Raw genomic sequence first — 72089 nt, forward strand, 5'->3', positions numbered from 1 at the left:
AGAAAGTCTTACTACTACTACTACAAGTCAACCAAAAAAAGGTGGTGATGAAGACAAAAGAAAGTTTCACTGGATATTTTTTGATACTATGTGCCTACCTATTCAGGAAGGGGCTGCTACTGCTACTACTACTACTATTACAAGTCAACCAAAAAAGGCGGTGATGAAGACAAAAGAAAGCTTCACTGGATATTTTTTTATACTATGTGCCTACCTACCTATTCAGGAAGGGGCTACTACTATTAGGGGTCGTTTGGTGTGAAGGATAGGTACAAATAGTCCTGGGATAAATATTTAGTGGCACTTAATTTAGTGTTTGGTTGGAAAGTTTGGGATAACTTATCATGGGATTATGAATTAGTGCCGGGATAAGTTATCCCTCATATTGGGTGGTATAGTAATCCCGGGATAACTTATCCCGAGATAAATATAGGTAAATGATATTTACTACTCCTTATTTTTATGATATTTATACATATTTTTCTATTAAAAAATTATACTATATAAATATAATTTTTATTTATGAATTTATTTGACTAATTCTTATGTTTATTTTATTTTGATTTCTAATAAATTTTCTTCTCTTTAATAAACTTAAGAGGGAAGTTCTATTTTTAAGCTAAATAAGAAAAAAGTTATATTTTTAAATACACATGGTACTTATCATGGAAATACATGAACAAAAATATTAAGTTAAATAAAATAAAAGTTTTATTTTAAAAAATGAATAACTAAAGCACGCAAAGAAAAATTTAAAAAGTTTAAATAAAGTGAAGGGTAATTTTGTAAACAAACAACTTTTCTTAAAATTTATCAATATATATTATTTTGAATACAACCAACCAAACACTCAATAAGAAATAATTCCCGGACAACTTATCCCATCATAACTAATCCCAACATAACTTATCCCATCATAACTCATATTTAAACTAAACAAGCCCTTAGTATTCTTATTATTCTTGTTATTATTGTTATTGCTACTACTACTATGTTATTATTGTTATTATTCTTATTGTTCTTACTATTATATTTATTATTGCTATTGCTACTACTACTATGTTATTATTGTTATTATTGTTATTATTCTTATTAACTGTTATTGTAATTTTTAATTATTATATTATTGTTCTTAATTCTTCTTCTTCTTCTTCTTATTATCATTCTTCTTATTATTTTTATTATTATTACTAGCATACGTACCCACGCGTTGCGTAGATATTTTAAAATATAATAATTTTTCAATTTAAAAATTACTATGAATAATATGAATTATTATTAACATAAGTGCATGTGTAATAATATACTATGTTTTGATTTCAAATAATGAACACTTGATACTTACAAAATTTTATCCTAATAAAGTAAAGATGTGTTTCTCAAAGACACCAATTATTATTCTAACATTCTAACTTCTTAAATATAATTTTATAAATTAAAAAAAAAGAATGGGTTATTTTCTATTCCTTTGATTTATTATAAGCCTATTTTATTTTATTTTATGGATTTTTATTTTGTTTTGTTTAACCTTTTTTATAAATATCATGTAGATTTTATTCTTTAGTAATACATATAACTTAACAATGACAGATAATATTAGGATTTTAAAATTTTTAAACTAATTCTTTAAAAATAATCAATATATTATTTTTAAATTAATAGGATAAAGAAGTGTTATATATATAATACTCCGTCATCTATTTGTTTTAAATCAAAGAAAAAAAAAGTATCCTCATAAAATTAATATGAATAATATGAATTATTATTAACATAAGTGCATGTGTAATCATATACTATGTTTTGATTTCAAATAATGAACACTTGACACTTACAAAATTTTATCCTAATAAAGTAAAGATGTGTTTCTCAAAGACACCAAATATTTTTCTAACATTCTCACTTCTTAAATATAATTTTATAAATTAAAAAGAAAAGAACGGGTCATCTTCTATTCCTTTGATTTATTATGAGCCTACTTTTTTTTTTTTTTTATGGATTTTTATTTTGTTTTGTTTAACCTTTTTTATAAATATCATGTAGATTTTATTCTTTAGTAATACATATAACTTAACAATGACATATAATATTAGGATTTAAAATTTTTTAAACTAATTCTATAAAAATAATTAATATATTATTTTTAAATTAATAGGATAAAGAAGTTATATATATATAATACTCCGTCATCTATTTGTTTTAAATCAAAGAAAAAAAAGTATCCTCATAAAATTAATATATCCTTTAATAATAAATGTATAGCAATAGTTACTCATTTCTCTATTTTATCAGGATGCTTCCTCTTTCTATACCATATACAAATTCTTTTCAAAAGTTAATTAAACTGATAAATAATCATAAAATTATAATTATAATTATAATTTTCTTAAAATACAAAAAATTAAATGATTATCATTAAAATATTTTCGTGATATTAAAAAATTATTATGACTTTGTAAATTTTTGGAATAACTAAATTCTCATAGAGAAACATAGAGAAAAAGGTTTTTCAATACATAATGAAGACAAAGTTATCTGTAATATCTGTGAACGCCATTTTAAATTAAAAAGAAAATAATTTAACCTACTAAAGAAAATAGTTGTGGAGAAAATGTCGGTATCTCAATCACAGATTGATGTTGTCCTCAAAATATTCCTTAGTTTTTACTCAACTATATCCGTAGTCGTGAGCAAAGGTGTGAGTTACTTCAAATATGAGAAGTTACTTTTAAATTTTAAAAATTCAATGACAAAAATATACAATTTTTAAATCGATTATTTTTTTAAATAACAAAAGCTATTTATTTACGATTTCAGTAATACTTTGATGAAAAATAATATGTACGGATATATGAAATGATAAAACTCTAAAATCTTATACGTCCTTAAACTATATTAAGGATTAAGAATATAACTAAAATAATGAGTATAATTTTTTCCGTGGAATAATTGTGTTAAATTTTGTGAAATAAACTTATGTTCCTTGTGTTGTATTTGTTGAAATTTCACAAAATAATACACATAACAAAGAGTAACGTAGACTAAATAAATTTTACAAAAAAAAAAATTAGATCGAAAATCTATCAAAATATAATACAACGGAGAAATCTAAGAGCAATAGATGAAAAAATAACTAAAAAATAGTTTGTTACCTTCTTACCATGGAGAGTCTGCCACTGAAGAATAAGATGTGTGAATATTTGTGATTGGATAAGTTTCATCTTTGTACAATTCCAACTTTCAACCTCCATTGCCTATTATTGATAAGTTCATCCCGAGTAGGCATATTTTATCGAAAAACGTATATATTTTAAAAAATATTGATACTCATCCATGTGAATTATAAATATACAATAAATAACTATTTTTAGAGAAACAATCTATATAATTTAAAAGACTTAAACACATTATTACATATTAATAAAGTGGTATAACTTGTTGAGTAGATGTCTTGGATTAAAATTCCAAACAGTATGCACCAAATTCCAAAAAAGAAACAGGAAAAAAGATATGCACATTAACAATACAATGCATGTACCGAAAGGAGTGAATATTTGAAGCATATATTGACTTCTCAAATGAAAATTAATTCCTAAATATGTGATTCATTATCTATTAAAGTTTGAAACGGTAAAAGTAACTGCTTGTAAGTTTACATCATTATCCGATTGTTTTAAAAATTGTAAAAAGTTAATTGTCTGTTAAAAGAAACCTGATAAACATAAATTGCTTTATATGTAGATTTTAAAAATAATTAATTTTAATTATTTAAAATACTGAAAATTTGTGGTGTTGACATGTGTCATTTTTTCTTATCCTTTTATATATAGATAGATTTTTAAAATTTATTAAAAAAAATAGGTGGTTAGCATTTTATTAGGAACAAAAAATTTCAATTTATTTAAACAAAAACAGAGATCAATACAACAGCTTTTTAACGTAAACAAATTTTTAAAACCGTTTATAATTTCTGTTTTTTTTTTTTTAAAATGTTTTGTTATTTAAATTGTTATTTATTATTTAATATATCTACAAATTTTGTGGGGCTGACACGTGACACTTTTTCTTCTCCTATTATATATAGATAGATATATAGATAGATGTTAGGGATTTTGACTAGTTAGCTAATTTATCCTAAAAATATTGGAAACTTAGGTAAATCGTATTTGTTTAGGAGCTAATTACTTAGATACACTCTAGTTTGCAATATTACGAATCTTACTAGATTTTTGTGCGACCAAATACGTTCAGATACATATATCTCGGGATACATGGAGTCAAAATTATGTGTAATTTATTCTAAATACATTGTATCCAAGTGATTCGCATGTATTTAGGATACATAATACATCATGCTCACCTCCCTTTCCTCCCTCCTATCTCGCTCACCACTCTCTTATATATCGGGTATTCCAGATACATGGCTATCTCACTCTCCTTCCTCCCAATCTCACCCGCCTCTCTCCATATTGTAGTGTATCTAGTAGTCATACATGTATCTAGCTATATCTTCCTCAATATATGATAGAAAACTCTTAATTAATGATAAAAATACGTAATATTTTAAAAATATAGGTAATAATCATATACATCTTATTGAAGCATGTCTAATGATATAGTTTCTCCCAAGAATATCAATCGAAAATGTTGATGAACATATCAATAAAGCAAAGCAGTTTTATTGGGATGTATATTTTACTAAGAAAGAAAATATCATAACCTATCCTTTAACTCTTTCTCATCCTTTTCCTTCTTCTCCTGTAATTAGTCTAACAAATATTTGAAAAAAAATTAGTTCAATAAATAGCCAGTGTATACTTCATGTATAGTTTAGTAATATTTAGATTTTTGAGTGTATCATAATGTATAGTTAATGTATAGCTAAGCTACATTTAGCTTTTTGAATGTATCATAATGTATAATCATTGTATACTTTCTATGACTTTTAACTATTCTTTATGCAAATAACATGGCTATATTTACAGTAAACTGATTACTTTATGTATATATTAATTATCTCATTATAGTATTCAAAAGATTATAAAACTATCAATCGAAATGATCAATAAAGATATTGTGTGCGTGTGTGGGTCTTTGGAGGGATAATAAAGTTAATTCATTACAAATTAGCAGCAAATCATATGTTGATCATATCAATGAAGTAAATTAGTTTTATTGGGATGTATATTTTTACCATGAAAATATTAAAATCTACTTGCATATGCATAGGAGAAATCAATGGTGAAACAAACTAGTTTAGAATAATGATATTTTGGGGATAATAAATAGATAAACTTGTTTATACTTGCTAGTCGTGTGCATGGCATTGTCTTGTTTTATGGAACATATATTTCAATATAAAATTGTTGGTTTATTTCAATTATTATATTACTAGGGAACCCATCCGCGCTTCGCGCGGGTCCGAGTTGGGCTTTATTCGATTATATAATATGTTGAAGAAGCATAAGTGAAGATGCGGTCAATTTTTGGAAGTGTCGTAGACTGGCATTATTTTACTTGTTGTTTAACTGTTGTAATGTGATTTCATGTTTCTTTGTCAAACATTCAATTTATTAATGCACTTTAACGTTTGAGGTTTCTTGGTGGTCTTTATATTTAGTCGTCACATATTTGTACGGACATCATTTTTCTACCTGATTAATACAGTTGACTATTCTGTGCAATGCTCCAATCTTACACCGACATCACTATTATTTTTCACCCCCATATAATTTTCGTAGTCCCAAAGTTGCTACATATTGTTTGTTGGTGGCTCTGCGTACATGTGTATAAACTATGCGCATTATATACAAAGGTATATATGATGGTTGTCTATGTAATAAGGCCCCTACGTATGCATTGTGTATAGTTAAATGTTACATATTTGTGGCAGTACATGAATCATTCAATATTAAGTTTGTAAAAGAGGACTCATATTTTTTCTGCAAGTAGAAATAGTAAGTAGGACATTCATTTCTTATTTTTAGCTTTTCAAATCAGCGCTTTCCGTGAAGGTCGTCTATCATAGGCGCCCTCATCAAGAATGTAATATGTACTATTAAATTTCATAGGCAGCTGCACTGGTCTCTCTTGTATTAGTTAGGCCTCCACGCAACTGTTGCATTTGCATTACACCTCCATCACAAATCCTCATTTGTTTGGATGTTTATCTGCACATGAGTCATTGCGAGAAGTTAGTTAGGCCATTATTTGGTGTAATGTATATTTATAATTGCCATACCAAACAGTTAATTGCTAAGAAATACCTCCTTAGTTTGCACCATTCTTGGACCGATGTTCTGGAAGATTTTCGTGTAAACAATATTTTTTATGTATGTAGGGTCATATGTGTCCTCATCCGCATTGACAATTGTCAATCCTTCTCTTGTTGTTACACGTGATACTGCTACATACAATTAACCATGTGTGAATACTTGTTTTGGCAGATACAACCCAACTCTTTGAAGAGTCTGCCCCTGGCTCTTGTTGATGGTCATAGCATAACAGGGTGCTAAAGGAAGTTGGTGCCTGTTGAGCTTGAACGGCCAATTTGAATCGTTTGGTGACATGATAATTCTTGGTATTGTAACTCTTGAACCGATGTTCTTTCCAGAGATTATGTTTGCAGTAATAGACCAAATACCCAGATGTGTTATTATTAATCTTGTACCATTGCATAGGCCTTCAGTTTGATTTAGATTTCTAAGCAGCATAACCGGACTTCCTACTTTCAAGTGAATGTCATGGTTTGGGATACCTGGGAATCGTAAGTTGTTTAGGAATTCTGTTGGGTACAATATATCCTCCTTATTAGTATTCACGCTTGCTTTGCACACATTGTCTGAGCTATAGTAAGTTCTTCCTTCCCCAGGTATCAGCTTCAGAATTTTCTCATTCAGTTCATGGACCATTTCGTTTTTTGGTGTGAGTATGGCTCTTTCTTTCAAGTAGGATGGGTCGTTATAGTTCTGTAGCAGGGACGGATATACTGCCTCTACAATGGATTCTATTTAATTGTGCGATGTTGGAATGTATACATCAGCGGGCACATGAATGAGGTCCTTCTTATTATTTGTATAAACTGATCCATCTTCAATTTGCAAAAGCCATTTATCAAAACTTGCTATTTTCCGTGCTTCAGAACCCCTGACTTAAGTCTCATATTTTCCGTCAATTCATAAATTGAGAAGTAGGGCCACAACTGTGAGTAGTTCAGCGCTGCATCCACAATATCACGTCTTGTTCCCTTTGGAATAACTGGTAGTATTTGGCGAAAATCACCACCACATACGAAAGTTATGCCCCCAAAAGGTTTCATGGCACTATTTTCATACCTATCTTGGAGAATATCCCTTAAGGTTCTGTCCAATGCTTCAAAGCACAATTTTTTTGCCATTGGTGCCTCATCCCAGATTATCAAAGCAGTCTTCTTAAGTAATTCCGCTAATTGACTGTCTTGTTTGATTTCACTTGTTGACTCTGGCGTGATGTCTAGAGGAATATGAAAGCGCGAATGAGCAGTCCTACCATTTGGTAATAATAAAGCTGCTATACCCGAAGTAGCGACGGGGAAAACGATTTTTGATTGTGATCTGATCTTCAAAATAATAGTATTCCACAGAAATGTCTTACCCGTATCACCATGGCCATGTATAAAAAATAATTTCCCTTCTTCGTTATGAACTGATGTTATTATTGCCTTATATGCCACGCGTTGGCAAGTATTTAACATAGCGAGTGATTGATCATGGAGTATTTGGAGCTTTTCTTTGTCGTAGTCTAGCTCTTCATTGATTAGGCGATTCCCTACATTTCGCATTAATGTTGAATCTGGAAGGGGCATTCCTTCTATATCTTTCAAACTTCTCCCCATCTTTAGAAGGATGCTTTCAATCTCAAATAGTGTGTACGCTTTAATCTGCTTTGTGTTTGGCTGTAAATCATTGAATTGTAATCTCTTTTGCTGGATATGCATGATATCTTTAGATAATATTGCATGGTTATTCTCCCATAGCTTACGTGTATTTGACACCTGACAGTTCATAAGTATGGTAACAAAGAGATGTCGCAACTCGTTTTCAGAAGCCCACTGGGCCGCCTCAGACAAGCAGTCATTCCACTCTTTGTCATCATCTAATAACCCCAAAGCGTAGCAGGCCTCTATATATGTTTTATGATCTACTCCATTGATTTTTCTGATGCTTTCGAAGGAAGTACACCCTTTGACAAAATTTAGTAGCATACGCATGTAAAAACGTTCTCCACTTCCTGGATGTGCAAAGTAAATTCTGCCAACTGCGTGTCTCTTCTTCCTCCAGGTCCATTGTTTGTCTCTTCCATTCCAAACCCAACGCGTTGGAAAATCAGAATATGTCAGCTCTCTTGCATCAGGGTATTCTTTGTTTGCCTCAAACCATTTTGTAAATTTTGTTTTTTCTAAATTGGGTCTGCTTAGTACGCTTTCAGTTGTCCTTGATTCTTTAAATATTATTGTGTTTTGCCCCTGTAAATGAAATGGTAAGCGCTCAACAGCTGATGGCCTGTGATGTATATCAAATGAATAGATCCTCCAGCAAGCTTATGTGGCCGATATGTATCTGCAATCTAGGTATTTTTTTATCTCATCATTTTCTGTTGGTGTCCCTGTTGATTCTATTATTGTTGTGGCTCTATCAGACCCTTTATGAACATACTTGAAGAGGTACTTCACCGACCTCGCATAATTGCATACTTCAACATTTATATGTGCATCAAACTGGACAAGCAAGTCCCTGTTATATGGGACAACATATCGGTTATCTAAGCTGGCACCATTTTTCTTGACTTCAATACCTGTGTTCCGTCTAATATAAATAGGGAATCCATCCGAATCAAAATTTGTTCGGTCATTGTATTTCTTTGGAAAATGTTTTGTGCACTTGCCTTGTTTCATACATGGGCAACTGGGATTTTGTTCTCCGCACGGTCCGTGCATCATGAAGTTCTTCACGGCATTATACCCATCTGTATCTTCTCTGTAATCTGGTATTTCAGCGGATATTACTCTGTCAATATAATTTGTTGTTGGGTTTTTTTGTGTTTCATGAAGGAAAAGCAGGATATGAGCATGTGGCAAGCCTCTTTTCTGGAACTCAATTGTATATTTACCTGTAAACAAATTAGTATGTGGACGGGATTAGCATGTTGGTTAGGTGAATTGGTTGCTAGATATTTTGTATTCATAAAGAAGTGATGTAATTCTTAGTAATTAAGCTTTGTAGGAGTTATGGTTAGGTCTTGTGCGCACATGTTTAAGATTATGTGATAATCTTCCATGTTTTTGGTTGCACATATATATGTACCTATATTGTAATTTAAAAGCATTGAGATTGCATTTTTTGTGATTTAGTAAGACAATATTGAAGATTATTGATTGTCATATCTTACACGCAATTATTGTCCCGAAAGACTTATCCTTTTTAAGAATCCGCATTAGCTGCAATAACTTGATCTGGAAGACTCGGCATATAATTTCCACCCGGCAACCATTAGGATCTTGGTTTATTAGTCTCGTCATTGCATTTATTTCCGGCCACTTTGGGTTGCAAGTAAAATTCAGGAACAAATCTGGGTATCCAGCCCACCGACTTATAGACATTGCATCTTGATAATTTTGTGCCCTGTAGCGAGGTCCTCCAGTGTGGGAGGGAGGTAGTATAATAGTTTTTCCTACCATTGAGCAATCTGAATCTCCACGTACAATAGTATCCATTAAGCCACCATAAAGATCAGACCTTAATTTCTGTTGATTTTTTCGGATATACCTAAATCTTTCTTCTTCAATTGCCATGTACCCATCCACAATGTACTGCTGCAATATCCTGCTAGCTTGGAGTAGAGTGTGTCCCTCATTGAGGCGTTGTTGTATACCGTATCCATAAAATTGTCTCATTGTCAAGTTTGTCTGAGTGTATGTTTTTTGACTCTCAGAATCTAAAGGTATTCCAAGCCTATATCTATCTTCCCCATATGGATGTATTAATGGGTAATTCATCGACATGAAACTTGGGTGTAAATCTGTGATCCTTTGCAGTCCGTTCTTGCGGTGTTCCACAATGACATCTCGCTGGAAGTTAGCATCTGTAAGGTCTCCTACAATTAATTCAGCAACTTCAGAAGTCGTTGGTATGTTGTATTGTCGGCCATCTTGGGTCCTTTCAGATAGGATGCGTATACGGAACTCTGCTTGTGGTTGTTCTCTGTATCTATCCCTTGCCATACGAAATGATTTGACCAAAACATTATTCTCTTCCAACATTTCAGATATTCCTTGTACGATTTATGTTTCTACTTCTTCATGCATCAGACTTTTGATTCTATTCTCTATCTCATTATCCGTGTCATATATACAAAGTTGTGCAAATTGTGGACTTTTTCCAATTTCTGGTAATAGTGAGCCTATATGATGATAATTTTGCCCACTTATTCTAAATACATAAGGACCCTTAGAACGATTGATTGATCTGTCAACTCGACCTCCCATCGATGTAAATGCAAACATGGAGCTATATACCCTAATATTTTTCCTAAAGTTCATTCCCACTTTTCTGGATTCAGTGCCCAATAGATATTTGAGGTACGGTGGTGGTTGAGTCAGTAATGGTACACAAATTCGTCCTTTCATACAACAAAGTGCAAATTTGGGTTGTCGTGTATTTTTAGTTTTGTCTGTCCGTTCCTCATACCACAAAATTGACTGACAATATTGACAGGTGTAGGTTGGAGGGCCCAAAATCAATCTTGTCTTGTATCCAGCTGTCATATAAGTCTGGTGGGAGACGATATAAGTATTGAATTCATGATTAATGAAGTTCTGTAACCAATACAGGGTTATGTGTATATGTTATTATGTGTGTTGTTGTCTGCGTGACAGATGTACCTGTATTGTTTTGACTGGCTTGTCTGTGGATGCATTACATGTGAGACGTCTGCACATTCCTCCATAACTGAGTCATTGGATTGGTTAGAGTGTCCGCCTGAGAAGATGTTTATTAAAAAAATTGTTACTCAGTATAATACATCTTGGATTCATCTGTAAGTATAGACTATGTCTACGTTATTATGCATGACTAATATTACGTTGTATTTATGTTCCTACTGTAATGAGGCGTGAAGAGTTTGACATAATGTAAATGTATGGGAAAGATCGGTAGCAACTATTGTAACGTGCTAGTATTGATTAATGGGGAGATGTCTTTCATTCCTTCTGTGTTGTAATGTTTAGGTGTGGGATTGACATACGTAGTTAGTAGTTCAATTTGGTAAATCTGCTTGGGAGTTGTGCAGTGGATATATGGATCAATAGCAACTTACCCTGTATTTGTCGATGCATTTCTGGCATTCTGATATCTGTTGCGTGCACCACCTTTTCCAAGATTTTGATGTAATATAGAACACCCTTTGCTTGCTTCAGTGGGTGACCTTTGTATTGCCGTTGAAGTAATGTGAGCTTACGCTTTAAACGCGCATACTTTCCCCGAAATTTTTTGAGTTTTCGTATTTCAACAACCCCTTGGGTGGAGATTGATGACGATGTATAACTCTGTATTCTCTGTTTTAACATGCTGTCTTGGACCGCTAAAAGAGGCAGAAGTTGTTGCAGTTTCCTAATATGGGCGGGTACATCAGTAGGCCTTCTAAACACCTTAATTATGTCTGATATGACGTCCATTATGTCTGATCGAATGTTATTTGTAAAGCTTGATTTGTGCTAGCAGAGACGACGGGTAATCTGCAATGTTGAAAAATTATATATAAGCTTACAAAATTTAGTGCAACATAAGGGAGTTTGTATCCGAAAGTTGTGTTGTTGTAACGAATATTTCCTTTAATTTTTAAAAATGTGTATTTGTCTCATTTACAGATGAGGCATATATTTGGAACAACTACACGTAAATTTGTGGTGAATGCACTCAGTGGGCCATCCCAATTTACCTGTTGTTTTATATTATTCAAGTGATGTTGTGGTACTTTACCTTGACTCACCTGCGCTGTTGTTATCGATCGGGGTACAGTGTAGTGCTATTTATTTGGTTCTTTGAATTATATTTTGATGTATGTATCAGGCAACAGTCCCTGCTAAACGCTTGATTTTGTCGTTGTTGGGTGGTTAAATTTGGCTTGTATATTTTTGTATTATGATTACCGGCCAATTCGATCGGTATTGAGTTATCAACGGGGCGCACTTGAATTCTTATAAGGCATCGGCGTTGTTGGAGTTATGGGTAGATATCGTCGGAATAAGGGTGGTACGCTATTTCAGTAAGAATAGGTTGGTGTTTTTTTGTAATAGTCGTTGTAGCGGGCAACTGGTAGTTGAGTGTTTTATGAAATTCCAAGCAACATGTTTATAGTTAGCCAAAGGACACATTGTTTAGCCCGTTATTGTGCAGCAATTGTATTGTTAGAACGCATCGGCGTTGTTTGAGTAATGGCAAGAGATTTTGGGAGTAATGGTGGTATGTTATTTCAACGGTAAGAATAGGTAGGATCTGATTCATAATACTTGTTGTAATGTGTAGTTGGATGTTGTCTTTTTTTCAAATTTTAAGCAGCATGTACTAAGCAAGCCAAAGGACATACAATTTGGTACCTTTTTTGTGGGTTTTTTTTTCTTATTTGAAGCGGCATGTACTATCCACGTGAAAGGACACACTATTTGTGTCCTTTTTCGTGCGTTTGTTGTACCCATAGTCGGCGTCGACATTGTTTGATTATTGGACAACATTTTGGGGATTAAGGGTGGTGTGTTATTTCATTGGTGAATACGTTGTTTTTCAATTATAAATAGCGAGTAACTGGAAGGAAGTGAAATTAAAGGACACACCGTTTGAGGCCTTATTCATATTGAATGTAATTATGCCTTTAACAGTGATGTGTGAATTTTTTTTTAAATGAGTGGTGGTATATGGTGTTATTTATTTCTATTATATCTACGTTATTGAATACATTGGGGGTTTATCTATTATAGTTCTCATTTTAGTTTCAGTTGATGTGAATTGTGTTTATTTTGTAGAGTTAGATTCCGGTGAAGGTATTGGATTGTACAACTCGTTTGTGCAAAAATCTAAATGTCTGGCAGCACACCGGGATGCGGTAGTACACATTGTCTGTTTTGAGATTTGTAAACCCCTGTTTGTGGTTATCGTATGGTTGGGTGTTGTAGTGTGGGTTAGTAAGAATGACATTGTGGTAACTATACGCAAGGTAATCTAATCTATTTCAACACGGGGCAACAAAAAAGCAAAAGAATGGAGTACTTTGCCTCGAACCTTGCTTTCTATATGCGTAGTTTTTGTCTAAATTAGAGACGTGCATTAGGTTCTCACATTGTCTTTTGTATTTTAACTGGTTATTAGAAGGTAGACTTCATATAATCAAGAGAAGGTGGACATGAACACATTGTAAATACATACACATTTTTTAATGCGATATTTCTGGGAGTTGAGGAAACATAATACCCAATCATTCCACAGATGAACAACATTTGCTATTAAATCACCCAAGTATGTACTCGTAAATTAATAATACCCTGACAAACAAATAAGGAGCTAGTTGAGTACAATAATACTTCTACGGTCCATAGCATATTTAATTGTAACTTAGGCTCTAAATGTGCATTTTTTTTATGTGTCTGCAGCACTTTCTCCGTCAAGGTGTATGAAGTGCTTCCTTTTCTTTATCAGCCTTCTTGCATAAACTCTTGTGTTGCCATTGGAAGTCCCTTCCCCGTCATCCGGATGTTCTTCTGAGTTGTTTGTGTGTGAACCTCCTGCCTTTTGCACATGTGAGTTCTGCATCTCTTTCATTTTGAGTTTTTCCTATAGTTTAAAATGCATATTTAGCATTAAAGGGGATGTAAGTTGGACGGTTAGCTTTGGAAATCAATGATGAATGAATAAAAAAGATAGGTATTAAATTGTGACTGATAACATTACTTTTTTTTCTTTGTTAATGCGGTGTTGCAATTCCAATTCTTCATCCGGCACAAACACTTTTGAAACCGTATAATTTTTCAGCCCCTCTTTAAAATTGAAGTTGGTCAATTTAAGCTTGAATACAAAATCCTTGCCGCAGAGGCTCTCAATTAGCGATGGAACATGCATATCACCTTTGGACATTCGATTTACCGACTTAGAAGCCGAAGTATCGAGCAACTTTTCCGCAACCCCATTAAAAAGAACCAAAGTTGTCTTCTCTCCGTTGTCTTTTACCTTAATGTGTATCTTGTACCTGTGTGTGCCATAAATAATTAGTGTTTGAATAAAAGTACGCATATGGTAGATTGTTAACTGTTTCCATACCTAACCAACGGGAAGTCACATTCTTTTCCGCACTTATTGCAGGTGTAGACGCCATTTGTAGGTTCTATTTTTTTGTTGCATAAGTTGCACGATATGTAGTGCCAACCAAAGTAGGTATCTATTTGACTGATCTAAGCATGCAATGTAACAAAACATTCCTAGTAATTGAAAAGAAATTAGTTCAATATACAGTCGAAGCCTGTTGATCTAATGTATTTTTCCTAAGGTACGGAGGTTGCTTAACGTACTAACCTCTATGTCATAACTCCAGTCCGAATCCAGCAACTCAGTAATAGTCATCCGGTTCTGGAACATTGCCTCCGCAATAGGTATGTTACTTCTATTACCACTCTCAATTGTTTGTATGTGAGCGGGTTTGGTTGCAAACTTTTGAATCAATGAGATGATGTGGTCCATTTGAAGATTCACATACGTTTTGGTTGCTGTTGTGGTGGCAAAAGTAATTTCACCTGTTACAAAATAAGCTTTACACGTCACGTTAACCTAGTGACGTTAAAACTGCACTTAACTGATATGCTCTGTAATAGTATTTACCTCTGAATTCCTTCACCGTTGTTGCCATAATAATGACAATGTATGGACCGGATTCAGGGGGGAATAAGTATGGGTAAAATTCTTCACCATAATCCTCCCAAAGGGTTATTTTGACTTTGGCAGACCTGTCCTCGCTAAAAAAACAACGTAACCTGTTAGTGTTATGCTTGTTTTTTGGGGTTACTTAATATAAGTGAAAACAATTAGATGAGATTTGTTAATTACGAATCAGTAAGAATGTGAAGGTCTCGTTTTTTCCACTTTGAACCAACACTCTCTAGATCACCTATTCCACATAAGCATCCGACCACATCTACAAGTTCAATAGGGAGAATATTAAGTACATACGGGGATGAATGTGCGTTAGATAATTGAAGTGTAAAAGTTTACCTGATAGGTAGGTGTTGTTATTGACCCGTGAGCGAACAATGTTTGGCCGAATAAACTGGAAGCCATTTTTAGGGATATTAACAGTATCATCCTTTATATTTTGTATGGCAGTTATCCGCAGAAAAGTGATTTTAAAATTAGATTAAATGGGTCTGTATTCACCCATACTTTCAGCGACCTTAAAGTTCTTGATAATGATCACAGAGCCTTCGGCTAAATTAAAACGAAACCGGTTGACTTGATTCTTCCAGATTCCGCATGTACCAAAGTTCCCTGTTACATGTCAATTGGTAAGTGCATCCGCAATAACCTAACCAACAACAATGTGGTTAAAAGTTGAAATGAAAGGGGTATTACCTTTTCGTCAATAAGTATCATGTCTAGACTTATCATTTCATTGCTTTTCTTGTAGTTTTTAAATTCCCACATACGGCAAACTCGTACCTTAACCAACCAGTCATCCCTGGTAGTATCCAAATTTGAAAGAAGTGAATAGGACATATGGTTGTAACAATTAAAGGTTAGAGGAAGAAGAATTGTGTGCTTTTAAAGGAAGGTAGAAAGGGGTTATCGTTAATGGGTGTCTAGGAGTCTGCAAGGCATTATATAGATATTGAGGGAATTTGAAAGAGGGTTGCAACCGTTAGGAAGAGACGCATTGTTTTGGAAGTACATTTACGAAGAAGCGCAATTTGGAACAACCGTTAGGTTCATAAGTTGTGTTTAGCAAGAGATGTTAGGAAGTGACGCATTCTTTGAGAAGAGCTATTTTTTTATCACAATCCGTGGAGCCGTGTTTGTAGTATTAAATAGGCTAGTTGCAGGTTTAATTAGTGGGTTGGAATTTCATTCCATATAGGGCTTTAATAGCCCTGAGTTTGATCAAATAATTAAGCAAATCAAACTAAGCCCGCCTAGTCGTAGATATGCTATGTTGTTGACTTAAAAAGAGACTTGTGAGGTATACATAGAAGACTGAAGGCATGGGCCTTTGCATTGATTGGACTTAGGAGGTAAAAACATGTTTATTTGTTAACGTTTTATTCTCTCGCTCCCTCTTAAAATACATCCAATTACAGGTAGAGGGAGGGTAAACTCAGTGATACCAAAAGTGTCCATGAAATTGTCTTGCCTCTTAACTGAATAGCCGTCGTCAACAGTTAGGGAAAAAAAATCACTACTATGATTTACTATGATGGATTAATTCTCTATAGTTTATTAGTTTAACCTCAAACCAGATAAAAATGAAGTTTTAAATCTGGGATTTAGTGTGAAAACTTTGTTTTTTAATACTCTATTTTTTTTGAAATCTTTAAATTAATGAACTTTGATTATATACACATTTTATAAATGCAGAAGATCTTATTTAAAGTTGGAGTCGCCCAGGTAACCTTTTGTAAGCATGCAATTTGTAATTGCAATTGTAGAGAGTTTTAAGATGCGGTAACAAATGGTATTTTTGGGAGACAAAAGTGGATTTTCACAGGCCAACGTAAAGTTAAGGTTGACTGATAGCGTCATCAGTTTTGCTGGATTTCGAGATTGGAAGATATCTGTATCGACGTTTCATAAACATATTTTAAAGCCATTTAGGGTTGAATTTGAAAATAATAAATATTAGATTAAATAATTATCTAACTGTAGTCTGATAAAATTATGAGGGATACAAGTTCGTTACCTAATAAAGATATGGGTATTATAACAGTCATAGCAATTATGCAAGTTTTATGAGGGCAATCAAATGAAACACGATAGTGGTTGTTCTTCGGTATAAGGTTTGAGTGTATATAGCGTGTCAAATGACCATTTAGTCTGCTTGTACTGGTAAAATGATGTTAATGAAGGTATCTGATAAGTTTTCAGATAAAGAAGCATCTTCATCCTTGTTCAGGTTACCTTTTTCCCTCAAAGATGTAATCTCTTCAGTTTCTATTGACGTGAAGAAATCAGGAGGTGCAGTATTCTTGATCTCTGTTCGTTCATCACCAGGGTTGAGATCGGTAATGCTTTCGCTAGATATCTCACCATTCTATCCAATCACACCCTGAGATGAAGTCTTTGTTTTTTTTCTGTCAGTTAACTGCTTGTTAGTTTGTGCTTAGGTGCTGTTACTTGCCTTTCTTTCATTATATATGTCAAATCAAGAGTCTACACTGCCACCATTTTGTTTCTCCAAATGGAGACATTTAATTCACATCATAACAAAGTTGATGCGGAACAAATAATTTTGTGAAAGATGTGAGAAGAAGTGATGCATAAACAAAATGAACAGAGGAGCATACTTCCACAACACTGTCAATGCTAAGCAATCTCTGGGGTACGAGCGAGGTATTGGAAGGTAAAGGGTAGCAATGTGATGGCGTAAATGTCAAAGAACTTATTTAAAGACAAATTCCCCCATGTAGCCTAGTTTGCGCTTAGAAATTTGTAGATGTAGTTGTAGAAAGTTTTTTAATCCGACAAAGTTTGGAATGTTACGCGCACTAATAGGCACTTTGAAAGGATCATGGCAACGAAAAGTAGAATGGTATCAAAGGATGATTTGTCAACGTATTCTATAGATGGTTAACGTTGACATTTACATCAAATAATACTTCATTTAATAAATTGGGCTACGGATTCTGATAAAATGATGTTGGAGGAAGTACACAAATTTGTGACATAAATTAAATTAGCATGTAATCAGCTTTGTGACAGCGTGTTCTGGTAAAATTATGTTAATGAAGGAACAAAAGATTTACTTAAGGATATATATCATTAAAAGCCAAGTTGTAACATAATACAAAGATAATAGGAAGTGAGTTGTTTAAAATAAATTGACATTGCCACCACACTTCCAATGTTAACCAAGTTAGGGCAAGTTTGGGAAGTAATAGAGCAGCAAATGTATAAGGTAAAAAGGAGATAAGAATGTATTAAAACATAAGGCATTGGTTCCGCAACCATTGTTAATTAACTCTTGATGGTTCTTCAAGGTTTGTGGAATGAATAAAGGCCCTTATGTGGGCATGTTGTCTCCGTAGGTAGCTGATTCTCAATTTTGCTAGGTGTGCATATTCCCATTCCACGGGATTTGGAGGTAGTTCTGTTTAAGAAGTAAGAAGGAGACAATGTTAACGGTGAACAACAATAAAGAAGCCGAAATAAAGAAGAAGAATAAGAAGAAGAAGTTATAATGTGGGAGTTACCTGACAGTTCTGTAAGAAGGGTTAGATTTGAAGGAGTGGATGCAGTTCTTTCAGCATTCGTTATATGCCTGTGTATGTACAGATTTGAGAAACAGCTTTACGATTTAAGGGGTGAATTAAATTCAGGGAAGGGTGTGAGGGTGAGAAATCCAATGAATGATGCAAGGGTTAAACTTATGTATGTATACTTGGAGTGGCCGGGGTTTTTTGTATGTGCTGTTGGGTCCATACCAGATAGTTGATTTGCATCAATAGCGGGAGTCCTGGTGATCGACAAACTGGATGAAATAGGGGATGAAAATATGAGACACACGAGTAGGCACCGTCATACAGAGTAACGATAGCACAGGCGTAACGAGTGAGTGGAAGATGTATGAATGTATACCTGTATTGGGTGGGAGTTTGTTTTAAATCCTTTGTGTCCATAGAAGCAGCGTGTACATTTGAGTCTAGGTAAGCAGTCCTAGGAGGAGACAAAGTAGAATAGTACAGGAGTTTCCTTATTAAAAAATCAAGGGGAAAAAATAATAAAACGTAATTTGTTACAAAACTGATTAAAATAAAATATGGGATGAAAATATAAAACGCACGAGGAGGCACCAGTGTACAAAGTAACGCTAACGCACGTGTAACGGGTGAGTCGAAAATGGATGAGTGTGTACCTGGTTTGGGCGGGGGTTTGTTGTAAATCCTTTGGGTCCTTAGAAGCAGCCAATACATTTGCGTCTATATAAATAGGCCTGATAGGAGACAAAATTAGAAATGTACGGGAGTTTGTACTATAAAAACTTCCAGGTCATCTAGTTTTGCAACAAAAAAATGAACATTATATACAAAAATCAAAGATTAAACAACATGACTTTATAATAACCAATGTGTATAAACTCTATATGAAGTTCAAATTCTGCCCAATAGAGGGCATGTTATCTTCAAGAGGACAGATAAATATAGACAAGTACATAGTCTTTTGCCTAACATACCAGGTCATCTAGTTCTGCAACAACAAAATGAATATTATATACAAAAATCAAAGCTTAAACAACATGAATTTATAAGAAGTAATGTGTATAAACTCTATATGCAGTTCAAATTCTGCCCAATAAAGGGCATGCCATCTTCAAGAGGCAACTAAATATAGACAGTTACTACACTATTGAAGACATAGTCTTTTGCCTAACATACCAGGTCATTTAAGTTTTGCAACAAAGAAATGAACATTATATACAAAAATCAAAGCTTAAACAACATGACTTTATAAGAACCAATGTGTATAAATTTTATATTCACTGCAACCATGTAAGAACCATTTGCTTTGCAGTAATAGCAAGAAACATAACTATCAATCCCGAAAAGAGGGTAAGAAAGAGATGCCCAAATATAGCGCCAAACAGAGAGTGTTTGGACATAACATTTTATCTACGTTTTTCAGTTTGACCATCGAAAATTCCAAATACAACTACAAACAACCAAAACCCTGTTTTCACTATTTATACATTATAAAAACCTAATTTTAGTTGCAAAAACTGTAACCATACAGAATTCCCACAACAACCCAATGTAATCCCAAAAGTGGATTCGGGGAGGGTAAGTTTACGCAGACCTTACTCCTACTAAATAAAATGACTCCCCGGCATTATATGTCATCATTTTTTGCTAACACTGAAGTAGAAAGGTGCATCTTTTTTTTACATTCTTGTTTATAAAGAGGAAAATATCACTGCTAGAGTTTCTGGGTGATAGGTATGATCTTACTTTATTATCTAGGGTTTGTTCCAAGATTAGGTCGCTACAATATCCTTTAATCCAAACTAAGAAAAACCCTAGAAAAATTCAATATGAAGGGAAAAAATCGTGAGAGTGAAAAATGTATCAATGTTTACCTGGTTTGAGAGGGGGTTTGATTGAAATCCTTCTGGTATGTAGAATCCGTCAGTGAGAGTGCGTGAATATTAGCAGCGGGGAGGGGGGGGGGGGGGGNGGATGAGTGTAGCAATTGGAAGCAATGGAGGAAATTGGAGGTTGTGTGTATGCCGAGTTGCAGCAATGTAAGGAGGGAGTTTTGGTTTAGGAGTAATATATAAAAACGTGGTGACGGTATGGAAGAGGCGTGTTGGCAATGCAAGGGGGATGTTGTTTAGTTATGGGTATGACTGTTTGGAGGCAAAGGGTTGTTTTTGTATTTTAAAAATTGTAGGAGAATTACGGTGGGTATTTTTGGTATTAAAAAAATTGAAGGAGAATTAAGGCTTGTGATGGCGCCACATCACCGGGCTGAGGGTTCCCCTTTATATATATATATATATATATATGATTCTTGTTGGCTGATATTTCTTCTCCTCCTTTCTCTGTAGTGTTTTGACACACCATCCAGTTAGTGACACACATATCAAACCGGTTTTAAAAAAAAGACCTAAATTACGCCAAACAAGCATAAATATATTTTACATAATTTAAAAAGAAATTCACACACTATAACCAAACATATGCATACTTATTAATCAAACATATCAAGATTTTACATTTTATAGTAAATCTAGGGAAAGATCAATATGCACAACCTATTCTCCTTAACGCTTCTTTTTTCTTGTGTAACGATCCTCAAAGTCGTTTTTGTTTTTTTGTGTATTATCCTTGTTTTATCATGAAGGGATATGGTGGCACGATTGCAACGAGATCAAATGATTATTGGGTGAGGTTTTCAGTTTTAAAGGTTTGAAAGTTGGAATATTTGATCAAAGTCAACATTTTAGGTTAACTAGCTTTAATTATGAAAGTTATGCTACGTCCGGAAGGTGATTCTTACTTGATTGGCTAGTTGATAATAACGAATTTTAAATCATTGCTTAGTTTGTTATATAAAAAAGAATGAAATATTTGAAAGTGTACCTAATGATGCGATTATTGATCATTTTCAAGATGACAAGTCGTTGAGTACGATATATTGTAATGCAACATTTATTCTAATATTTTGTGTTTAAATGGATGAAATATTTGAATGTGTACCTAATGATGCGATTATTGATCATTTTCAAGATGACAAGTCGTTGAGTACGATATATTGTAATGCAACATTTATTCTAATATTTTGTGTTTAAATGGTTTGTTACTTTTTTAAATATGTACAAAGATTGAGTACTTTTTTTTATTATTATTATTACATATAAATTAATTTTATTGGAAACCCACAAGTTTAAAATCCTAAATCCACCTATGATTCGAAATAGTGCTTTCTATCAACCATTTTTTCATATCTAGGATTCAAAACTGAGACATTTGATTAAGAAATGAGCAACTCATCCAATGCACCACTTCCTTTGATGGTTGATGATCTCGAAGATGAATGGTGTGGTGGTTGATCGGAAGAAGATGAACCGTGTGGACTGTCTCTATTATTGACAACTGACAAATAATAATATCATCTAAATTATGTCATTTTGCACGACTTCTTGGTCTAGTATTACAATCAATAAACTGATAATTGTAATAATTTTTACCCTTTTTTTTCTTGTATGCACGGGTAGCAGAATTTTTTTTTTCTTTTTTTCTTTGGCAATGATTTAAATCAAGACTTCTTGTAAGTTATCAATGTCCATAATTATAACAGTAACAACAAAAAGCTGAAGAGGAGCCTATAAAGATGAAAAAGTGTGATTACTTTTTTTTCCCATTCATGAATACATTACACTAGTGGAATGGTTATTTTACAGCCTTTTCTTTCCTTCTTTCTGTACTTCATTCCATATGATACTAGTGAATATTGTTTCTTCCAAAAAATCAAGAATTTTGCGCATGCACGCGCAATATATATGTTATTGAAAATCTTTCGGAAAATACTTTTTCATAAAATTTGTAGAGAATTTTCATAGGCGTGTCAAAAACATATTCCTTAAGGATATTTCATCGGATATAAGTGTATACTTGTTCAAAATTCAACAAGCTCTTTCCGTATAAAACTAGGAGTACAGAAACTAACAAAAAATATTTTTATAAAAAAACCAACATACTAAAATACGGAAAAGAATAATTAATCTTCCTCTTCTTCTCCAAGAGATAAGACTTGGATATATAGAGGTATAACAAAAATCATCTCATAATGTTTGAAGATCCCAACATTTTTCAAATTCAAGTCATAAAAGGCTAATGAAGAGCAAAAGATTAATGGGATGAGGTGACTTAAATGCCAATGAATACAAAGGGTTTGTTTCATATGTGACTTTTCAAATGGTCTGTTAGGAGTAATAAAGGTGATATTAAGCATGGTATTAAATCATAAAGATATGCTACATAATTAGTTTTTGAGATATAAGAATTATTTCTCCAACACTTCTCCACATATTTCAAAAATGTTATAAAAGAATAGAATAAAATAAAAGGTTTTACTTGGTTTTCACATATATGAGTATAATGTATCGAATCTGATGTTTGTAGACTATGTATCAGATCTATATAAAGTAAATATTTAAACTTACAGTGTAACTAGTTAAAAGTAGGACTTCTATGTATCAAGAATTATTTTATAATCTCGTGGTTTAATTCTACTACACATCTCGCACAATCTTCATTGTTATCGCGGTTTTATACTAAGAGGTCATGTGTGTGCCTTGATATTCTTGAGTTCTCTAAAAAATTTTCATAATTTCATAGGAGCATCATCACTCTACACTCATATGGGTCCAAACATCATGTGTGTTCTGCAGAGCAAAGACCACCTACAAAGAATATGAAATGAATTAAGAGTTTACTTCAACCGCACTTTGTTTTGTAGTATTGCACTATATTCAGTCATCGTAGAAGAAACATAATTCGATAGTGCTTATTTGGATCAACTAATGATTTATTGTTATCCATATGAACTTAATTCATAGGATCTCAAATCATATCTCTTGGGTTACTTGCTCTTCTCAAATTAATTATAGTCTCACTCCCCTCGATATTTCTTTTAGTTTGTGCATTGATCAGTTTCACTACACATAATTTACATAAATAAATTAGCTCATAACAATTGTTTTATCACATTATATCTCAACTAAGTGTGTCCATTTTTTAATTGAAAATTTTATTTTTCAACACAATTTTTGTTGCTTGGCAACCACAATATATAAACACAAAAATATGTTGATTTTATTTTAATTGGAATACTCACTCGATTTCTTAACTAGCCAACTCCAAATAACAAAAAAAAAAAAGTTGGCTAGTTTTCATGTTATGATAACCCCACTAAGGTTAAACACAAAATCAACGATGGATTTCGAAATTCACTTTACATTATTGTACACTTTTAGTACAGTAAGAAATTCAGTTTGTTTAGTACCATAATTGTGTTACCTCCCATACATCATCAATAACTTCTTTCAAAGATAATGCATCAAGAAATAACATAAATTTCAATAAGATAACTGTAAAATTTGTCACTATTTTTTCAACTATAACATTCCATTCAGTAACATCACAATTGATTAGCATACATTTAACAATTAGTTTGGACAGACCAACTTACCGGCTATTAGAATATATACATATAAACCATAACAGAGGCGCTAGACATCTGAAAAAACCAGATAGAGGTGAATCTTACCAATTGGTCAACTAGAGGGAACTGATCTACTATGAATGTCAGTTACCTTGAGTATTTGAGCTTTCATTTACAGAAATATAGCACCAAAAATATAATAATAGGAAAATACATACAAAATATGTACTTGTATGTAAAACAAATTAATACTCTAACAAATAGACATGTTAAAATGCTCAAATGAATTAGATATTCAAAATGAGCAAGCTTGAGCATATACATACTAAAAATGTAATCAGAAATAAAAATAAAAATTGTGACCAACCTTAGGAGTCCTCATATAATGTCCTATGCGTTATTCATATATATATATATATAAATACCTAAAATTTGCTTAGGTAGTCAGGGCCTAGAACCGTGACTAAAAAAATACTCAAACCATGGCTAAAAACTCTTAGTGTCTCAAAAACATACGCTCTTCTTCATACAAACACAAACCGTAGAGCAAAAATCATCATCAGAACCATTGGGACCCACTCCAGCTCCAAATTCAAGACCATAGTCAAATAAGGCCTGAAATTACCAACAAACATGTCCGGATAAAACCACAAGGAGGGTTACGGATAAACGGTCATTAGAGCTGAGTTGTCGCGTAGCTAAAGTTCATTCTATCAGACCTAAGTCTGCCATATTAGTCTACATGGAGCTAAGTCATCTGAAGCAACGTCAGAGAAATCTCTAAAGCCTATCGACTCCAAAACGTAAGTCTAAGACAGTCACTAGCGTACACCTAGGCTAAGGTGAAAAACAAGCTAACAACAACTATATAATCAACCCAACGGTAACACAAGACAAGATACAATCAGGAAATTTAAAGTAGGCATGCTAACAAACTCTGAAACTACCCGAAATATGGCTAAGGAATGAATTATGATAGCTAAACATGATAAAACCTAGAAACACATCCCAAAACTAGCTAATCAACATGAATTCACAATCACAAGCTCAATCTGAAGTCCGGTAAGCCATAGCCTACTTCAAAGCAGACCACGTGTGCTCTAAAATCATAATTCTGTAGATTTTCCTTTTTGAACGACCTCTGATTGTCGTCACGTTATAAAAAATATGATCACAATGTCAATATGTTTGTTTAGATAGTAAAATTTCAACTACTTGAGATGGGCCCAAAATCAAGTAAAAAATAGAATTCTGAGACCCGCACCAGGAATTCTGAAATTGAATCTGTCAATGTATCCTAGTTAGCTCAATGAACATGGGCACAATTCGAGCTCGAGAACTGCCTCAAACAGAACATGCAAGAAAATACACCATGATCACCATTTAAGAGAAATTAGAGTTCTTGGGTACAAGAAATTAACTCCAAAACGGGCCTACCATTCTATCCCGATGTCCCTAACTCGGAGCCCCACCAATTTCCAACAAGAAGCAACTGGAATCAACTCTATCGGAGCTCTATAGCTCAATAAATCGTGTTTTGAATAATGAATAAGCTAAAATTTGAGATTTATAACTCAGCGATTTCATCCTAAATATCATTTTCCATCGTTGAAAGCCTATTTTCTATCGCTTGCACCTGCAAAATTGGATTTTGCTATTTTTTAAAGTCCCCTAACGAATCCTCAGAATTTGTTTTAGACTCGATAAAAATAAATCAGATATGCTACCTCACTAAATTAGATATTCCAGACTCAATTGAATTGTCAGATTTCCGAAAAAATATTGTTGTGATAGAAATAACCCCTCGGGACCCCTTTAGGCCTAAAAACTCAATTTTCCGCCTATATATCCAAATCGCAACCTAAAGTCGCGAGACTCTATACAACCACTCTATTAGATCAAATCTGACATTCCAAAACTAAAGGCACTGACAGAAATGTCATCCGAGTCCATTTACCTAGAATGTTGATCAAAGTCAGCCCTTTCCCCAAACTTTCACAAACATCTCGCCTCAACACTCAAACTCATGTTGAAGGCCTTTGAATCCGAACTAACAATGCTACTAACTAGGGGTGACTCTTGCTTATAAAAATTAAGGCATATTCCTTAGCCCCCCCCTCCCCAATTTTAGGAGGCCTCAAATTTTTACCAGGAATAATGTATGTGTAAAAGGACTAAAAATACCACAGAACTATAGGAAAATGTCTAAAAATACCCTCCATCTATCTTTTAGTCTAAAAATACATTTTTACTCATTTTTTTTGGTTTAAACATATCTTTCCATTCACCTTTTGACTCATTTATACCCTTGAAACTAACAACCCTCTCTTTATTTATTTATTTTAGATACTTTTTACGTGTCATTCTTTTATTGGATCAAATAAAAATCTCACCTCAATTAGATTATTTCCCATAATTTATTCAAGCCAAAAAAAATTATACCTCTTCAAGCCCCAATCCTTTTTTAAAAAAAATCTAGTAGTTTTTTTATATTTGTTGTAGCTTTTTTTATTTATATATTTTTGGATTCGGATCCTCTCCGTTTCTTTTCTCTCTAATTTCTCCAAATTCTTACTTAAATTGAAGACACGTGGCATAAGAAAAATTAACGACTAATATTTAACTAATTAAATCGAAATTCTAAACATGATATAGATAATTAATATTTTATAGACAAATTAATAATTTCGTCTATATATATATAATATTATCCATAAATATATTGTATACATTTTTCTCTCTCTTCTTCTTTGGTTTGAATGAATGAGCTAATTTTTAATTACAATCTTTTGAGAAATTTTTTCTTTGAAATTAGTTATCACAGAATATTATTAGCAAAAAATTTAAGTTATCAGATATTTAAACAAAAAATGGAAAATAAGATACTGCTTAGAATTTATGAATAATATAATATGTTGCTATAACTGTAGCATTACTAATATTTTTTATAATATATTAATTATCTAAAACAAACTTTTAAGAAAAAAGCTACATCAAATAAAAAAATTATTAGATTTTTTATTTTTAAAAAATCGGAGTCTTAAAAGGTATATTATTTTGATTTGGATAAATTATGAAATGCTTTTAGTAGAAGTGGGTTCTTATTTCATCCAATAAGAAAAATGAGACATAATAAATATTAAAAAATAATAATAAAGAAAGGGTTGTTAGTTGAAAGGTATAAGTGAGTCAAAAAAGGTGAATAGAAGGGTATTTTTAGACTCAAAAGGCGAATGAAAGGGTATTTTTAGACCCAAAAGATGAATAGAAAGGTATTTTTAGATCTTTTCCTATAGTTCAGGGGTATTTTTAATCCTTTTTCCAATTTCTTTATAATAAAGTTGATTATTTATAATAAAAAGTATATATATTATTTTATTCTCCTTAACTCAATTCAAATATAAGAAATCAAGAAAACGATTTTTGTCTTATATATTACATTTCTTTGCTATCATTCGCATTATTTATATTTTAAAACTCCTTTTGCACTCTTTTTCTTTAAATCTTTGATAATTTAGAGTAATACTCTGTCAAAAATATAAAGCATTAGTTGAAATTATGTTGAACAAAGTGAATCACAAATTATTATTTTTTATGTTTTCTTAAATTTTCAGTTATTACAACTAACATATTAAAGTAAGGTATATCAAGTTATCAACTTATCAACTTCTTGAATTAGATTATATTGTTCTAACTCTTATCTTTGTTTAAAGTTTGTCAACTTAGTACTTGTAGAATTATGTTAACAATTCATATATAGATTGCTTCAGTAAAAGGATGTTTTTCAACGTTACGTTGAATTGATAAAATCTTACCTAAAACTAATAATTTTAAGAAAGGGTATTCAAAAAAATCATGTACAAAAAAAATTACATAATAATTTGCATCTAAAAAGTTAGAAAAATAAACTTTAAATAAATACGTATGAAATTTATTAGGCCTCAATTGAAATTTCGCTTTAGGTTTCCAATTATGTTGAATCGCCCCTGCTACTAACTCAAAGTTGACGTTTCAGAGCTAATAAAACTATCAAAATTACATTTGTAGGTCGTTTACCTGAAGTTTAGATTGAAGACGACCGTTCAAACTTCAAAAGCTCCAAAATACGAAAATGTGCACAAAAACTAAACGAACGATCATGTGACCGAATTGTCAGTTCCAGCAAGTCATAAATGACCTGAGATCGCTATAGGAAAGTTCTAAACGCCGAAAGAGTGCAATAAAAACAAAATGACCTGAAGGATCATTACAAGTAAGATGACATTCTTTTTAAAATAAAATAAAAAGGAAAGCGCACCACGTAACCAGGAAGTATTATAAAGAGTAAATATTCCTATATAACATAATATTAAAGGCATTATCTTCCATGAAATGGCCCATGAATCATCGTCCATAAAGGGATCATTTTTGCCTCCATTTTCTACTAAAATTAAAGTATTGTATTGATGATATCATAATTTTTGCCTCATATGGAGAAATCTATGGACTAATTGCAACAAACATTATTAGTATTTTGTAGAAAGTGCCTCATGTTGATAGGTGCCATTCGTGCACCCAATATATTCACTATAATGCTATTCCAAAATCTTTGTTCCAATTCCCACTCAAAATTCAACTTTTCTTTTATTTCTTTTCGTAGAAAAAAAAGTTTAAAGAAATATATTATATTAAGTAATTAATAAATGGGGATATTTTGTTGCCCATTTGTACCATACATTGGCAAGATTTTTTGTCTTATTAGTTGAAAATGTGCCAAGAACTTTTTATCCCATAACGCAACAATGCTTTTTTCGATATGGACTGAATTGTTTGTGCATATACATTCACATTTCATTGTCCAAGGAAAAAACAAAGTTAATATAGTCTCATATATGTCACTCTTTGAAAGTCAATTTCCAATTTCTGTTTCAAAATAAAGTACATATAAGATTTTTTAATCATTTTTTTGTGAAAATGAAATTCAGAGGACAAAAATTAAATAAAAATCTAACATTATTATTAATAACAGAGATATTCTATATATATATATTATAAGAAAGGTTCATTCTTAAATTTTTAATTAATTTCTACAGTTTGCATATTATGAATTAAAAGATACAGGAGTAAATGCTGCGTGACTCGATTGTGACCGTACTATTTTTATTTTATTTTATCTTTTGTTATCCAAAATTGTTCACTCAATGTAATGCCAATATAATATACAGATCTTTAGCCCTTGAAGAAATCCAAAAGTCAATTTGAAGGTATTTATCCTCTTTCACCGCAATAAAAACAATTTTTAGCAGTAATAAATATACAGATTAATAAAGAGTGATAAAGTATTTACTGACATTAGTTAATTGTCATTCGATCTAGTATCTCTATAGACTCTAGAGACATTTACAAAGAGTGTTAAATGTCGCTAAATATGTTTTTAGTGATAATTAAGCTATTGCCGTTAAAAAATATTATTAATATAGTGTCAAACTAAATAAGTATCAAGTTCTAAACCTTAGGAAATATTAATGGCACTTTTGAAAAGTTTCATGTAAGTTTTACATATTTTTCAACACTTTAAGCTAAAAAGGTATGATAATAAAAATATCCAAATATATAATATGAATATATGTTTCTCTATGATGAGCCAAATTTAACAAAATAATGATGGGATTAGACTAAATTAACTTAGTAACTTTACACATTGGTGGGAATCAATGGCGGACAAGGCATCATCATAGTGTTTTCATCCTTTTTTTTGCTTTTAGAGTACTTATGTTCGACAACTTTTTAGGGTGGGCAAGAATATAATTATTACTACTAGCTACTACATTTTTCTTTTCCATTTTTCATCTAGATTATACATATAGTAAGAAAAAAGTTGGAAAAAAATGTATCTATACTTTAGTTTATTTTTTTTATGACAAAGAATAGTTGATTTTGCGCTATCTATTATCTTTGACAATTAAACTCTAAGTTGGTGGATGAAATGAAGGGATTTGAACCTTTGACCAAGAGGATATATATGGAAGCTTAAAAATGTTCTTTCTTTTTTTGCCATTGGATCGATAATACACTATGTTAATTAAGTTATTAATTAATAGTCATATTTCTTATATATTTACAATTTTTTAAATATAAATATAAAATCTATGCAAAAATTGCTGAATTTTCGAAAACCTTTGTCCAATACCCTAAATCTTGGTTTAACCTTTTCTTTTCTTCTTTTAATTAATCATTATGTGTCCTAAATCCAATTCATATTGCAGAATATCCGTTATAATAAGTTTAGCGCTCACTTATAACCAATAACATTTTCTTATTAACAGTTAAATTTGAGACCTATAATAAAAAATATAAATGCTATTACCATTCCACCACACTTCAATTCTTCACTAAGGTTTCACTTAGGTGGAAAGCTTTGCTTTTTTCCTCCAACAAAATGATGGGAGGAACTCAACTTTGTGTAACTTGAAATGTATTATATATGTATATTTTAGGGTATTTGAAAATTCATGGGCAAATATGTCAAGCAACAACCCCTAAAAGATAGGCCCAAAAAGAAAAGAATTAAATTGGTACATGTCGAAGATTTTGTGTCACCTAAAGTGGAAGGATTAGGGATTTTTGGTAAAATGATCCTTTTCCAAAGATGTCATTCTTTATCTTGTGGAGATGGATATTATATGGATGCCAACATCTTAAAATGCCTTGCCAAACCCCACTATTGTTCCTCTCTATTTTTTTTAATTAAATATTGTCTTTGAGGGCCATTTATTTATAAATTTTATATATAGTAATAATTCAAATAAATTTTGTGTTATTAAGTTTGTAATGAAGTCTGTTGATATAAGTTATCATAACATAATGGTATATATAAAAAAATATGCTTATGTTTTCTTTGGGCAGAACTTCAATTCCTCTTTTATTTGTTGAATTTTATGTATTGACGGTACACAATCATATCATTAATGAAGTACGGTACAAGTAAATTTACGGGATGATAATTAATTGGTAATGCTAAATGACCAGAAAATTTGGTCAGAAATTTAAAAATTATATAATATCTTTTCTTTAAAAAAATAAAACTGATATTTTTTCCATTCTTTAGTTAAAAAGGTATTAAAGTTAAAAAGGTAAAAATGTTCAAAAAAGATAAAATAATATAGATAAAATACCATTTTGGCCAAATTCTGGCCAAAAGGATTTTTCCATAATTAATTGGTCTACAAAAAAAAAAATGGTAATCAACTTGTTATAATAAATGAAGCTACACTAACATTAGAACAAAACAGTTTTTAGCGGCAATAAATATACATATTAACAAAGAGTACTGAGATATTTACCGGCATTAGTTAATTATTATTGGATTCAATGTCGCTATAAGTTTTAGGAACATTTACCAAGAATGTTAATTGCCTCTAAAAAAATTTACTCCCTCTGTTCATCTATACTTGTCTACTATACTATAAATAATTGTTCAACAATGCTTGTCCAGTTTGGAAAATCAAGAGATAACTTACATTTTTGTGTCTGTTTTACCCTTGCTATTAAATTCTATTCAACATCTAATACATTTTTCAAAACATTAAATTTAATATATTCAAAGGGCAATGTAGTACTATTACTCCTATTCTTTATTATTTCTTAAGATGTGTGTCAAATCAATAGTGGACAACTATTGTTGAACAAAGAGAGTATTTAGTAGCAATTAAGCTATTATCGTTAATTAATTACCGTTAAAGATCATGTTTGAAAAAGTGACATTATAATACAAAATAACTTAAATCCTTATTTATTTGTCAACCTCAATTACCCATCACCCCACCCCCTACAAATAAAATGAGAAGAAGAGAATAATTCCTTGCTATTTGATTAACCAATCAACTAATTGTTGGTTAGAATTATGTGTAACAAGAATGGCTCAATTATCAACCAAACAGTTGACTAATATAAATTATGAAAGGCTAATGTGGTGGTTTGTTGACCTTAATTTACAACATCTTTTATGGTTGAGGAAACTTATATATTAATTGTTTTAAGCTCCCATTATACACAATTATTATATCTAACTGGATTCAGTTGGAACACTATCTTCTAATTAAATGTAATCTCATTAAGAAAATTAGACCACATTGTATCAAATTTTAGATCCAACCATATGTTAAACGAAATCAAAAGAAAGAATTTGTTGGTTAACATTTTGATTTACATTCACTACTAGAAAACGAAAAATTAGTGACAAACAAAATTTTGTAACTAAACATGCAATAAAAATTTGTGTTAATCTTATTTTATCTATGGATTATAAGAAAATTTAATTAGCTAGAGATGCTTTAGCAATGATTTAGCTCAGAATTGCTGATAAATTTCATAGTTAATTTCATATTTTCTGGTAGCGATTAGAGCTGGAAAATTAATATAGTCACCGAGGCTTACATGCTTAATAAATTATAATATCTTTTTTGTCTGAGGTTGTTAGAAACTCTTCTTTGAAAATTATAAAACTAAACTAGCTACCATGCATTAAACTTTATAATTTTATGGATATTAGTGGAGATAATCATTTTCAAGGATCTCTTGGGCCACTAAAATTTTAAGGAGGCTCTTACTTCTTATCTTACCAAATCATATTTTGACCAAAACAGAATTAACAAATAAAATGTGTTAATAGATTCTATGGAAAACATAGAAGTGAATAGACCGAGTACTGCATAAATCTAAATAATCATAATTAAAGCATAAATCCAGACTAATGAGATGCTCTCTAATTCTTGCAAACATTATCAATATTTGCTCGGTGGTTGGTTAGAGATATGCAAATATTAATAATGAAAAAAATAGTTATGAGAAAATTTATATATAATTTTATATAAATAGTAGTGATATCGGATTTAGTTATTAAGTATTAGTAATTTCACATTTGGCCTATTTAAAATAATATATACACTCCCTCATAATTTATATTATACATATATTAGTTATATATGCAAATTTCAAAAATGTAAATCAAACATTGCATTCATATTTTTCATGAATATATATAACTTACCTCCTAATTAATAAGTTACCAAATATGATATGACGTAAACAAAATTAAGTGATCATTTGTTAGTTGGATAGAGTTATGCAGATATTAGTAAGGTGACATTAGTTATGTAAGTATTAGTTATGTAGGGTTTAGTTATGCGGGTATTTGTTATGCAAGGTTTAGTTTATGTGATATGTCATGACCCAACCCACCAGACCATGTGGGCACCTACTCTAGCATCAAGATAGGAGAATCCTTACCACCCAGTTTTAAAACGGGAATTAATAAAACATAATCTGGAAATACTCTTAACTTAATTTTAAACAAAGTCCTTTGTAAAGAAACATACTACACACTCCCCCACGGAACTAGTCTAAACAGTTACAAGAGCTTCTAAGAGTACAAGTTATAAAAGAAAGAAGACACAACTCCCAATGTAAGGAAAGAGGAGTAGAAGTTGTTGGAGATCATCATTGTCTTTAGCTATGAAACAACACTGAATCCTGCAACAAGATCATGCAAAGTGGCATAACAAGAGTAGTATTAGTACAAACAACACGTATTGATAGGCATTATCGATCGATCCAAACCCACCACATAATATCATGCAAATAACCAAAGAAACATGCAACATATATACCCTGACCATTAAATCACCACCCTTACTACAACATAACTACCTTTGACCCATATACTCTACCTTAGGTCACCCGCCTCATTTCGCTGCCAACTCCACCATCTAGGTCATTCTATCATCATATCATATCAGATCATAACCTAACCCCTGCTATCACACAGAGAATTTCTGAAAACAAAGTCACTACCACTCTGTTAGCTAGTCTACTACTCTCCCGCAAATTTTCATGCCAACACCTTATCTTAACAACACTTCAATTATACAAAAATATAAACAAAACCACAATTTAGCAAAATAGACATATACAATAATAATCAAATTTATAAAGAAGTCAAACTCTCGGTCCTCACCCAAACTTAACATTCACATGAAGTAAGTCTCACATGATCACAAACATCACAATCAGTTATACATGATTTATCACACTCTTTCAATAACCTAGGCCACCAAGGATCCATTATCATCATCTACTATGTTTAACATGCAATTTCAATCTACACAAGAATCATTCCAGCATTTAAATACACCAACTTGGCCTCTCATAGACTAATATGTGATAGATATAACACAATAAATAAATCTGATTCTCTCATGGAACAAAGATAAAGCAATCACGTCACGAAGACGTAAATTAGATTCAAAAGAAATATTTTAATATTAAAAGGTGTAACACTTTAGATTTGATAAAAAAATTAAGTGTTCACAGATTTGGGTAATTACTCCCAAATCTGCAAGTATATTTTTTATTCATTGGAGTTGTGCACAACAGGATGCATCTGCCATATATTTTGCTTCAGCTGTAGAAAAAGTAATTGAATTTTACTTCTTAGTACCCTAGGAGATATAAGATGAGCCAAAAAATGAGTCATTCCTGCGGTACTTTTTCTGTCAATCAGGTACCCAACATAGTATCCATCAACATATCCAACCAAGTCAAACAAGTCTCCATATGGATAGAGAAGGACCACATCCCCTATTCCATTCAAGTATCTCAAAATCCTTTTAGCAACTTTCAGATGCGATTCCTTAGGACATGCTTGAAATCTTAAACACATCCCAACATTGAATACAATATCATGTTTGTTCGTTGTCAAGTATAGAAGTGATCTAATGATTCCTCCATACATGATTTCATTTACATTTGGACCAGGTCCATCAACATCAAGCTTAGAATTTGTGAGTATTTATTATTTTGCATCAACCATATTAAACCTTTTCAGGAGCTCCTTGATGTACTTTTCTTGACTTATATAAATTTTATTTGGAGCTTGCTTGATCTATAGCCCAAAAAGAAGCTTATCTCACCTATCATACTCATTTCAAACTGATTTCCCATAAGTACAACAAAGTCTTCATAAAAATAATTAGATGTTTCTCCAAAAATAATATCATCAACACACACCTGAACAATGAGCAAATCTTTTTCTCGTGACTTCAAGAAAAATAGTGTTGTCAATATTTCCTCTTTTGAACCCATTATCAAGAAGAAATTTTGACAATCTCTAATAACATTTTCTAGGAGACTATTTCGATCCATACAGAGCTTTATCCAACTTGACCATATGATTTGGTTGATCAATATCTTCTAAATTAGTTGATTGCTTGACATACACTTCTTCCTTTAGATAATCATTTAAGAAGGAACTTTTCACATCCATCTGAAAGAGCCTAAAACCCATGTAGGCAACAAATACAATAAAAAATCTTACAACCTTCATTCTTTCCATTGTTTAAAGGTCTCAATATAATTAATCATTTATTCTTGATTATAGCCCAATACAACTAGCCTTGACATGTTTCTTTGAATGGAATCATTCTCATCTGGCTTATTTTTGTATATCCATATGGTCCCTATGATAGTTCTGTCAATGGGTCTAGAAACCATGCGATACACCTTACTTCGTTCAAATTGATGTAATTCTTCTTTCATGGAATTCACCCAATCAATATTCTTAAGGATTCTTTCACATTTTTAGGTTCGATAGATAATATAAATGTTGAGAATGTGACTAGATTCCTTGTTTGAGATGTAGCATGTATTTCTTAATCCAGATGGGAAATAAGATTATCCAAGGAATGAGATGACTTATGCTTTCATCATAATTTTCTTAAAATCTGCTAAATGTGATCTGCACCCGATTCTTCAAGTTTTGAATCTATAGCTTCAAGTTGTACTTATCAGTTACCTCAAAATTATCTTACGGGTTAGGTTCTTTATCTTCCACATCCTCTTTAGAATTGTCAGCCTCCTAACTAAAGTATTCATCATTGACTTCCTCTGTAAGACTGCCCATCTGAATTTAAAGGAGCTCTTCTATCTTTGCTTCATCCATGTCTTTCAAATTCTTAGTTCCTCTAGATTTATAAAAATATCATGGACACCTTCTTCATTGCACAATGTCCTCTTGTTATATGTTTTGCTAGTTGATGAATATCCAACAAACATCCTTTCATCACTTTTGAGATCGAATTTTCCAAGATCATTATTTCCATTGTTAAGAACAAAACATTTACAACCAAAATCATTACTATAGTTTAGTTTAGGATTTCGATTGTTCAATAGCTCATAGGGTGTTTTTTTAGAATTGACCAGATCAAGCATCGTTTGGTAACATGCCAAGGAGTGTTCACTACTTCAGCCCAAAAATTCTTTGAAAGATCAACATCAATCAACATAGTTCGACCAATGTATACCAAATTTATGTTCTGTCTTCAACCACACCATTATATTGAGGAGTTTTGGAGCTGAGAAATTGTAATCTATTCCATGTTCAACATAATAATCTTCACTTCTTACATTCTCAAACTCAGTACCATGGTCTTACCTGATTCCTGCTATTTTGTAATTTAGCTTCATCTAGATCATCTTGGCAAAGATCATCAGCACATCACAAGTTTCATACTTGGACTTTAAAAACACCATTTATATGAATATTAAGAAATCATCTACAATGACAAAAATGTATTTCTTTCATTCTCTGCTTTGAATCTTTACGTGCCCACATAGATTCATGTGAAGTAGTTCAAGATGTCTGGTAATTGTGACTTGTTTTCTTTGCTTAAATGAGGATATAGTCCACTTTCTTCTGACACAGGCATCACAAACTTTGTCATCTACAAGTTTGATCTTTGGCAGTCCACAGACCAGGTCCCTTGACACAAATTTGTTAAGAAGTGGTGCACTAACATGACCAAGTCTTCTGTGTCACATGTTTAAATTTTCCCTTTAAACACTGGGGTAGGTCAGGTCATCTCCAAGAGCAGTATCCAGATCAGCCATGTACATATTTTTACATCTTATAGCAGTGTAATTATGAGAAATTAAGTTTGTAACAATGCATTTGTCTAATAAAAACTTGACTTCTTTTTGTCACAAATCTGAAAAACAATGAGTAGACCGTATTTAATCCACTCACATAGTACATGTCTTCAATTGAGTGTTCTAGAGATTTTCCCATTCTTGCCACATCAAGAATATAGCCCTTTTTCTATTTAAAAAAGAGAAACCTTCACCTTGAAGTGCTCTGGGTGAGAGGAAGTTTTCATTCTTCCAAGACATATTCTTGGAGCATCTACTATCCATGAACCAACAATAATTGTTTCATCCTACTCTCACCTACAAATTGAGTCACTTATTAGCTTTGGGAACCCACTTGAATTTGAGTTCCCAATATGTAGATAAAGGTGTAATCAGTGACTTCTTGGTCCAAAAAGACAACTTTGATTTCATCATTATAGGACTAGTACCACGTCCCCATCTCAAATTCTCTTTTTGCTTGGAATAATTTTTAAAAAAATCTTTTTTGCTCTGTTTCCAAGCCTCACAATCCTTTTTATGATGTCCACTTTGACCACAATAAATTATCAGAGATATAAACATATTTGTTGTGAAGATTATAAGAAGAATGTAACTTTAGACATCCCATGTCCTTTCTATTGTTGTTGTCTCTAACTAGTCAAATTTGCTAATATTTTAGACGAGGTAGCTCATTTAAGAGATTTGTTCAAATCTTCTTTAATCTGGACTAGGTGCGTCTCTAACTGAATGTTTCTAACCAGAGACACATCCAACTTCAATTTAATTTTTAGACTATTCTCAAGTTTTAGATCCACCCTATTGGCCTCACTCTTCCATTTAGTATTAAATTAAGATTATTTTTTTTCAATTTCTCCTTTAGATCTATGTTTTCAGCCTCTAGAGAAGTAAGTTTTTCTTCAATTTCAAACATCCGAGTCGTTAAAATAATCTTTTCACTTTGAAAGATGTAATTGTTATTTTAAAGATCATTTTCAGCAGTCACTTCATAAAGTGAGTCAATCACGACACTAGCTATCCTTTTCAATTTCTTAATGGAGTAGAAGTTCAGATTTTCTTTGAGATCAAGTAAGTTACCTCTTCATCTGTTTTATCTTCTGATTTGTCCATAAGAGAAAACAAGGAGTCAAAAACATATTTATCATTTTTCACTACAATCATGGAAGTGTCATCTGGGTGCTCAGGTTCATCAGAATCGATTGATTTATTTCCCCAGGCATCAAAAGCTCTTTTGACGATATAATCAGCTACAACTCTCATTTTAAATTTGTCAGGCACCTTGTCCCTCCATTTTTCTTTATCACCTCCAGTAACTTTGGCATAGTCTTTGTACTCAATTTTATGCGTAGTACATTTCCTAATGTAGTGCCTTGAATTTGCACACTTATGACACCCATCATTTGCATGTATGGGTTTGCTAGAGATTTTTTTCTTCAAAAATCCACCATTTCTTCTCACAACTTTTTCAAACTTCAAGCATGCTATGTCTTTATCTACCTTATTGGGTTCACCTAGGAAGGCCTTGAGAGCCAAGGTTTTCTTTGTTTTGATCTTTCTTAGAGTGATCTTGCGACTTGTTCAGCTTGTGAGTTTTCAAGTTTCCGATCAGCTCATCCATGTTGAGAGTCTTTAGATCTCTTGCTTTCATAATGTCATCAACTTTGCTTTTTCAAGACTCGGGAAGGATTCTGAGAATATTTCTTACTTATTTTCTTAGATGAATCATTTCACCGAGACAATGTAGATCATTGGTGATGTAGGTGAACTTGATATACATCTTCTGGATCGTTTCACCCTTCTTTATAGTAAAGTTCTCATGTTGAATGATAAACATGTTAACCTTAGATTCTTTCACTTGACTTGTCTCTTCATGAGCTGTTTTCAAACATTCCTAGATCTTTTGGACATCCTCATAAGCAAAGATCTAGTTATATTCACGTGGTCATATACCACAGACTAGTAGTTTCTTTGCCCAATAGTTCTTCTCAATCTTCTTTCTATCAACTTCATTATACTCCCTTCGAGTTTTAGGAACAACTCAAGTCACATCTCTTTCCTTCCGTTCATTCATAGGAACGTGTGGTCCATTAAGGATAATGTCCCAAAGTTTGCAATCTTTAGTCATAATGTAATCATGCATCCTTGTCTTCCACTTGAATCGGGGGGTCTGGTGGTAGACGGTCCTTCTTCTAAATTTGGTGAAGCAATCATTTAAGCATGATCCTCTCTGGGTGTTAATCGTGTAGAGAGTACAAGCTCTGATACCAATTGTTAACTTGTATGAGTCCATCGCAAGTCAAAAGGCATGGTCTCTTGACAATATTAAGCATGGTGAAGAACAAACAACTTTAAGTAATGAACAAGTATGTTTACGTGGAAACCTACTTACTCAAGGGAGGATAAAACCACGACCTGTCGTATAAGATTTCTCAACAACTTCCATTATCTTCAAGCAACACGTGACTACAGACTCCGCTGATCACAATGGATTAAACTCTTAACCCTCCAACTTGTAACACTTCTATTACAAGATAAAACTAAGCAACAACTCTATTGCCCACTATATTAACTACCTCTACTTAATAAAGACTTCAATCAAACATACCACGACTAACTCTAGCCATGAAACCAACTTCACTATAGTTACAAATGAAATGATATATGGTCGTTTGTAGTTTAGGAATAGATCTTACAATGTACAAAAACATAATACAACGAATAACTTGAAACTTTCTGCAAATCACTCAGGTCCCTTGTTGTTCATGAGAGCTTGTTCTTTCTTGAGAGAATTACTTTTACTTTTTGATATTCTTGTTATGCAAAAACTAGGTTATTTCTTGCCAAAGGTATCCAATATAGGATGGACAAAAAAACTAGTAGTCTCCCATTGGTTGAGAGCTATGCGCCTAAGCTGTCGTGCTCACCTACCACATCAGGCATGGCAGCTTTACAATTGTGGTCCATTGACTTGTCCCACACGAAAGCCACTCGGGGCATCAGGTCCCTCTACCAGATCCCTCAGTTTGTTAAATCATTAAAATATCATAATATAACAGTGGATCTTTAAAATATTTTTCCAGTAATTAATTGGATTTGTAGGACGAAAATGAAGCGTTGATCAATTTTATTTTTTTTAAAAAAAACTGAGGGTAGCGAATGGGAAAATGATAGAGAAAAATTATAAAATGGAGATACTCCGAGATTAACAAATTTGGTCATATCAACATAATATTTTTGGAGCTTTCACCAGACAAATTGAACATCGCTGTTAAATTTATATCCAAGTATCCCATTTTTCATTATCATATGAAAATATATTATTTATAGGTAAGACAAATTTATAGGACTATTTTGCTACAGGAAAATAAATAATACTAATCGACAGCGCCACTGGTTGGTAGGACAGTGTTGTTTCATCTTTGTTGAGTGGTTCTTATTCTTCTTTAATCTTGATGCAATGTAGCACACGTGATTCAATAATTAATATCTTTTTTTAATTATTATTATGACATTACTGCTTTATCTAAACACACATATTTTAATAAAAATGTATTAACCATTCTAAAAGAAAATGATTGTTTTGAATAAACAAAAATAAATAAAAATTGTTTTGAATCTTTTATATGTTATTTTTAGATCTGTTATAGGTAATTAAAGATAAGAATCTCTTGTACAAAAGACGTAAATATAAAGTAAATTTGTAAAAGGACAATAAAATAATTTTACTGACCAAATCTTAATTTTTAGATGAAAAAATAGATCTCAATTCTTGAAAAACAAACAAACAAATAGATCTCAATGTTTCTAACCAACCCCAATATCTTCACTTTTTGCCATAATATTGGAAGTATTTTAAGAAAAGTAAAATCAAGTAGTTGTAGTGTAGATTCCAAGATTTGATGTACATCCAAATATATATAAATGGGTCCCTCTTTCTAATTTTAATCGATGACGCTGGTCACAATTTAACTGTATATGTTTCTTAAGAAATAATAATTAATATTTATATTTTGTTACAATAGTATTCAATATTTTTTTAAATGATGGACATATAAAAATAAACTAAAGAAGTATTTTCTTGCGGTAATAAAAAAAGAGAATAAATGGATGAAAGTAAAAGAACTGAAGCATCATTCATTACCTATATAGTATACCTTTTTATCTCTTCAAGTTGGATTATATTATGAGGACTTTCAGCTACAAAGTACTCCTAATACCTTATATTAGTGGCAATCACCAAGAATTATCAAATAACAAGATGAAAATTAAATGGTATTAGTAAGTAATTAATCACATTTAAGTACTTGATCAAACTAATCCCCTTTCTTTTGAATCTCCAACTACTTTCAAATGATAGCAACTTTACTAATAATCAATACTGTAATAACGATGTTTTGTTGATTAATACTTGTCAATACCTAATAAAAGATTATAAAACAAAATCACTAAGAAAAAAAATAGTAGGGTAGTGAAGCTTGTACGACATATTAGTTAGGTGAAGATTAAGATTTCCTTACGCAATGCAATATTTTTGCTCTAATAATACCATTCATTTTATTATATGTATTTTTCATGCGATACAACATTAAATATTTATTTAATGATCTCAATTCTTAACAAAAATAAATAAATAATGCTTACAATAATTAAAGTTTAAAAAAATTACAAAGAGTCCAACAAGTCCCTAAAATTTATCCACAAAGCCACGCTTGTAGTTCCCTTAGATTATGGTAGCCCCATGTGATAACCGTACAACCAATTTTTTGTCCCCTTGCAAAAAGAGAAACAAAAAAAAAAAGGATAGATAAAGGGTTAAAGGGAATAACATAAAAAAGGGAGGATGAACTTTAAGAAACACAATTAGGGGCATAAACCAACTTTTATTTGTGTTTGGTATGCATTTTGAGGTATCGATTAAAATTTTGTCACAATTATGTTGTAATAGTGTCACTATTTCATATTTAATTAGAGGTTTCGAATTTGAGCCCTGAGTATGGAGAAAATTATGTTGGGAGTGCCAATATCCTTGAATGAGCATTGTTGTGCGTGGTCCGCATTTAGTTGAAACTCCAATGCGGACACCAAACATTGAATAAAAACTAAAAATAAAGTAAAAAATATAATTGTGTCACTAAGATTTGTTAAAAAAAATTATTTATATAAAAAAAAAAGTCAATACGTTCATAGGGCTTGGTTCAACAAAAAAGATTTATAAAGTCGTAACTCGTAACACACATATAGAACTAAAAATTGTGAATACGCAAAACTCACATTTAATTATCACTTTCTTTGTTGAGATTAGGTAAATCTATCAAAATATGACTATTTATGTTAAGATTAGGTAAATCTATCAAAATATGACTATTTAAGGTTATTTCACTATCTCCTCAGCCATCATAAATTGTACTATTAACATTTGTTTGATTGGAAACAAAGTCATCTCAGGATTAGTTATGTCTGAATTATTCTTCTTCTTAATATATGAAATAAAAATAATATTATAATCTCGATATAACTAATTTCAAAATAAGTTATTCATAAATTTTTTAAATCAAACATGAGATAAAATAATTCTAAATTAATTCTAAAATTAGTAATCTCTTATTTCTCAAACTAAACGAGCCCTCCAATTCGTCATGTATTTTTACAAAAGAGTCTCCCCAATTTATGTTTCTAAAGTTTTAGTTCCCTTCACAGTAATTTTTATTTTCCTTCCTTTACTTCTCTCTTTAATAAAATAAAGTCTTTACACGTGTGTTCTTTTTTCATGTCTTTCTAGAAAAAAACATGCGTACCTCAAGCCAACTCATGATACTAAATACCCTAACATGGAGGTGGAATCTATCTATCCTTATTAAAATGGGCACTTGAGAAAATAACAAGGAAAAAAAGGCTTAATATAAATTTTATAAGGATATTTCATTTAGATATTTAAATATATTAATTATTTTTTAACTAAGCAATTCAAATATTAATTAATACTATCGCTTAGATCTAAAGAGAAAGAAAGAAATGAGAATAAGGAAAGATGGCAAATAATTGATTGCACATTACTAAAGGTAAAGAATAAAACATCTAAAAAGGATATGGAAAAAATGTGTAACTTAATCTTGTGCAAAGTCGATAGTACTAGAATCCTTTGAGTGAAATTTCGAACTATAAATAAGTGTAGTAAAGTCATCTTCATATTCGACACTTTTGATTTAAAATTTAAAAAATAAAATAATGTGTTTTCATTCGACTATTAGATGATCAAGTTAACTAAATTCAATATGTCATATTCTTTAATTGGACGCATAATTCTCAAGTATAAAATGTCTTGAGTTTTATGGCTTATTGAGATAAATGCGTATAATTAAAAAAACGACATTATGTGATTAATTTAACAATCTTATAAATAAGTGAGAACATATAAAAATAATAATTTAAATTTGCACAAAAATATTCAATTGAAACGAAGTTTTATTTAAGTGTATAAATAAAAATATCAAAAATTTAAATGGCTAGATTTGTATTAAGCCAAATAAACTATGTACATCTATAATGCATACGTGTGTTGGTTGATATTTATTTGTTATAGCAGCTGTATATTATTAATTGCTAACAGATCGATCATGAGACCCATAGCATCACCAATTAAAATTTTGATTGATTTTTCTCATTGTTAAATCACAGTCAGTGATCAGTCATAATTTAATGCTATTATATTTTTTAATAAACTACATATGTATGATATTGTAGAGTTAATATTATTGTATCATTGTAGGAACTTTCTTTGAATGTGTGGAGCATAAAAATTAAATTTTGCACCGTTGAATTTTTCGACTTCATTTATTTTCCTTCCATTTTATATTTTCAAGTCAAATATAAAACAAATGCAACACAATTTATGCACGACTATACGATGGACAACTTCGAAATTGAAGGGATTCTATTGGTAGTTAATTAAGAAACAGCTCATTGTTGTTCTACATAATTAAGAGTTCACATCCTGCTGCAAGCTTGAAACTCCATTTATTAAAATTTAAAATATTTAATATTGATTAAAAGTAAGAAAAAGGGTGTGGCCTTGGTGTTTAATAAGATAAGAGAAGTGAGTCTGAGATGATTCAGATATGTGAAGAGAAGATATCTAAATTTCTCTATAAGAAAATGTGAGATGTTTGCCATGGTGGATCAAGGCAAGTGTAAAAAGTATTGGGAGAGGTGATTAAAGAAGACTTGAAATATTTGCAGTTTATCAATGACATGACTTTAGATAAGAGAATATGACGTTCGAAAATTAATTAGGATAAAAAATTACGTAGTAAATAATCGCAATATATTGTTTTTCTCTTATAAGTGGTATTACTATTTTTTTTCCTCCTACTTTCTTGTACTTCGATTCTACTATAACTAGTAGATTCATTTCCTTAAGACTATTTGATATTTTTACTATATTCTTTTTCCCTTCTTATTTTTTTTTTTATGTTTTATTTGAATTTAAGGATTTATCAAAAACAATCTTTCCATTCTCATATTGTAGGAAGAATAAAACGATGTGAACAACCCCTTTCCTAAACTCCACTTATATTGTTAATGGGTACATTATAATTGTCTCTCTACCCTCATATCGTTATTACCGCATATAAAATAATTATATTAAATAAACTACTGAAAAGGATCAAAATTGCCCCTGAACTATGAGAAATAGACCACTTATACCCTCCATTACATTTTGGGATCAAAAATACCCCCGCAGTTATCACAGGAGACCACAAATACCCTCAAGAGTTAACACCCCAATTTTTTAGTGACGTGGCAAGCCACNTAACTAGTAGATTCATTTCCTTAAGACTATTTGATATTTTTACTATATTCTTTTTTATTTCTTATTTTTTTTTTTTATGTTTATTTGAATTTAAGAATTAATCAAAAACAATCTTTCCATTCTCATATTGTAGGAAGAATAAAACGACGTGAACAACCCCTTTCCTAAACTCCACTTATATTGTTAATGGTATATTATAATTGTCTCTCTACCCTCATATTGTTATTACCGCATATAAAATAATTATATTAAATAAACTATGTGAAATGAACAACTATATCCTCTCTATCTCTATAATCATTATTCATTTCTTCCCTCACATGACAGTGGATTAGTTGTTTAATTAGTTAAATACATATCTACACCAAAATAAAATTTTAAAAAAAAAACCCAACAATGCAAATTACCTTTTCCTTCCACCCTTAGCTGTTATCTTTTTTTCCCTGAAAACACACACACACACACACGAACGCCTGAAACCAAACGCACGTACACTCTTCCTTCTCTATATAATGACACTAGTAATTATAATCTCTTCTTCTATCTATACATAATACACTCTCTCTTTTCTCTCCTCACCCATAAGAAATGGATATTCCCATATCATCGTCTTTAACTCTAAACAATCTTCGAGTCATCAAAGTATTAGGTAAAGGCGCCATGGGAACCGTCTTTCTTGTCCACGACATGTTCCATGATCCCTCTGCCTTATCTCCTTTCGCTCTCAAAGCTGTTGAAAAATCTAATTTTTCTTCTAATGCCATCCACCGTCGTGCACGATGGGAAACTACTGTACTTTCCCGTCTCCAACATCCGTTCCTCCCTACTCTCCTCGGATTCACTGAAAACTCCGATTTTCTTTGCTACGCTGTCCCTTATTGCCCCGGTGGTGACCTTAATGTCCTACGTTACAGTCAAAGCGATCATGTTTTCTCACCTACTGCTATCCGTTTTTATATAGCTGAAATTGTACTTGCACTCGAACATCTTCACAGTTTAGGCATTGCTTATCGGGATTTGAAACCTGAGAACGTACTTGTCCAACAATCTGGTCATGTTACTTTAACAGATTTCGATCTTTCTACAAGCTTAACTCCAAAGAAGAATCTCGAATTCTATTCAGATCCAGAAAACGATAATCTCCAACCACCACCACCACCACCGCCAACGCAACCACAAACATTCAAATTCAGACAATTTGCTAAATTCATACTTCCAAATAAAACAAAGTATATTTCTAATACCGCAACCATTACCCGAAATGGGTTAAGGAAAGTGAAAAGTGCAAGAGTATCCCCAGTGAGCAGAAGGAATCGTAGTTCGTTTTACGAACGTTCAAATTCATTTGTTGGTACTGAAGAATACGTAGCACCAGAAATTGTACGTGGAGAAGGTCATGAATTTTCAGTAGATTGGTGGGCGCTGGGTATTTTGTGCTACGAAATGTTATACGGAACGACGCCGTTTAAAGGGAAAAATAGGAAGGAAACGTTCAGGAGAATATTGATGGCGGAACCGGAATTCATTGGAAAGAAGAATGATTTATCCGATTTGATCAAAAAATTGCTCGAGAAAGATCCCACGCGCCGGTTGGGTTACCGTAGAGGCGCGTCGGAGATAAAGGAACATGAGTTTTTTCAGGGGATGAGATGGGATTTGTTAACGGAAGTTGTACGTCCGCCGTTTTTGCCGTTAAGAGATGTAACGGAAGAAGTGAAGAAAGGTGGGATTAACATAACGGAGTATTTTCAGAAATTGAAGGCACCACCGTCACCGTTATGGTCACCTTCACATGATGAGTGGACAAATAACGTTTCACTAACGGAGTTTTAACGCACTTGTAAAGATTATAGTTTTTTTTGTAAATAAATATAGAAACATTATACATTGAAATGATGTAATATTAGCTGTTTATTGTTTTAGATTTATAAAAAAGAGGTGTATATATACGCACTTGCTGTGGCGCGTGGGGGAATTATTGGATTATATGAGGTGGTATAATGAGGAATAAATATGATTATAATATTGAGGGCATATTTGGAATTCTATTATTTTGGACAAAATGATTGTTACCTTTTATTTTGAAGAAAGGTATTTTTGCTTTTCTTTTTTTAAATTGACTACAATTATTTGGATCTTAATAGTAAAATCCTTTTGATTTTATTTATTGAAGAGGAACTTAACTTTGAGGGAAAGAAAATAATGATTGCATAAATTCAAAATACTTGTGTCCAGGAAGAAGGTATCTTAAGATTATTTGAAGAAAATACAAGGAAGGAATTAGTAGTATAGATATAGTATAATGTTTAATTTGTCTAAGAACAAGTCGAACATATTTGTGCAAAAGAAAGAAGGTATATTAAGATTATTTGAAAAAATAGAAGAAAGGAATTACGACTATGTTATAATCTCGAGAGAAGAATTTAGCTACAATGGATTTGATTTACCAGATCCAAATTCAATAATGTATACTTAAAATTGAATAAATTTATTAACACATATTTAAGGTCCCAACAAAACTATTAGACACAGTTCACAAAGCTAAAAAAAATATTTATTTTTTCCTAGCATAATATAATGCCACAATAATATGCTCATTCTAAGGCTGTTTTATTTCATTTAAGACTCGAATAATTTGATATTGACACACAATCCAACATGAAGTTCTTTTAGCCGTTTGTGAAGTTCAAGTAGATACAATATACTCCTATGTAGGTTTCATAGAGTTATTAATATATTAATTTTTGTTTTGCTTTTAGTGTATCCTTGAAAATTTAATTAAACTTGGCACTTGTTAAACCAAAATTAATATAACCAAACTGTTTTATCTTTTCTCTTTTTCTTTCTTTTATCAATCTTTTGGCAATAACCTTACATTGAACAAATATCCATTTTAATTGGGATTAAATTTTCTTACATTTATTTTTACAAAGATAAGAAGAAGAGGAAATGTTTGTTTACTTGAGGTGGTGCTTGTAGTGGTCCTAGTGCTATTGCATTATTTTATTTTAAATGGTTTAGACTACTAAAGGCTAGTTTAATTATCATGTATAAAAAAATCTTCCTACTTTAGAAAAATTCCTAATCACTTTCCTCTTTGCATTAATTAATTTTTAATTGCTTGAAAGACGTGCACTTACATGATTACTAGACAATGCCTTCTGAATTTACGGGACTGAATTTGATGTCATTTAGCCAAACTTCACTATTTATATCACTTTAATAAAACAACCCCCTTTTTAGCCTTTGACATAGACAATTTTTTTTATTTTTTATTTTATAGTATGAAATAAATAAAAACTCATTCAGTTCAACTTTTGGCAATACATTTTGGATTGAATTTTTTAAAATTTGATCTTCAAATATCCGAAAATTGATCACGGAAAAATTTCACAAATTTTATTTCTAAGTAAAATGCATATTCAAATACAATTTTAAGTTCTCAAAATCACAATTTCAAAAACTCAAATTTTCAACTTTCAACTTTCAACCTCAAAAATTTATGCAACAAGAGCCGAGACTCGAGAGAATTGTTGGAATCGAAATAACAAAATATCATACGAAAGTTAATAATTGCAAATCATAGCACACATCAATTCATGACCTACATATGAGAAGCTAACATAAAAGAAAATATCAAGACTATAGAGAGAACGGTCTCTTCCTAATTAACTAAAACTCTCTAAATAACTATTTTTTGGGGTTTAATGAGATAGAAATCGTGTTACTATGTTCTTACGGGAAAAACTGGTATTCAATTTATAAAACTTCAAACTTTTTCTTCAAAAAAAATGATAGATATAAAGAGTTGTTTTCCATTGAGAGTTTCTTTTTTACCAAGATAATTTTTTGAATTAAAAACACAATTGGGTGGAATCAAATAAGGTAGAAATTTTAGGATAAATTCAAATAAATTAAATCTCTTCTTGGCCTGAATGTTTTGATTTTTTTTAAATCTTTGTTCTACACATAATTTTCGTTGGTTATCATGATTAAAAAATAATGTTAAAATCATTATGGATTAAACATGATTCAAAAATAATTTAGTTTTTAAGATGCAACAACAAAAATATGACTGAAATTTTATCTCCACATGTAGTATTCTAGACAAAATCTTTATTATTGCGAAATTGATCGTAACTTGATTTGAAATCATATTGAACCAAGTTTTCTACCTATTTTGAACCATCTACATGCCGATGGTAAATCAGAGGACAAAAAATAATATAAAAAATACTTTGTGATATGATTTTGGTTGATTCATGACCTAAATATGAAAAACTAATCTAAAAGAAACTATTGAAATTATAGAGAGATTAATCTTTCCTTGATCAAAATGCTCTAATAGACAAAAACTATGGATGCTATTGTGTGGTTATGGAAAGAAAATTAATATTTAATTTATAGATGTTCAAACTTTTTCTTCAAGAAAAGAATATCTATATAAAATAGCTTTTTCTATCAAGAATTTCTTGTACTAAAAATTCTTTATTGAATTAAAATACAATTATGTAGTTACCAAATAAGATTAAAAATTCAGGACAATTCCTAATAAGAATGACCCAAGAAAAAGTGAAAAGTTAACCAAAAGTAGCTTTTATTGTTGACTAATTTTTTACGGCCACTTGTTTTAACATGAGTGCTCATCTTTACTGTAAGGTAAATGTGGACATAAAAACTTGCATGAAACTTTCTACATTAATAGGGAAAATGCATAAGTACCCCCAGCCTATGTCCGAAATCCCAGAGACACACCTAACCTTTACAAAGGTCCTATTACCCCCCTGAACTTAATTTATCTATAATATTCTACCCCTTTTTGGCCTACGTGGCACTATCCTCGAAAAAAATGTCAACATGCGATGGGCCCACAAGACAATGCCACATAGGCCAAAAAGGGGTAGAATATTACATATAAAATAAGTTCGGGGGGTAATAGGACCTTAGTAAAGGTTAGGTGTGTCTCTGGGATTTCGGGTATAGGCTGGGGGGGTACTTATGCATTTTCCCAATATTATGATAAGTTGAGTCATAAAGTTATTGGTCAAAGTCTTAATCATATCCTTAAAGAAAAAAAACACTATTATTGTTCATACTAATTGTAAGATAAACCTCAGTGAGTTATAATGATAAATTAGTGTGACATTTTTTTACTTTGGACAGACTAGTGAAGATAAATGTATCAAATCATCCTTCGTTTTAAATATGTGTTACAATTTGTGGCTTGTTGAGATTAGTAACCGCGATTGTGAGCAAAGGAGCTGAGATTGGAAAGAATGAGTGAGCTTTTGGACCGTGAAAGAAGAATTGTGTCTACCTTTATCTTCAGCGATTACAAGGTACTTGACGAAATATGACAAAATTGTCTGGTCAATGAGAAGTTGGTGTTTACTCAAAAAATCGTTAGTTTGATTAACAGTAAAATTTGTTAAAAGGAGTCAAAGATAAGTGGATTTAGGCCAATCAAATTCATTTCCTTTAAGCTAAAACACCAAGATGGTGGTTCAATACAAGAATACAATTTTCTAATATGAAAGGAATAATACAAGTGGGAGGGGAGATTTCGAGGGTTCTTTTACATGAATTCTAAGGAATAAGAACAAAAGACAAATATCATGCTATTTGAGATGTTCTGATGACTTTTATTCACCTCAAAGCATCATTTTATAGGCCACAAAAGTTAAATCATAGCCTCAATGTAAAACAAACATGACTGGTACAAAAAAGACTATCTTAGTATATGCTTATATTATGACATCTCACCCGAAACTGATTGAAGTAGGTGAACGTGCGACTCGAAATCAAAGATGATAAAAAATGTGAAGGGAAGGTTGCAAATGCGAAAATCCTAGTGTATTAAAATTTAGACTCTGCACCATTTATCAAAATCGATTGTTGGGAGCTAGGAAGCTCAAATTCGGGAGATTTTTGTGAAATTTTTCTCGTATCAAAAGAGAGGATAAGATTATAACTATTATGTTTACGATTTTCAATGATCACTTAAATTTATTAACGCAGTACTCATGATTTGGTTGGAGAAAGTTGAGGTTTTAAGTCCTACATTTAAGAAAATAAAAGTTCTTGATTTGATTATCGATTCATGGATGAAAATTGATCGAGTGATTTTTAATATTTAGTGCTTATGGAATATGGGTAACCTAATTTTGTGATAATTTTTTTTTACTGTTTTGACCTTAGGGCTCGAGGTTGACTTTTTGGGACTGAGATAGAAGTATAGCAATGTTTGGTGTCTGCAGACTCATATACTAATGTAAATTATGTATTTTATCAGATTGGGATCGTTAGGACACCAAATTATGTATTTTATCAGATTGGGATCGTTAGGAGGTGTCGCGGAAGGAAAAATTCATAATTTGACCATTTGAGCTCCGATTAAGGTAAATTGAGGCTTTATTGATTCTTTATGAAGTGTTCGGGATCGTTTGGCAGGATGCGTTAGAAAAAAAATAATACATTCATTAGTTATGTGTATTACTAATACCTTGTTTGATAAACTTTTTCAACCTATGTATAACTAATGCTTCACTCTATTTGGTATTATCATATGTATAACTAATATATAGAAAACCATGATATTAGCAATGCACAAATTTTAATGCTTGCATCAACTTGGGTAAAGACACAATTACCCCTCGAAACTTTTTTCACATCCTTTCCACTATATTTATGAAGGATATTTTCTAGACAGATTTTTTCTTTAAAAATATGCCATATATGTTATTTTTAATTTTTCAAAAAAGCAAACATTGCATAAGGAATAGTACCAATTCCTTATAAGTTTTTTCAACTTCATTCATTTGATGGTGGTAAGGAAAACTCAGCAAAGTCGATTGAAACATTCTCATGCTTGGGGAAATTAAACATCCACCTTCTTTATACTTGAACCCCAAGATTTCACTCCTTAACGTAGTTGTCTTTCTAATTGGAAAGTATCTTGCAATCAATGTACTGATTGGAATTAGTAGATGAGACACTCTCTAATATATAAATATTAGCAATCTCCAATTTTTTTTGGAGATTGAGCCTGTGGATCCTCTTGTGATAAGTCTTTAAACTGTACGCTTGAGTGCAAGAATTGCACTATATTCTGTTTGATAGAATATAGGCGTCCACTAATAGACTAGGTCCCTTGACACAGTAAGAACAAAATGTAAGCACATGCAGTAGTCAGCATCCACTATACGTCAATTGACCAGGTCCCTTGACTCAGCAAGAACAATAGCTGAAATAAGTGCAGAAAGTAAATAGCTGAAGGTAAAATCTGCACAAGGATTTTACGTGGAAACCTCCTTGCTCAAGGGAGTAAAACCACGACCTGTCTCACAGGATTTTCAACTGTTTCACTAATCTTCTTTAAGCAAACGTGAACCACAGTTACAGCCAACGTGAGAAGAAGTTATAAATCTCACAACCAAGTAATAACTCTATTACTTGAAGAGCCTAAGCAGATACCACACTACCCACTAAGCTATCACCACTAGACAACTTAGACTTCAACTAAGCAACACACAGGTTGCCCACTAAACCACCACCCTCTGGACGATTTAGACTTTAACTAATCAACAACAATGTTGCCCACTAAACCACCTAACTCTTAGATGATTTAGAATTCAACTAAGCAGATACAACACTGCCCACTAAGCTATCTAACCCCAAATAACTTAGAATTTGACTAAGCAACAACCATGTTGCCTACTAAATCAGTCAACCTTAACTGATGTAGACTTTTAGAAACTGAAACAAAAGATCTGAATCCTTTATAGATTAGGAACTGATTTACAATATAAGCACGGAAGTATAGTTCCTAAGACACACTCTAACGGTTGCAGCTCGATCAGGTCCTTGTTGTGCTTGCCGGAGAATACTTCACCAAGATGGTCTTTTCTTGTATGTTTGAGAATTTTCAAGATGCAAAAACCTATAAAATGATAGACACAAAACTCAAACTCAACAAAGATGCTTCATCATTTTATTAGATCCTTTTGTTGAGTATGAGTACTGTTCTTCCTTGAAGATGGCTTTTTCTTTTTAAGCTTGTGAGTTTTGGTTTGCCAAAATCTTAAGTTTGTGTTTTGGAGAAGAGACTATATCAAAGTGGACACAAACCCTTGAGAAGAGGCTATTGGCTGAGAGTCTGTTGTCATGAAAAGCTGTGCACTAACCACATCAAAGTTGGCAGCTTTTTGACAGATGTTTTTTTGTCCTTTTCTCGTACGCAAACTTTTCGGGACTAGGTCCCTTGCTGTGTTCTTTGTTGTTTGAGTTCTTGAAAAAGACTTGCTAGCTTTCTCTCTTCTTGAATGAATAATGTTGTTTGTTTATTGTTGTATATATCAGTTACCAACACGGGTTTTGACCACTTAAACAAACAACTCCGTCCACCTTTCCTGTTGGTGAAGTACGCTACACATCTCACCAACCAACCTGACAAGACAACTGTAAAGATAGCTTTATAGTTGTGCACCACTTTTAATCTGGACGGAGGTACTCTTCCAAGGACCAGGTCCTTGCATTTGTGAGGATCAACAAAACACCTAGAATATAACATTTTCCCCATTTTTGATGAAGACACAAAAATAATCCTTATGATGAGTTTATTCATTCATTACCCCTTTCATCAGTCCCAATACCAGAGACCCTTTCCTGGATCTGGTCCCTTGTTAGACTCTGCATTTGTAAGGATCATCAAAACACCTAGAATATAACATTTCCCTCCTTTTTGATGATGACATACAAATATTCCTCACATTGAGTTTATTCATTCATTTACCCTGTCGTTAGTCCTAATAACAAGGATCTGGTCCCTTGTTAGATCCCTAACTCTTCTTCCCCCTTTCAACAGTTCCCCCTATCAGCATGCCTCTTGAGGTAACTGGAGTGGTCCCCTTTTTGCATCATTCCCGAAGTTTGTCAAATCATCAATCCTTCACATCAACAACAAAATAGCATTTCCCTTTTTTTGATAATGACAAACTTTTTCAACTTCTTCCCCCTATCGGCATGGCCATATCCTCTTCAAGTAGCACTTATTCCCCCTATCAGCATGACCATGTCCTCTTAAGTAGCACTTCTTCCCCCTATCGACATGACCATGTCATCATTGATTACCATCACCCTTACAATCTTCCCCCTTTTGACATCATAAAAAATAAAGCAGTAAACCAAGTTGCCAGAAATATAGTTGAAGCCAATTCATGGCCACTTGGGCAACACTGAGCATGAGTAAAAATGAATAAAATAATGAGACAAGTCAGTAGAAACAAGACATTTTTCATTCACAAATAAAATATCAGCCATCGAAGCATTGCAAACATCATTATGAATGAGAACCAAGGCAATACCCACTGAGTTTTGATATAAAAGAAGAATGAGGACTGACATGGGAATTTAGGGAGAGAGGGGATGGCTTAGGAGCAAGGGATGAAAAGAATAGAATTAGTAGAACATATCCCTTAGCATGGTTTTTAGAAGCTTCTCTTAAAGTTCAGCATGCTTTGCTGCCAACCTTCAGGGCTGCCAGTTTTTTTTTCCAACCTGGTCCCTCTGATTGTTCCTCCAGAAGCCAAGCCTTCAAACAAACTATTTTAGTATCCCTGTTAGCAAGAGCAGCTGTCACAACTTTCATATCAAGCCTGAGTTTCTCATGACAGAAGGATTATTAAGATTAAACTTACTCAAAGCCTCCGAGATGAATAGATCAATAATTAAGGAACCATTTCAATTTTTTTTTCATCATTTTTTTTTAAAAATCAGACACCCTTCTATTCATAATATGTTGAGTTCTCAGAATGTCAACATTTTCCTTTTGAACATTATTTTTTCACTTTTTTCCTTTTTGCTTGATGAACTTGGTCCCTCTTCACACTCAAAAATTTCTTTATCAAAAAGTTCTCCAGTAAGAACAACAGTTTAAACATTTTGAAGGTTCTTGAGAGAGAGGAGAAAAAAAAGGTTTTGAATTTTTCTGATTATAGGAAGGGAAATTGAATTTTCTGGAGAGATGGAAAGAAATTGGAGTACAAGGGAAGTGGAAGAGTGTATCCTGTGGAAGCAAGTGTCATCTTGGTATTCAAAAGATGGCACAACGATCAGACACGTGGCAATTGCAACGGTTCTCATGTATAATTCAAAATGCAATGTTAAGAGTGCTAACCTTCGAGAACGGACCATGTCCCTCTCTGTAGGTTGAATGTGATTGCCTAAATCTGTCCTGACCTCCCTTTTCCTTTGGCCCTTTTGCCATGTGTGTATACCTACAAAAGGTATGAGACTGAATTTCCTAAAACATACATAACTGAAAAGCAAGGATACCTGCTCCATTTGCATAGTTATGAGAGGGTTGATTGCTTCAGGCAGGATCTATTCAGTTTAGTTTCAGCATTCCCAACTTCAATTTGCACTACAAGAAAAAGCTTCATTTAAGACCAACATTTAGGGACGAGTTAATAATCCTGTCTCTGAAAGTATATGTATTGGGACGAGATTTTTTTTCGGTCCTTAATTATGTATCTTTTAGTGAAGGTACTAAATCTAGTCTCCAAAGAAATTAATAACTAGTCCCAAATACTAATTTAGGGGTCTCCTGGAGAGAAAGTGCGGCTACAAATTGAATATTAAAGAAAATCTTAGTTTCACCAAAACTTAGAGACAAAACATAAGTGTAATTAAAATTCTAAAAAAACAAAGACAAAAAACGCTTTGTTTCTCAAAACATTGTCACGAGTAAGAAAACCCTATCAGCATCTGCCTAGCAGCGATCTTAGCATAGATCGTAGCTCTTAGAATTTCATCTGCGTTTTCTCAAAACAGAGGAAGCACAGGTCGGCCTAGCAGCGATCTCAACTCAATCTTTAGTTTCTATCTTACTCGAATCTCAGGTATGCCCACCTTCGTGAGTTGATTCTTTTCGTCTCTAAATATGATTTTTTGTTTGTTTTATGCGATTTGTAACTCCTCTTGTTTGATTTACTCTTTTACATTTGGATTAGCTGGTCGTTTTTTAAAGTATATTAAAGTTTGTGCTGTGATAAGATCCAAAATATGAAAGGGATCAATCCTAAGAGAATAGAGTGTTCCTAACAGTTCTTGAACAGTAGAAATCGCAGCTAAATGAACTAAAATAGTGTTTGAGAGACGATATAGAGAGTTGTATTAAACTTGAGAAATCCATTATGAATTACAAGTGAAGTATTGTTCCGATTTTTAGTCTTACAGTGAAAGAAAATAGTTGCAGTTGTTCAACAGATCCATGTGCGTAGTCACGTGCCACTAGTTCCTAACAGATTTCTATCTAACTAAAAAAAATTAAGAATTGCAATTGCACTATTATAAAGTTATCTAATATAAATGGATCATATCATAGTGTATTGTGTATGTCTAAAGAATCAATTATATTTTACAATCTAATTAACCCGAACTGATGCAAATTACCTCCTATGGTGTTGCATATCAAAGGCAGAAACAATTACAGTTCCATTTGGGTTTGAAACATGGAAAACTCGATTAGCACCATATATTCTTCCATTCATGTCAAACTGAATATATTTTTTCTGTCTACTATAATCTTAGGTATGGCTCCTCTTTTGCGAGTTGATTTTTATTTTCTTCTCTAATTCGGTGTGTTGTTTGTTTTCTTCGAGTTACTCTTCTTGTTTGAGCTACTCTTCTTGTTCAAGTTACTCTTCTTCTCTTAGATAAGCTGCTCGTGTATTTTAAAATAGATTTAAGTTTGTAATGTGATAAGATCCCAAAAATGAAGAGGATCAATAGTGGAGAAGTTAGTGTTCCTAAATAGTAAGAGAATAGTGAATTTTTCTTGAACAGAGGCACTCGCAGCTCAATGAGAACAAATAATGTTCTGATAGAAGATAGAGCGAGTTGTATTAAACTTGAGAAATCCATCTTGAATAACAAGTGAAAAATTGTTCAACTTTTAAGGCCAGCATAGAAGGTGGGAAAAGTGGTTGAAGTTGTTAAAAATTCTCCACTTGCGTAGTAACGCGCCACTAATTCCTAACAGATTTCTATCTAACTAGAATAAATTAGGAATTGCAATTGCACTATTATAAAGTTATTTAATATAAATGGATCATATCATAGTGTATTGTGTGTGTCTAAAAAATCAATTATATTATTTTACAGTATAATTAACTCGAACCGATGCAAATTACCTCCTATGGTATTGCACATATAAGGTAGAAACAATGGTAGTTCCATTTGGGTTTGAAACTTTTAGAACTCGAGATCTTTCAAGAAGATAAGTTCCAATAGTAGCATCATATATTCTTCCATTCTTGTCAAACTGAATATATGTTTTCTGACTAATATAATCTTAGGTATGCCTCCTCTTTCGCGAGTTGATTTTTATTTTCTTCTCTTATTCGGTGTGTTGTTTGATTTCCTCGAGTTACTCTTCTTGTTCAGGTTACTCTTCTTCTATTAGTTAAGCTGCTCGTCTATTTCAAAATAGATTTAAGTTTGTAGTGTGATAAGATCCCAAAAATGAAGGGGATCAATCGTAGAAGAACTTAGTGTTCCTAAATAATAAGAGAACAGGGAACTTTTCTTGAACAGAGGCACTCGCAGCTCAATGAGCTAAAATCATGTTCTGATAGAAGATAGAATGGGTTGTATTACATTTGATAAATCCATCTTGAATAACAAGTGAACTATTGTTCACTTTTAAGGCTAACAGAGAAGGCGGAAAAAGTGGTTGAAGTTGTTAAAAACAAATTAATGTTTGTAGTAACGTGCCACTAATTCCTAACAGATTTCTATCTAACTAAAGAAAAATTAGGAATTGCAATTGCACTTATAAAATTATCTAATATAAATGGATCATATCATAGTGTATTGTGTATGTCTAAAGAATCAATTGTAGTTTACAATCTAATCAACTAGAACTGATGCAAATTACCTCCTATGGTGTTGCACATAAAAGGTAGAAACAATGATAGTTCCATTTGGGTTTGAAACTTTGAAAACTCGAGATCTTTCAAAAACATAAGTTCTAATAGCAACAACATAGATTCTTCCATTCTTGTCAAACTGAATCTATGTTTTCTGTCGACTATAATCTTAGGTATGCCGCCTCTTTCGCGAGTTGATTTTTATTTTGTTCTCTAATTTGGTGTGTTTTTTGTTCGCTTCGTGTAACTTTTTTGTTCGAGTTTTTCTTCTTGTTCAGGTTACTGTTATTCTCTAAGATAAGCTACTCATTTATTTTAAAATAGATTTAAGTTTGTAGTGTGATAAGATCCCAAAAATGAAGGGGATCAATCGTAGGAGAACTTAGTGTTCCTAAATAGTTAGAGAATAGTGAACTTTTCTTGAACAGAGGCCGTGCAACTCAATGAGCTAAAATAATGTTGTGATAGAAGCTAGAGCGAGTGGTATTAAACTTGAGAAATCCATCTTGAATAACAAGTGAGCTATTGTTCAACTTTTAAGGCTGACAGAGAAGACGGGAAAAGTGGTTAAAGTTGTTTAAACTTATCCACGTGCGTAGTAACGTGCCACTGATTCCTAACAGATTTCTATCTAACTAGAATAAATTAGGAATTTCAATCACACCATTGAATAGTTATCTAATATAAAAGATCATATCAGTGTATTGTGTGTGTCTAAAATTGTAGTGAAGATTTTCAACCCTCATGTTTTTCAATATGCTCTGTAACATGGCATCTTAATCTAAAGAATCGATCCTAATTTTAGAATCAAATTAACTCGAACTAATGAAAGATGTAAAAAGCAATTGAATTGATACAAATTACCTCCCATAGTACTGCACATAGAAGGTAGAAACAGTGATTGTTTCATTTGGGGTTTTAACTTGGGAAACTCGAGATTTTTCAATAAGATACATTCTAATATATAGCTGCACCATATATTCCTCCATTCTTGTCTAACTGAATCTCCACAAATTAACCAAAACAACTTTAAATAATAGATTTTAAGTAGCTTTTAGACGGAAAAAGATTCAACTAAGTGTTGCAGCAATATGAGTCTATTTTTTTTATCGAAAGCAATCGTAGAGTAGTATATCTCATCTGAATTGTTATTTCTAACTGTTTTGACATTGAAAAATACTTCAAGTAATGGATGACTGAAGATATAGCATGAATAATGAGTTAAGAAAACTACTTTAATTTTTTTTTTACAAATGTCAACTAAGAAATTTCACTGTATGTATAATAAACCTTTTGCTTTGTATGTTTTAAATCAAATCCAATTACTGAATCACAAATTATGTTCATCTTAAGATTTTTCTTATCCTTCATATTTTCTTAATCTAATTTTTATGTATTCTCCAAGGTTATGGCACCTAGTAAGCAATGGATGCAACTTTTTCTTGAAAATTGAGTCGACCAAGCCTACTTAGATGAGGTGAAAAAGTTCTTGAATTATGCTATTTCGAGTATGAGAGAAGAAAGTAAAATACTATGTCCATCTTCTAGTCAATTTATTATCTTTTATCTATTTGTTGATGAGTTGTGGTCTGAGCACCTTCTTCCATTCTCCAGGTGCCGTAAGAAAGGGATGAGAACAAGAACTTACAAACTTAATCACGTCTTCTAGTCAACAAAAGGGAGTGATACACAGGAACTTTATGGTTCTAAAGCTAGCCTATGTGAAAATTAAGACTCCATTTCCTCCATTTACCAATCAACTTAAGAAATACATCAAAAAAGTCAAATCAAGTAAGTTTTTTCAAAACTATTGAGATTTTAATTGCATAGATACCAGACTATTAAGCTTGTGTCTTTAAGATTCAATTTTGTAGCTTTGTGTCAAATAGAATGGATGGTTTTGGGTGGTCAGGTATCAATTTCAATTTCCTTTCAATTAATAATACATGAAAGAAGCAGTAGAAATATAGAAAACCGAGCTAAGTTGAAGATGTTTCATCATATTAGTACCAAGCCTATTAGAGAGATTATTAATCTACATGTATTATCAAAAAAAAAAAATTCTTCATGTACAGTTGCATGCATGTGTTTTTCCTCTGTTTTTTATTTTCTACATGTACAGTTATTTCTGAAGTACAAATTCTGCATTCATCATGGTAGTAGTGGAGATGTGTTTGGTCCATTTTCTTTAAATCGTCATATAGTTGAAGAATTTCTGCATGGTGGCTTACATTTCTATAATTATTGCAAGCATATCTCATTTTAGGCCCTCATTTTACAGTTCATTGTCGATAACAACTCCCTACAGTGTGGTATCTCATTGAAGAACATCTCATTTCAGCTTCCCAATTTTCTAGTTCATTGTTGATAACATATTGATGATCGTAATTTTCCACTCATAGTCCACCATTGTTTCATCATCATGGTTCTTTCTAGATGGAATAATTTAACCAGAACTGACTCAATTCATAGCTATACGTAATGGTTCTCTTTAACAAGGAAGTTTTAGGATATAAAAGTCAGTGTGAATGCAATCGATAGTTCTCTAGGATTTAATGCAATCATTGTGAATCCAATCTGTAGACCTTTTAGACTTGTGATACACTATCGAATGCAATCTGTTTTTGCTTCCCAACCTTCTACATCAAGACCTATAGATTTGAAAATTATAGACGATTTAGACTTGTGATACACTACTAAATAGACAGTTGAAGTTCTGATAGGAAACTCTACGACTACGAGTAAACCATAACAAATTTCAGTCATGAACGAATTTGGTTCAGATTTGAAATTTTAGACTTGAAGTTCTGATAGGACGTTTTAGACTTGAAGTTCTGATAGAAAACAGTTGAACTCTTTTTTCAGTACTTTTATAATCTAAGAGCATCTAGCAACATTGTGTTTATGCCTGTTATTTGTCTCTTTTTCTTTTTTATTTTGGGGAGGGGGAAAGTTATGTAGTATCTGATCTATGTTCTTAATGTCTACTATTACAAAATCTTGCAGTCCAGTACAAGAAGTGGCAGATTCTTGCAAGACTGGTGCTGCGACAAATGTAATATTTGGATTGATTCTTGGATATAAATCTGTTATCATTCCCATATTTGCCATTGCTGCTTCTATATACGTGAGCTTCAGCTTAGCTACTATGTATGGCATTGCAGATGCTGTTCTAGGAATGCTTAGCACTATAGCCACTGGGCTCGCAATAGATGCATATGGCCCTATCAGCGACAATGCTGGTGGTATTGCAGAGATGGCTGGAATGAGCCATAGCATTCGTGAAAGGATTGATGCTCTTGATGCTGCTGGGAACACAACAACTGCAATTGGCAAGGTTAGATAAGTCTCCTTCTAATCTGTAGCATTAACCTCGCTATGTTTATCCAATTATGCTACCATCTAATTCATACAGTCTCAAATGCTAATCAGTGGCAAATTAAGTGTTTCCTGATGTCCATAAAATTTCTTTCCAATTAGATGTGTCCTTCACATTTCTTAACTAGAAAGGTTCAGCAACTGTAATTGATCAGAATTTAGATCTAAAATCAGACCTCTATCATGCTGCTACTAGTTCCTTGCAGAATTGCCTCTATTGTCTTCTCTTGATACAACGCATGCTCTCGCTGAGTTTTAGAGTTTTTATGCGATAAGCAGTTTAACTAATTTTGGTGTAAAATTTACATATTACTCCTTATCTATACCAATAGTTACTTATGGTCTTTTCAAAATTTTTGTACTTACAGATTTTGAAGATTGAAGTTACAAGTCAAGATGCAAGTTTAGAAGATGCAAAAGACTATTATTATTTTGCTATGGAAGTTATGCAAAACTTGATATCATAGTCTAGCTTGAGATGTTGATAAGCTAAGCTTTTTTGTTAAGAAAATATTGAAATTAACATCATGGGATGTGACACAATTTTTATATTTTTATCAGCCTTTTGCTTGAAGACTTTTTATAGCAATCTTATGTTTATTGATAAATATTTTTAATTTTGTGATACGAAATGTAAGAAACATTGGTGGTCAATTAGAGACCAAAAATGTTGCTCGTCCTTAAAGGTTAATATAGGATGTGGTAGCTACTAGTCACAAAAAAGTGATCTACGACGAGGTAGTTTCTCGTCGCTACAGGGATTTAATTACCAGAAAATAACTAGTTTTTAAAGAAGAAAATCAACTATTTGGGATGAGATATATGGTCTCTAAAAGTACTTTTGCGACCAGCTTTGCTTTCGTCTCTAAAAACATTTATGGACCAGCTAACGGAGCCCGTCGCAATTGACCTTTAACGGAGCCCATCGCAATCAACTATTCCGTCTCTAAAAACATTTATGGTCTCTAAAAGTACTTTTGCGACCAGCCTTTCCTTGTCGCAATAGACTATTTAGGACCAGATTTGGACTTTTTGGGACCATATTTCCCTTCCTTAGAGGGTGTTTTTCTTGTAGTGAATTGTATATCTTGACCAGGTTCCTCGTCAGAGCTTTTGTGAAGATATCATTGATTTGAACTTAAAGAATTACAAGCTGATATTTCCTCTCTCAACATGATCCTTCAGAAAGTGATGTCTCACATCAATACGCTTAGTCCTTTTATGGTAGACTGAGTTCTTAGCCATAGTGAGAGCACTCGTGATAGCACATAGGAGACGGATAGTCAAAGTAACCACTCTAAGAACTTCACGCTGTTGTTTGATCCACATGAGTTGAGTACACCAACATGCATCTGCTACATACCTTGCCTCAATTGTTGAAAGAGCAACAACATCTTGCCTTGTATATATGAGCCAATAAAATGAGTCATTCATGCTCTTTCTATCAGCTTGATACCCATCATAATCAGTGTCACCATCTTTCTTTAATCAACACAAAATCTCCCGATGGATAGAGTATAACCAGGTCCTTATCTTCATCAAAAGTCTTGGGATTCTCTCAGTAGCCTTCAAATGTGATTTCGTTGAAAAGCTTGGAATTTGGCATAAATCCTAACACTTTTATCTTTTACATCTGGACCAGATCCATCAGCACCCAGCTTCGAGTTGGTACCCATGGGAGTATCTATTAACTTGGCATCCATAATATGAAACTTCTTCAGTAGCTTCTCTGAGCTTGAACTATGTCTCTGTTCTGGACAAGCCGGTCATTGTTTAGGGCTTTGTTGAAGATGTCAATCACTTGATCTTGCATTTTGAAAAGCTTTAGAGGTTTGATTGATATGTACCTTTACGAAGACATTTCCCATCATGCTCAGTTATAACTTACTACCCATGAGTGCGACAACCTCTTCACATAACATCTCAAAAATTGCTTCACAAATGATATCATTGATATATACTTGAATAATCATCAATGTTTTTCATGTCAGCTTGTCCGGGAATTGAGTGTCATACTTTGAACTGCATCATCTTTGTTCAACATTGTCTACTGGACCAGGTCCCTCATCAGGTTCATCATCTGCATCAACTTATTTGGGATTGCTGGATTCATAAAGAGGATGTTCTTCAACAAGCTCATCGTTTAGGTCATCTTTCTATATCTGTAACATCTCTTCCATCTCAGAATCTTCTTTGTTTTTCAACTTGCTTCTCAATTTTTCCAGACTCATAAAAAATCACATGAACATCTTTTCAATCCACACATTTTTTATACACCGGATAAGCCTTGCTGGAAGAAGAACATTCCACAAAAACTCTTTTATCATTATTTGGATCAAACTTCCCAATATCATCCTTTAGGTCACAAGACATGTAGTATTCACCACTTCAGCCCAAAAGTTCTTTGGAAGATTAAAATACTGCTTATTCCGCTTGAAGGATGGTTTGACCTGCTTCTCTTTAACACAAGCATCACAAACTTTGTCATTTGCAAATTTTATTTTGGGGAGACGTGGATCAGGTCCCTCGACACAAGTTTGTTCAGAGAGAAGAGCTCACATGACCAAGTTTCATGTATCATAGATCAATATTCTCACCTTGAGCATCAAGGGAAGTGAGAATGTTACAAGCGGTGTTGAGATCAGCAGTACATGCTCTTGCATCTAACATTTTGTCAACATTATCATCTGAGAGATCAAGTTGTTACCACATATTTGTCTATTAGGAACTTGACTTCATTTCCTATATCACATATCTATGAAACACTTAGAGGACTGTACTTGATACGCTCAAATTACACCTCTCTAAAGAAGCATAATCGATCGTTATCAAGTAAAGAACCCAACTTGTAGGTTGGGGTCGATCCCACGAGGAAAATGGTTTAGACTTTACTTTAACCAACAATTATATTCAATTAGCCAAAGTACTTCCAGAAACAGGTAATTAAAGGGGGGGGGGGGGATTTGTGAAACAAATTGTAAGACTTCAGTAAGTAATCAGTAAACAAAAGTCAATTTCGGTTGTTATCAAGATGAGAAAACTAACTAGGGTATACATATTCACCATAAGCTCATAACTCGGTAATCCTAGTAATAACAATCTTTTCCTAGTGAATTACATGCAAAGTGATAAGTTAGGTATCTTTAAATCCTTGGTCCGGCATCTAGAGAATTTCACCCCGCACCTTGGTCTGGCTACGTGTGCATAATTTACTAACCCTTACCTTTACCTCATATTAGACATCATAATCGATGTTTGGCTTAGTTATTACTTCGCACCAATCGACACTAGCCTATTAGATAGTATCACACTAAATCTATGTTGATAATTCTTTTCTTGTTGATTACCTCCTTGGTCCGGCAAGTAGCAACAAGGCGAGTTCTAACGCGTGCACTCGTTAAAAAGACTTCTAAACGAAAGAATTATCAATGCATGCAAAACACTATTCAAGAATTACTTATTTACTATTCATACTTTGTTAATCGCTCATGGATCCCACAAGCCTAGTTGTGAAGTTTAGTTACCCATAATAGCAAGAACACAATTCATAATTTTAGATGAAGAAATCATGAACTTACGTAAAGAGAATAATAAACCCATAATTTCAACTTGTATTGCAAAGCCAAAATCTTCAAAACGAACTTAGGAAATCAATAATTGTTAGGTTTTTCAATTAATCTCCCAAGTCACAAAGTAAAACTAGAATAATAATGTCTAACCCCCAAAAACGAGGTTTACATGCCCTATTTATAGAAAACAAATCCTAAATTAAAAGGGAAACAAATTAAGGAAAGTTTGTTTAGGTACGCGTCTTCATTCCACGGGACTGACTTACGGACCGTCGATGGATCTACGGTCCGTAAGTCCCTTCCGTCAGCCAGGACTTAGAAAATATTTAAGCTTCCAAAAATTAGCTTCTCTGAAGCAAACGACGAACTAGCAGTACGGACCGTAGATCGATCAACGGTCTGTCAATCCCCTTCGTAGCTCCACACTTAGAATCTTCAAAAATCAAGTACTGGAACCCTCGCAGTATCAATCTACGGATCAACAGTATGGTCTGTAGATCAATCTACGGACCGTCAATGGCCACCGTGGTTCCACACTTGGTCAGATTTCCCTGATTTGTCTTCCATACCTTGCCTGCTGATCTACGGTCATCACCTACGGACCGTCAACGGACCTACGGTCCGTAGATCACCTCCGTGAATGCCCTTTTTCTGCATTTATTTTAGCTGTCTCTATACATCTGCGCCTGAACATCTTTCTTGCAAAATACAATAAAAACACATAAAAACCAATACAAAAATGCCCTAGACACACACAACTTGTAAGTGAAATGTATTAGAAATACCGTAAACTCACGGTATATCAACACCCTCAACTTAAATTCGTTGTTTGTCCTCAAGCGACGCACTACGACTCCAAATGACACTTGTATAGAAGCAAGCATGTCAAGCCTAAGCAATTAGCACTGGACCCTGCAGCTTGAGCAGACTCGAACCCTGAAGGATGGGTAGACTCGAAGCCTGAAGCATGGGCAGACTCAGATCCGGACATGGACCCCTCTGAACTGGAAGCAGCTCCAGTTGGTGATCCGATCAGTGTGTGCTCCTCATCAGACTGGAGACAGTGAGTACGTCCGGAAGCACCTTTCGGGGGGTGTCTCTGGTGCCTCGAGGGGCAATGCGAGAATTCCTTGTGTTTAGAGGAACATATGCTAGATCTGTGTTAGTGTCGGTGTCCTCATCGATTAACCAAAAACTAGGGGCAACAGATTTTGACTTGCCCCATTTTGAGTAGGTGACCAGCTTCTTGGGTGCCATCGTACCTGCGGGAGCGATATTAGTGCCAAAACTAACCACACACAAACAAAAAAAAAACTTTTATAATTGTAAACGAACAGTGACAAAATCCAAAGAAAATTTCAGACAGATACTATAGTGGTCATCCACGGAGGAGACCTACGGTCTGTAGACTAATCTACGGTCCGTGGATCTCTTTTATAGATCAGGGTGCCATCAATATAGGTCGCAGATGGAAACCACGGATGTGCAGAACGGTCCGTAGATGGATCTACGAACCGTAGTCCACATCCGTGGTTTCACACTTGGTGAAATTTTTCATGTGCATCCATTCACGAACATCATCTACAGCTCGTAGATGGATCTACGTTCCATAGACGGGGTATCGTGAATGCCGTCTGTGCCAGGTATCAGCCATTTTTTTTAGGATCATACATTTTTGGCCTTATTTTTCAACATTAACGAAATCTCATCATGCATTTACAACATTAACTTATGCTAGTTCTTCATTCTTAAGATTCCGACTGATCATTTTACCAAACAATTTAGACTAGTTGTGGAACCCTAAGTCGAAACTAACATATAGATTTACGATCACATACAATAAGGCTACACAATCACTATCTATCGTTCCAAGGTCATTGTAATTTTCAAGTTTATCATGCAATTGCATCTAACAATTACCCAAGGTCAAGACCCAACTCCCGACTTTCTATATTCAATCTATGAATCGAAATTCAAAGTGAGGGGAAAGTCTATTACTTTACAAGCAACAGGGAGTGGGGTGATTGCGTGACGACACTAAGATTAGCAAGAACAAGGAGTCACCTCTTCGTTACTAACCAAACACCGGACCCTTTTTTGTGGACTATGGAATGAGTTGTATTTGAAAGGAAGGGAAATTGGGGAATTATGGAAGGGATGATATTATAGGGGAGTTATGGAGTGATTTAGGGAGGTTGTGGGATGGTTGAAATGGTTTTGGGAGTAATTGAGGGAAGAGGAATGGTTTAAAAACAAATAGGGGTTTTTAAATAGTGGGTCCGGGTCGGGTCAGACAGCATGAGGGTTTGGACTCACGAGACCCCGTCTACGGTCCGTGAGTCTATCTACGGTCCGTAGATCAAGACCGTAGATCACTCTTAAGCTTGGAAAAATGTAAAATCTTACCTGGGATATACAGACACCATCCACGATCCTTGAATTAAACGACGGACCGTCGATGGGGTCCGTAGACCTCTTCACCAGACCATTTTCTGCAGATTTTTCGTGGTGTACCTGCACATGTAACAACTAATAGGCTATTCTTTTTACATTTTCTAGACACTTTTTAGACACGGACCCTATTCTAATTCTAGCCAACACTAGTACAAAACTAAAACAACTATCAAATTTGATACGGTGAAGAAATCAAACAAAGCAAACTACTAGAGAAAAACTATATCCTATCGTTGGCTAGATTGTACATCTTGGGTTGCCTCCCAAGCAGCTCTTGATTTAACGTCGCGGCACGACGCATGCCTCTTGATTACTCAGACTTCATCAAGATTGTAGGCCTCAATCACTTCTTACACAGTTTCAGCATTTCCCAGATAGATCTTGATCCTTTGCCCGTTTACCATGAACCTTGTTCCATCCCTATTTTCAAGCTCAACCGCTCCATGGGGGAGCAATTTTGAGAGCAAAAACGGCCCAGTCCATTTGGACTTGAGTTTGCCTAGAAACAAGCGCAACCTAGAGTTGAATAGAAGCACAAGATCACCAACCACAAATTCTCGCTTTTCAATTCTTTGATCATGATACCTCTTCATCTTCTCTTTGTACACGGCTGAACTTTCATAAGCTTTTAGGCGAAACTCATCAAACATATTCAAGTCATTCATTCTTTGATTATATGCGGCACCCCAATCCAAATTTAACTTCTTCATTGTCCACATCGCCTTATGCTCTAGCTTTACTGGAAAATGACAAGATTTCCCATATACAAGTTGGTAAGGAGACATACCTATGGGGGTCTTGTATGCAGTGCGATATGCCCATAGAGCATCATCAAGCTTCCTTGACCAATCCGTTCTATTAGCGTTCACAGTCTTTTCCAATATCTGTTTGATCTTTCTGTTGGATACTTTAACTTGACCGCTAGTCTGTGGATGGTAAAGAGTGGCTACATTGTGACGGACACCATATTTCTCAAGTAGTGCCTTGAACAACTTATTACAAAAGTGAGAACCTCCATCGCTAATAATAGCCCTCGGTGTACCAAATCTGGAGAAGATATTCTTTTTCAAGAATGCGGTGACACTTTTACCTTCATTGTTGGAGAGCGCAACTGCTTCCACCCACTTCGATACACAATCAACCGTAACAAGAATATACTTCATCCCATATAAACTCACAAATGGACCTATAAAATCAATGCCCCATACATCAAACAACTCTATCACCAATATAGGATTCATAGGGAGCTCTTGCCTTTTTGAAATCCCTCCTTCTCTTTGGCAACGATCACAAGACTTGGCGAAATCATGAACATCTTGGTGGATGGTAGGCCAGTTGTATCCACACTGCAAAATCTTATGTGCAGTCTGAATACCACTATGATGCCTACCAACGGGCGATGAATGGCATGCTTCAAGTACACTCAACATCTCAACCTCGGGCACACAGCGACGAATAATCCCATCAGCACAACTACGATACAAATAAGGTTCATCCTAAAATAATTTCTTCACATCATGTATAAACTTTTTCGTTTGGTGAAAAGACAAATCGGGGGCACAATATCGCTTGCCAAATAATTAGCAAAGTCTGCGAATCAAGGAATCAAATCATGAGAAGCAACCAATACCTGTTCATCTGTAAAAACATCATTAATTTCAGCCCTATCTCTAAGCTTTAGCATTGCCTCTTCCTCTAATCTGGACAAGTGATCGGCAACTTGATTTTTGGTTCCCTTTCTATCTTTTACCACAAAATAAAACTATTGCAACAACAATACCCATCTAATCAATCTTGGTTTTGCATCCTTTTTCGCCATCAAATACCTCAATGCAGAATGGTCAGTATGCACTATGACCTTAGTACCAAGCAAGTAGGATCGAAATTTCTCGAATGCAAAAACCACCGCAAGAAGTTCTTGTTCGGTCACAGTATAGTTCTTCTGGGCCACATTTAGAGCTTTGCTAGCATAGTAAATAGGATGAAGAATTTTCTCTCACCGTTGTCCCAATACTACACCAAGCGCTAATCCACTCGCATAGTACATTACCTTAAACGGTTGTCCCCAATCCGGTGAAATAATGATTGGTGTTGTAACCAACTTCTTTTTCAACTCTCCAAATGCTCTAAGACAATCATCATCAAAATAGAACTTACACTCATTCTCGAGCAGTTTGCACAATGGATGTGCAATTTTGGAGAAATCTTTGATGAATCTCCTATAAAAACCTGCATGCCCAAGAAAACTTCTAACACCTTTTACAGAAATAGGTGGTGGAAGCTTTTCTATTACCTCAACTTTAACTCTATCAACCTCAATACCTTTCTCTGAAATTTGATGACCCAACAATATACCTTCTTTAACCATGAAGTGACACTTCTCCCAATTAAGCACCAAATTGCAGTCTTCACACCATTTACGCACCTCGGCCAAATGATCTAGACACCGATCAAAAGAATCACCTACAACTAAAAAATCATCTATGAACACTTCAATAGTGTCCTCCACCATATCAGAAAATATCGACATCATACAGCGCTGGAAGGTTGCTAGAGCATTGCACAAACCAAATGACATCCGTTTGAAAGCAAAAGTCCCATACGGGCAAGTGAATGTGGTCTTCTCTTGGTCTTCTGGAGCTATAGAAATTTGATTGTAGCCCGAATACCCATCAAGAAAACAATACCAACCCTTTCCTGCAAGCCTATCCAATAGCTGGTCTATGAATGGCATGGGAAAGTGGTCCTTTTCAGTCCATGCATTCAACTTCCGGTAATCCATACAAACTCTCCATCCAATAACGGGCCTCATTGGAACAAGCTCATTTCTTTCATTTGGAACCACAGTCATACCTCCCTTTTTAGGCACGCACTGCACATGACATACCCAACTACTGTCTGCAATGAGATAAATAACTCCTGCATCCAGCTACTTGATGATCTCCTTTTTAACTACCTCTTGCATAGGTGGATTTAATCTTCTCTGGTGCTCAATACTGGGCTTATGATCTGGTATGAGTTGGATTTTGTGAGAGCAAATACCGGGGGGAATCCCAATAATATCTGCAATAGTCCACCCAATAGCTTGCTTGAACCTCTTTAACACAGTCACCAAGCACTCTACTTGTCTCGCATTCTAATCTGCCGCAATGATGACCGGCAAAGTATTCCCTTCGCCCAAGTATACATACCTCAAGTGCGGTGGTAGAGCCTTAAGCTCTAATTTTGGTGCGTCCACAATAGATAATCTTGTAGGTGGGGACTCACGATTCTTCTTGTCAAACTCATACTTCTTTGGTTTGGATTGATATTCACACTTATCGAGTGCAGCTACCAACTCATCATACTCTTCAATACCATCACTATCGAAATTCATCATAACTGCTGCTAGTGCCTCAACACCTAGTCGCTATTCAATTTGCTCTTCTGTCCCACTCTCCACTCTGTAAGTTATAGCAGATACTGTTTGGAGCTCACCGTTCTGCTTCATGGACCTACATATATTGAAAGTTGCTTCTTCATTGTTCAATCTGAACTTCATCTGCCCCTTCTCCATATCAACCAACGTACGCCCTGTGCCAAGAAATGGTCTTCCAAGGATGATGGGAACCTCAAAATCAACCTCACAGTCAAGAATCACAAAATCCGTTGGAAAGATGAAAGACTCTACTTTCTCTAGCACATCATGGAGTACACCAATGGGCTTCTTCACAGTTCGATCGGCCATTAGTAACCGCATTGCAGTGGGCTTTGGGTCCCCTAGACCCAACTTTTTGTACATAGACAAGGGCATGAGGTTGATGCTAGCACCAAGATCACACAATGCCTTAGCAAAGTGTAACAACCTTATAGTACATGGGATCGTGAAAGCACCAGGGTCTTCCTTCTTCTGCACCAGAGATCTTGTAGCAATAGCGCTACAATGCTGCAATCTATCATCATCTTCAAAACTCACATACCTTTTCTTTGTCACCATATCTTTCATAAACTATGCATAACCACACATTTTCTCTAAGGCTTTTATCAAAGGAACATTGATAGAGAGCTTCTTCAACATAGTAGTAAACCTGCGATATTTTCCATCTTCATTCTTCTTCACTAACCTCTGTGGAAAAGGTGGTGGAGGTCTAGGTATGGGGACCACTTTCTAAGATATCTCCGCTTCTTGCTCTGTTGCAGTCTCAGACTCTTCTCTAACTTCCACCACATCATCTTCTTTTCTAATCTCAACATCCACCACAGACGGCATAGGTGGATCTATGGTTTGCTTACCCATTCGAGTAGTAATTGCCAAACAATGACCATCATTCTTTGGATTATGAATGGTGTTGCTAGCAAGAGTACCAGGTTGACGTGGGTTCACTGTAGTAGACAATTGGGTCATCTGCTGCTCTAGGTACTTTATTGTCACTGCGTGGGCATCAACCTTTTGTCCAATACCAGACAAGTCGCTTCTCATCTCCTTCACATTCTCATCAGTTGCATCAAACCTTCTCATCATCTTCTGCATCATATCTTCAATACGCGCCATATCGCCTCAAGTTTCCCTAGCACCAGATTCCCGATTTTGAGGGGGAACATAAGGTCCAACCCGATCGTTTCTGTTGCCATAGTTGTTCCTGTTGTAGTTGTTGTCGCGATTGAAGTTCCCATCCCGGACATAGTGACCCTCGCGGTTGTAATTGCCATAGTTCCGACCGTGGTGCCAATTTTCTGTGTTGGATCCTTGGGCATTTGGTCGAAAACCTCCCGTCTGATCATTCACAATATAAGCATTCTCTTCATAGTAACACTCCTCAACTGGTGGTAGAGTTCTAGTTAAGTAGTTCACATCATTTACCTTTTTTGCTCCTCCGCTCACATGCTTCAATACCAACCCCAACTCTGTCCTCATCTGGGCCATCTCCTCACGAATATCATCTGTAGAATTGGTAGTTGTATTATGAACGACAAATGTGTTTCTCCCAGTATCTGTCCTCTTAGTGCTCCATGCTTTATTGTTGCAAGAGATCCTCTCCAGTTTTTCAGCAATCTGTGCATATGTACA

The 72089-nt window shown here is 33.4% G+C and overlaps 4 protein-coding genes across 4 annotated transcripts; 2 read left to right on the forward strand and 2 right to left on the reverse strand.

The window, feature by feature from the left end:
• Positions 1-6413: 6413 nt before the first annotated feature.
• LOC125845677 (uncharacterized) lies at positions 6414-6908 on the reverse strand. Its single transcript, XM_049525220.1, has one exon. It carries the CDS (start codon positions 6906-6908, stop codon positions 6414-6416), a length of 495 nt encoding a protein of 164 aa, XP_049381177.1.
• A 212-nt stretch (positions 6909-7120) lies between these two features.
• On the reverse strand, positions 7121-10294 carry LOC125845678 (uncharacterized). Its single transcript, XM_049525221.1, has 3 exons — positions 9424-10294; positions 8691-9144; positions 7121-8537 (listed from the first exon to the last, which is right to left on the reverse strand). Exons 1-3 carry the CDS (start codon positions 10292-10294, stop codon positions 7121-7123), a joined length of 2742 nt encoding a protein of 913 aa, XP_049381178.1.
• A 34897-nt stretch (positions 10295-45191) lies between these two features.
• Positions 45192-46853, forward strand: LOC125845583 (serine/threonine-protein kinase UCN-like). Its single transcript, XM_049525123.1, has one exon. It carries the CDS (start codon positions 45301-45303, stop codon positions 46543-46545), a length of 1245 nt encoding a protein of 414 aa, XP_049381080.1. The 5' UTR covers positions 45192-45300; the 3' UTR covers positions 46546-46853.
• Positions 46854-60621: 13768 nt separating this feature from the next.
• On the forward strand, positions 60622-61486 carry LOC125845679 (pyrophosphate-energized vacuolar membrane proton pump-like). Its single transcript, XM_049525222.1, has 2 exons — positions 60622-60978; positions 61388-61486. Exons 1-2 carry the CDS (start codon positions 60622-60624, stop codon positions 61484-61486), a joined length of 456 nt encoding a protein of 151 aa, XP_049381179.1.
• Positions 61487-72089: the final 10603 nt, after the last annotated feature.

Source organism: Solanum stenotomum, chromosome 11 (genome assembly GCF_019186545.1).
Source record: "Solanum stenotomum isolate F172 chromosome 11, ASM1918654v1, whole genome shotgun sequence".
Classification (NCBI taxonomy): domain Eukaryota; kingdom Viridiplantae; phylum Streptophyta; class Magnoliopsida; order Solanales; family Solanaceae; genus Solanum; species Solanum stenotomum.

Coding starts and splice junctions, on each gene's coding strand:
- LOC125845677 (XM_049525220.1), bottom strand. CDS start 6,908: ATGGTCCATGAACTGAATGAGAAAATTCTGAAGCTGATACCTGGGGAA.
- LOC125845583 (XM_049525123.1), top strand. CDS start 45,301: ATGGATATTCCCATATCATCGTCTTTAACTCTAAACAATCTTCGAGTC.
- LOC125845678 (XM_049525221.1), bottom strand. CDS start 10,294: ATGTTGGAAGAGAATAATGTTTTGGTCAAATCATTTCGTATGGCAAGG. Junction 9,145..9,423: donor TTTCGGGACAATAATTGCGT/GTAAGATATGAC, acceptor ATTTGTTTACAG/GTAAATATACAATTGAGTTC. Junction 8,538..8,690: donor TCGGTGAAGTACCTCTTCAA/GTATGTTCATAA, acceptor TATACATCACAG/GCCATCAGCTGTTGAGCGCT.
- LOC125845679 (XM_049525222.1), top strand. CDS start 60,622: ATGTCTACTATTACAAAATCTTGCAGTCCAGTACAAGAAGTGGCAGAT. Junction 60,979..61,387: donor CAACAACTGCAATTGGCAAG/GTTAGATAAGTC, acceptor TTGTACTTACAG/ATTTTGAAGATTGAAGTTAC.